At 45.0% G+C, this 71,135-nt stretch overlaps 4 protein-coding genes across 6 annotated transcripts; 2 read left to right on the forward strand and 2 right to left on the reverse strand.

Moving 5' to 3' along the window:
* Positions 1 to 3,023: 3,023 nt before the first annotated feature.
* LOC133911130 (auxin-responsive protein IAA16-like) lies at positions 3,024 to 5,101 on the forward strand. Of its 2 annotated transcripts, XM_062353429.1 has the most exons (7): positions 3,024 to 3,369; positions 3,520 to 3,761; positions 3,860 to 3,941; positions 4,049 to 4,317; positions 4,418 to 4,562; positions 4,669 to 4,732; positions 4,821 to 5,101. In XM_062353429.1, exons 2-7 carry the CDS (start codon positions 3,674 to 3,676, stop codon positions 4,860 to 4,862), a joined length of 690 nt encoding a protein of 229 aa, XP_062209413.1. In that variant the 5' UTR covers positions 3,024 to 3,369; positions 3,520 to 3,673; the 3' UTR covers positions 4,863 to 5,101. The 2 variants fall into 2 exon arrangements, with proteins under 2 accessions (XP_062209413.1, XP_062209350.1); XM_062353366.1 differs by having other exon boundaries at positions 3,024 to 3,761.
* A 14,547-nt stretch (positions 5,102 to 19,648) lies between these two features.
* Positions 19,649 to 23,416, reverse strand: LOC133911294 (hexokinase-8-like). Of its 2 annotated transcripts, XM_062353600.1 has the most exons (10): positions 23,002 to 23,416; positions 22,604 to 22,836; positions 21,950 to 22,100; positions 21,694 to 21,876; positions 21,392 to 21,466; positions 21,150 to 21,305; positions 20,923 to 21,021; positions 20,710 to 20,840; positions 20,413 to 20,494; positions 19,649 to 20,311 (listed from the first exon to the last, which is right to left on the reverse strand). In XM_062353600.1, the coding sequence occupies exons 2-10, from the start codon at positions 22,768 to 22,770 to the stop codon at positions 19,976 to 19,978; spliced, it is 1,380 nt and encodes a 459-aa protein (XP_062209584.1). In that variant the 5' UTR covers positions 22,771 to 22,836; positions 23,002 to 23,416; the 3' UTR covers positions 19,649 to 19,975. The 2 variants fall into 2 exon arrangements, with proteins under 2 accessions (XP_062209584.1, XP_062209505.1); XM_062353521.1 differs by having other exon boundaries at positions 22,604 to 23,416.
* Positions 23,417 to 36,024: 12,608 nt separating this feature from the next.
* On the forward strand, positions 36,025 to 37,983 carry LOC133886773 (protein IQ-domain 26-like). Its single transcript, XM_062326603.1, has 3 exons — positions 36,025 to 36,705; positions 36,913 to 37,119; positions 37,224 to 37,983. Exons 1-3 carry the CDS (start codon positions 36,256 to 36,258, stop codon positions 37,935 to 37,937), a joined length of 1,371 nt encoding a protein of 456 aa, XP_062182587.1. The 5' UTR covers positions 36,025 to 36,255; the 3' UTR covers positions 37,938 to 37,983.
* A 27,386-nt stretch (positions 37,984 to 65,369) lies between these two features.
* Positions 65,370 to 67,894, reverse strand: LOC133911436 (profilin). Its single transcript, XM_062353713.1, has 3 exons — positions 67,568 to 67,894; positions 66,525 to 66,662; positions 65,370 to 65,706 (listed from the first exon to the last, which is right to left on the reverse strand). The coding sequence occupies exons 1-3, from the start codon at positions 67,688 to 67,690 to the stop codon at positions 65,572 to 65,574; spliced, it is 396 nt and encodes a 131-aa protein (XP_062209697.1). The 5' UTR covers positions 67,691 to 67,894; the 3' UTR covers positions 65,370 to 65,571.
* Positions 67,895 to 71,135: the final 3,241 nt, after the last annotated feature.

Below are 71,135 nucleotides of genomic sequence, written 5' to 3' on the forward strand. Positions count from 1 at the left end.
CAAGCTCTGGAAGATATTCTCAGATAGTTGTCGTATTGTCTTCGGATATATATGATTTTATCCTCGAATATCTGATATCTGATGAATACTTGGCTCCTTACATATAAATCCAATATCCGAGACAACTATCCAATATCCGATTAGTATCTAAAATAGTTCGCGTCATCAGGTGGGCGAAAAACATCTAGCATGTTTTCACCCCTACCCTCGTGAAAGAAAATAGAGTGAATTCCCTCTATGCCATAAAAAATTAGCTCTTTCCTCTATACCATCAATAATTTTGAGCTTCCTTATCTAACATCATTTTTATCTTTCTTTCCCTCCTTCCACTCCGTCAGCCCTCAGCATAACTGCCGCCGAAAATCACTATTTATATGCAATGATAAAAACACATATAAATAGAGCATTACAAACGAACTCACTCTTTCACCATGTAAACTAGGGTTAGAAATAATTTTAAAAATTAGTCCATCATATAAGAAGAATATTAGTGAATTTTATAAGATTTTTGGGATTTTATTTGAGGCTGTAACAATTGTTATAATTTATAAAAGTAGTTTTTTTTTGGAGAATTTTAGTTTTAATTCTACACAATACTTTTGAGTTAATCTAATTAAAATGTGTTGCACATGGATTTTAGAATACGTACAAAAAGTTTTAAGATTTTTGAAGAAATAGAATACCACTGATTTTTTTTTTGGAGGAGTAGAAGATCGATGCTTTGTGAACAGTACCATTTAACAATATCCCTAAATAGTTATTTTAGACGGGAGTTTTGCCGAAGGGCTGAAGGAGTGGCAAGGAGGGAAAGAAAGATAAAAACGATGGTAGATAAGGAAGTTCAAATTTTTTGATGGCATAGAGGGAATTCGCCCAAGAAAATAAACAAATGCAACCTAGATCTCACTATCAATCATGCAAAAAGCAGCCATGGCGGTGATGTTCCTATTGGCTCCGGTGCTCCTATTTGTACCAAAACGAGTTGAGGTGATGGGTTTCCTACTGCTGGTGTGCGGGTTGCTAGTGGATTGACCTAAGGTTTGGGTGGCGACGGAGTAGGGTTCTGGTGGTGACAATGATGAAAGGAGTTGGGGCGGTGGAGTTGCACTGCTATGTGGAAGGTGTTAATGATGGCAGGTTACTGGCGGCTATGGTGTAGGCTTCTGGGTGAGGGGTGCTAATGGCAACAACATAGGGTTTTGAGCCACGAGGATGCTAATGGTGGCAGGTGGGCAGCAGCAAAGGGTCCTGGGTGGCCGGGAGGGGAGGGAAGAGGGTGCAGGCGTCGGGTTGTGAGCGAGGAGAGGAGTGGTCAAGATCTGGTAGAAGAGAGGGAGGACAAGATCTAGGAGACGAGGGGACGATGAGGACAGGGGAAGTCACGGGAGGGTAAGATGATTTTGTGTGGGCCAGGGGCGATGAGGAAAAATTCCATGTTTGCTATGTCAGATGCTCGGTATTGCTACCTCACGCGCCACGAAATTTTCCTGTGCCATGGTGTCAAGTTCAATTTCACAGCGTCAAAGTGCGCCAAGCGCCAGCATGGGGTTCCTCCAAAATGTACTCCCAACAGGAATGATCTTTCACGTCGTTTTTTCCAAAACGACAGTAGAACGAAACTTTGCTTGACGTTATCACCATAAGCGTCAGGGAAAATCGGACCAACCGTGTCGGTGTACACAACTGACAGGGAAAATAATCTTCCATGATGTGTCTGGCCGAATGCAAGAATCCGTCAGGGAAAGGCTGATTTGGGGTATTGTATCCAGGCATCGGTTTAGAGAATCAGGGTGGCAATCGTAACGTGTGGGTTAGTGGAACTACCGTTCTCCCTTGCATGTCTTTAGGGTGAGCAACTCTACGATTCAACTGTAGCATGCCTGGATCACATTTGCATCAAACTCCCTTTGCATCATCGATTTGCAATGTTTTCTAAGGTTAAAACGGGATATGATACGGTGCTTGACAAAAGAGCAACATCAATCACAAAATTGCTGAGCTTATCTTATCCAATGCTAGCTCTCACCTTCTTTATCCAACGCCACCATTTTTGTCACTTTCACGCATGCATGTACAGATCAAACGGGATCCGGTGGCCACTAGGCTGCCTCATTAACCTCAGTGTCGTTGGATTAGCCATTCATATTTGTGCTGTTTCTCGTCATACAGGTCGACCAAGGCTAAACAAGCCTTTTGTTAGAGCATCTTTAATTGAGCTCATTTCTCACCTCTATCCTATATTTAAGAGAAAAACGATGAAAATCGGTCTCCAACCGACCTCCTATCCAACCCTTTTTTTTTAAGAAGCTCTCAAATCTCCTTCCTCACCCCCTACATCTAGGGGCTCCTCATCCGACCCCTACTCAGACCCCTCACCCGCGTCACCGCACCCGTGCACGGCCCCTCCCGCGCCGCCGCACTGCCCCGCACCTGCCCGCCCGCCCACGTGCGCTGTCGCCCCCTCACCCGCCCGCTCGTGCTGTAGAGGTGTGGAGAGAGGGAGCTCGAGGAGAGGGAGGTCGGGGAGAGAAAGAGCGGGGAGAGAGGGAGCTCTGGCCGGCGTCGGGAGAGAGGCTCTGGAGAGAGGGGAGAGAGAGGAGAGAGAGTTACCAGATATTAATAAAATATAGGTGTTTCGAATATAGAGGGTCAAATATGAGAGACTGATTGGAACACGCTGAGAAGTAAGGATGAAATCTGAATAAAAAACCTCTAAATAAGAGGAATATATGTTAAATATAAATAGTCGGTTGAAAATACCCTTACTATTTACATCAACTACAAGCTAACTTTTTTTTCCTTTTTTTTTCTTGAAGGAGATTCATTTCCTGTTCATGTTAAAATAGGATTATAGAGTAGGAGTACGTTGCACATTAATTAAACCATTAGATATGAAGATCCGTTTGTGCCCTGGAAGGATTCATTATGCAAAAAGATGGTACAAGGATAAAGCGATGCCATCGAACAGATTCGTTCTGGGCTGTTAGGGGGCGCCACTTTTTCTCCCATTTATAAGGGCCAGAAGAGCACCGAAGCACACACTCACAATCTTGGCTTCTGGCGCGCAGAAAGAGGGATACAGAGAAAGATCTCAATCGCTAGGCAGCCGTTGCTTGGTTGCCGTAGCTGCCTGCTTCGTCCTGACTCGCGTGTGCAGATGCTCTCATTTCTCTTCCCGGCGTTTGCTCGTCTCTGCTCCGACCTTCGAATCTCGCCCTGCACTTATTCCCTCACCTGTCTCTGCAGCCTAGCTTTGCTTCTAGCTAGCGCGCAGACAGCCAGCAAGTGAGCGAGCTGAGAGAGAGAGGAAGGTGCTTTCTTTCCGTGCAACTGCACCCTGCTCGGATGCTGCTTTGAAGACTTGCCCAGGTCTCAAACCACTCAAACCTTGTCCCTTGCTCGCAAACCCTTGCGGCATTTTGATCACCCTGTTCCGCTTGCTTCTCGGGCACCGCGCGCGCAACTCCTGCTCTGTTCTCTTCTGTTCACTGTTCTCTCTCTCTCTCTCTCTTCTCGCAGGCAGGCCGGCAGGCAGCCTTTCCTTGCCGGTCGCCATCTGCATTTATATTTCCCCTCCCTGGTCTCCTGCCTGCCTCTGTGCCGTGCCCGTGACTCCTGAGGTTTCTTTCTTTGCTGAGCTGAGGAGAGGGGAGCTCGGAGGAAGGCGGCGATCATGGCGTGGAGCGGCCGGCTCGGAGAGGAAGGGGACAGCGGTCTTGAGCTCAGCCTTGGCCTCCCGGCCTACTTCACCAAGCCCTCAGGTTTGATATCATCGTCTTGCTCTGCACTTCTTCTTTTCTTCGTGAAAATGGCTCCAAGTTTTGATCTTGAAGCCTCTGTCCGCTTGACGGCGTCTCAGGTTTCGCCGGCGGCGAGGAGCCTAGTGACACTTCTGCTTTCGATCTGCAAGCGGCCAAAGGAAGCAATGGCTCCAAGGCAAGGTTGGCACCGAAGCTGAGTTCTCGTTTCCTGTTGCATCCTCAATCTCTCTGTTTCCACTATTAATAAGTACAAATTTTTATGCTTGCGATGTTGTGCAATCCGTCAGGCCAGCAGCTGCTCCGGTGGTAGGGTGGCCGCCAGTGCGTTCGTTCCGGCGGAACCTCGCCTTCTCCAGAACGCCGCCTCAGTCGTCCTCGGCTCATCAGAACAGCGGAGGCAAAGACGACGGCGCGAAGGCCGGCGCCGAGCGCGGCTTGTTCGTGAAGATCAACATGGACGGCGTGCCGATCGGGAGGAAGGTCGACCTCAGGGCCTACGGCGACTACGGCGAGCTCACCGCCGCCGTCGGCAAGCTCTTCCGCGGCCTGCTCGCCGGTATGTCAGTCCATCCCGCACCATCTCCAAGAACGGCGCCGTGCACCGTACCATTCGGCTATGTGCTCGTCTCATCATGCAACATATCGCGATTGCGCAGCTCAGAGGGATCCAGCCCCGGCCGCGGCAAGCCGACTCTGCGGTGACGAGGAAGAGGATCCCGTGATCGGCGGCGGCGGCGAGTACATGCTGGTGTACGAGGACGAGGAGGGCGACAGGGTGCTGGTCGGCGATGTCCCGTGGGAGTAAGTCGAAACGACCTGACAGTTTAGATCCTCAGCAAGAGCTCTCCAGCATCACGATGTCGATTTCTTCGCATTCTCACATGGCCAAGTGCAACCTCTGCTGCAGGATGTTCGTGGCAACGGCGAAGAGGCTACGCGTGCTCAAGAGCTCCGACCTGCCGGCGTCGTCGGTGAGTCTTCGCATACTTGAGCTTCAAGTGAGAGTTTTGGCCTGGCAAATCGCACCATTTTACTGACGGAATAACCCCGCCCTTGCAGTTGAGAAAAGGGGGCAGGAAGAGGGCTGCAGCTGACTGCTGAACCCTGCCCTGCTCCCACGCATCGATCATCAGCTTGTAAAAATTCCCAAGCTGAGGAGTGGCGCAAAGCTTGGGCCTGGCTTTTTCTGATGTCTTTCTGTCACGCTGCTAATACTTAGTAGTATGAGAACAAGTCATGATGGTATTAGAATCATGTAATGAACAATATTACTGCTGCTAGTATTCGCAACAGTACTAATATTAGTGGTAGGTGTTAATGAATCTATGGCCGGTGTTGCCCTTTTTGGTGTGATTTCTGGATGCATGCGTCTTGGTTGGTGTGTGTCGAGCTGATCTAAAATGTGGAGCCGGTTTTGACGATCGTAGCAGAAATCTGAACTCGACTTTGCTTCGCTCAAGTGTTGCTTCCTGATCGTTTGATCGAATCTGGCACGATTAATACAGCCGTCACAAATTTAAAAATAAAATAAAATGTAGCTTTCCAATGCTCTCAAAATTTAAAACACTATAGAAATAATCATTAAAATCTGAAAAAATTATGGTGTAGAGGATACTAAAATCTAGCGTTCTAAATATTTTAACTCAAAAATTTTAACTCAAAAGAATTACTTGTACAATTAGAACTAAAAAAAGACAAATTTTAGTATCCCTGAAATTTGTTTTATTTTCTCATCTTACTGACCATATTTTTGTTAGAATTTCTTTGAAGAGCTAAATAATAGCATATGATACCAGTAGAACGTTGATTTTTATTTTTTTTTAAATAAATCGACCCCATATGATGGGCCTTAGCCAACGTGAAGGCCCAGATCGGCCTGACCCATACAGTTGCAAGCGGCAATGACTGACCCACTGCCCAACACGACTCTCCGCGCGCGAATGCACAGTCCTGAGACGGCACGAAATTCCCTTCTTTCCCAGGATTTTTTTAAATAATATTAATTTTAAAGAAATTTTCAAAAATAATATTGGTTCAAAAAAATTATAAAAATAGCATACCGTTGCTAGGTCAATCAATGACCAGTCATATATGACCAAGTTACCAAATCACGTGGTGACATGGTGTGGGCCACGATAATAAATTTGTTAGCAAGTCTCTGGCGCCAAACCCAATAGCAACATGATTTCTTTCGCCAAACCATGTGGTGGCATGATCCTTCTAAGGCATCGATCCTCTCGCATCGCCGCTCCACGCTCGCTTCACCCCCCCTCCCCCCAGTAGCCACACGTCGGCTCTTTGCTGCCCTCCATAGCCTCATGCCGGTGCACGATGCTGGGCCGGGCCGGCAACAATAGGGTAGGAGGAGGAAGGAGGATGGAGAAAGAAGAAGAAAGGATAGGTAATTTTCTTTTTTATTTTTGTTTGTAGAAATTTTAGAATAGTTTAGAAATTATTTTAGAATAGTCTAAAAAATTTAGAGTAGATTAGAATTTTTAGAAATTATTTTAGAATAGCCTAGAAAATTTAGAGTAGTTTACAAATTTTAGAAATTAGTATAGTTGTAGTAAAATATATAGCATGATTTATGAAATAATTTAGACATTTTAGCAATGTTTTTTGAAATGGTAGTAATATTTTTGCTAATATATTAGCATGATTATGATTGAGTTGTGCATTATTTAGGAATGTGCAGGATTAATTTTAGCAATTATAGTGCCAATAAATATTTGAATTGAAACGTGATGTAGGTACAAGTATAGCGTGATTTAGGAACAATTTGTTTAAAAAATATTAGCAATAATTCTTGGAATGTAAGTGTGATGTAGGAATAATTATAGCTTGATTTATGAGTAATTTTAACAATATTAGTAGCAATAAATCTTGAAATTTAAGCATCATTTATGAACAAGTTTACCAAAAAATAGGAATAATTTCATGTGTCAACGATTAATGGACAATCATATGATTTTGGATTAGGGATGTCCGTAGGAGTGGTTTTTAGTGTGCATTATGGTGAAGGGTATGTTTAACAATGTGAAAGTGTAGTAGATTTAAGCAATTTTCAGGGTTTGACTGTTATTTTGAATAATCCAGATGAAATGCGGCAAAGTTAAGTGATATGGATGTTGCATAATATGTTTGGAATTAGCATGTCAGAGTAGCTTATGTCGTTCAAGGTTATGTTGCCTAAATTATTTGAGACCGGGTGGAAGTGGACTTTACAGGAATGTGAAAATACACCGCAGTGGAGGCAATTTGTGAGGTTGGGATTGCAATGAGATTTTGTTAATGTCATGCTTGCAAAAGCGACAACTATAGATTATGGAGAAGGCGAGTCACATGTTGTTGGTGAAAATGTTGTCAAAGAGAAGGAGCAGGAGAATATGTTTCTGGAGGTTCCTTTGCAGACTAGTGCACCGGTTGAGATAGAGACGGCAAGAGAAGAATGTAACGACGAGTCACATGCTTGCTGATCAGGGGGAGCGGGACGAGGCACTTATTGATACACCCCAAAAATCCTAATCTAGGTTAAGCGAGCATAATCACCATAGTTTTATGTTTTGCGTAAATTACGTCAGATGTATATTGGTACTTGTGAGCGGAAATGGTCTAGAGCTAATTAGAAGTATCCCTAGGCTTTGGAAAAGAAGAAGAGCAGAGAAAGGGGAAAAAGGAAAAATAGAGACAAGATTTACAGCACAAGACCGCACCTCATGATCTGATTGCCAGGGCATAGTGGGTTTTGGTTTAAAACCCATCGATCGACGTTCGCTACTCTCTCTCTCTCACTCTCTCTTCCATTTCACTCGCTCGCTCACTTGGCCGAGAGAGAGAGAGAGAGAGAGAGAGAGAGAGAGAGAGAGAGAGAGAGAGAGAGAGAGAGAGAGAGAGAGAGAGAGAGAGAGAGAAGGAGAGATCACCTCGATGTCCCAAACAACCGGAGATAGACGGAGAGGACTCCCCTAAACTTCCCAAGGACTTCCCCGAGTTCCTCTCCCCTCTTTCCATCACCGAAGGTGCTTTTCTCTAAGTTTTCTCCATCTCAAGTCTAACGACCACCTTAAGGCCCGACATGCAAATCGGAGCTTCCCTGAGGCGAACTGATCTAATACAAAGCTCCCCTACGCCAAGGTGAGCATCTCCCTACCGTTTTCGCAAGATTTTTGAGCTCTAATCAGTCTCCATCTTGTTTTGGACATGTTTAACCCTAGCTTTAGATCTCGTTCATGGGGTTTCTCGAGTTTGGTTTGATGCATGTTGTCCAAACTACCCTAGAAACACTCCACTAGTGTCGCAGAGAGTTTTCGTACCTTTTGTGTTTGAAGGCATCGTCGGTGACCTCATCGAGGTGGCGTCAACAGGGTCCATGGTATGAACGCTAATAGGGTTGGTCTAACCGCTAATGATACTAAGTCGCTTGAAATGACTCCATAGTTAGGAGTCAAACCGCCATCATGGACGGTCTAACCGCAAGTCCCGATCTGACCATCAGACCTACTCAGTACCGTTTTCCCCTCTGCTTGAGTCTGACGGTCTGACCGCCAGCTATCCAGTACCCAGTGAACTTAGTATGTCTTAGATGAGGTTCAAACCTTTCATCTTTTGTGTTGTTGGCTTTCATTTATGAATGCTTTTGAGACATAACGCCTTTCGTGTCAATTCACCATCATGCATCATAAGCATATTTCTTTTTCCTCATTCGTTGGTTTATTCAGTGCATTTTTTATTGTTTAGAGAGTGGCACGCCAACGGTTAGCGTGGTCGAAGCCGACACCGAATCGGAATTCATGGGCAAAGTTTCGAAGCAACCAGACAAGCATCTAAGTATATTCTACCTTGTACTTTGGATCATGTGTTGTCTAGGTTGATAAACTATTGATTTATGTATGTTATGCATGTTAGCGAGTCAGTGTCAGATTCTGCGGGTAGAACCTATGTTGATGCATTGTTCATACCTTAACATTGATGATCTCAATCCTTGTAACCTGGGAGTAATCATGTTAATGTTTAACTTAAAAGTATCTGATATGCTTAGCAATGGATAGGTTATCGTTAGAAGTTGAGCGGTAGTTCGACCATCGTTCGCGAGCTTAGAGCTTGTTAATGTTCACAAAGTTCATGATGATGTTGGTTTGTATGAGTTGTGAGGATGAGACGAGACGTGAGTTGTGCTAGGGGTAGGTCGGGAGAGGAACCCGAATGCCATATATCGCTTATATCAATTAAACATCGTCCGTTGTTACAGTTGGCTTTAGCACTTTCCCGTATTTACCATGTATCCGTATATGGGACGGATGAGCTGAATACCTTTGTAGTTGTGACCCTTTGGCGCGCGAGTCTATGGTATTGTGGGCATAATTTGCTTCTAGATGACATTCGCACCTATAGGCACATGTTCAAACAGGGCTTATTATAGGTTATCACGAGTACCCCCTTGTGTGAACTTTAGTGGGTCGCACAGACCGAATGGTCCTCGTGTCGTGTGGGTAAAAACGTACCCCAATGTAGGGTGTAAGATCAATTTGAATTATTGCGCTATCGGTCATGAGCACGCTTCTGTCTATTTGCATCAGTCGTAGAGTTCTGATGTAGGAAGTGGTTGTAATGGTTGAGGTTGGTTATGAGACGGTTCCTTATACATATATGTTTACGATGTTAATATCTGGATAGAAGGGTATAATTGTTTAAGTTGTATGTGCTCATATTTTTGTGTCAAAACTGCTTTGCATATGAATTCATTTAATCTTATGGCCGACTCCTTGCTAATTCACCCCAAAATTCATTATCCTTGAAGTCGGGTTATTATACCTATTATGGATTAAGTCTCGCAAGTACCTTCATACTCATGTTACTTTGTTGTGTAGGTGAGGAAGAGTTAGTGTTCAGCAACTTCACGCCTGTCAACATCGGCGACGGGCGAGAATAGTGCTTTCTACTCGTGAGATGTCATTTTGGGGTGGTGCTTGTGGGCACATGGCACTACCCGTCTTTTGTCTTTCTCGTATTTATTTTTTGTTGCATAGTAACTTTAACCAACTAGGAGTTAAATTGTAATAACTTAAAGACTTGTAATATAATTTCATTACTCGCTCTTTATTATACCTTGATGTGATGAATCATGTTGTAAAGGACTGTGTTCCGATCTTAGGTATAAAAACTTACCGGGACTACCGAGATTGGATTCTGGTTAATTATTTTGGTCATAATTGTGTAAATGATCACTCTAATAATTAATTATAATACAATTTGGATGGTTCCTTACACTTGTGGACCAAATGGAGGCAAATGACAATGAGTTCCGCATATTTGTAGGCTCAGGTGCTTGAATTCCAGAGAAATGGTTAAATTTTGCATTGAAGAAGTTAACAGTGAATAATGGACATTCCTTTGGAGGTAATCCCATAGTATAGCTAGGGTTCTGTTGTCCTGGTAGCAACATACCACAACCCCTGTGATGTGTGTGTATCGACAACGAAAGTGAGTGTCATCACCGGGTGCCCACTCCTACTGATGTTGTGGTCGTTCAAGCGGTTCAACATCGGTCGACCCCACCTGTTGTTGTTCACGCCTTATGGAGTAGAGTTCTACCGTTTAGCGACGTATGGCATGCCTGATCCAGAGGATGACCGGTGATGGTGTGAGGAACCATCCAAATTGTATTATAATTAATCATCAGGAATGATCATTAACATAATTACATCCTCAATGATTAACCAGAATCCAATTCCGGTAGTCCCGGCACGTGTTTTGTGTCCAAGATCGGAACACATGTCTTTCTGACATATAACATCACAATAAAGCTTAAGAAAGAGCGAGTAATTAAATTATATTACAAGTTCTGAAGCATTTAACCATTTACATAGTTTACAACAAATGGAAGTTAGGAGGATAAAGAACAGTTCATCTCCTAACCAAAACTATAAACTATGCAGCGGAAGATTAACATCTATAAACCAATAAAAGCAAGGTGAATCCATATGCCCTTAGGCTCCACTTAAAAACCTCGCCCCACGAATAATTTGCACTACTCATTCCCGCCACCTACATCGGCGGGTGTGAAGTAGCCAAACACGAGCTCCTCCTCACTGGTAGAACCTAAAAGAGCAGCGTGAGTACGAAGGTACTCGTAAGACTTAATCAATAACGGGTACATATAATAGTCCGACTCCAAGGATGATGCATTGAACCATTAGCAAGAAGTAGGCCACAAGGTTAAGTAAATTCGCGCGCGCAAGCAACCTTAACACCTATGTGTGAGCACCTAAACTTAACTACAGATACATTTCTACTATGTAACCATTGACTTATATATAAACGAAAATAGAACCATCTCATGAACATAATTGTAAAACGAACCATCTCAAACCCATCTCATCCAAATATACCACACATCCCGCATTCGCAACTCTATGACTGCTGCGAATGGACAAAAGCATGCTCATGATCGAGTGCACAGCAATTATAATTGTTCTTACACCCTGCAGGGGGTACAACTTTACCCACACGACTCGAGGATCATACGGTTTGAGTGACCATACAGGCCCACCCAAGGGGGAACTCATGTCCACCTTTCCCAATTAGCCCCAACCATTTGAATCAAGCATCGCTTGGTGCGGAGTCACTTAGGTTAACTCTTGGAGCAATCACAAGTGTCTCTACAAGACCGCCCACTCACATCGTCGATGTGAAAGCTCAAATGATCACAGCTACAGAGGTATTCAGCTTATCTTATTATTAGATCAACATGTGATTAGTACGAAAAGTGCTAAATCCAACTGCAATAATGGACGATGCTTAAACAATACAAGTGATCTATGGCATTCGGGTTTCTCTCCTAAACTATACTATTGAACTCCTCCGGTGCAGAACATACTCCTAACACCACCACATCTCACCTCATTCTCACACTCATACAACCCACATCATTGTCATTATATTTGTAAACAACAAGTAGGCCCTAAACTGGCGAACAATGGTGGCACTATCGCTCGAATTCTACTAGGGACCTATGCATTACTAAGCATTTCGAATAATTCTTAAGTTAGACATCAACAATGTTATCAAAGCTACAAGTATATGTATAATCAATAACTCAAGGTAGAGGTAATGCAATTCATCAACATAGGTTCTACCCACCAAAACCCGACAATGGACTCACTACTCATGCAAACATACATAAAGCATAATTTATCAAGTTATACAATACGAGATCCAAAATAGTAGGTTGAGTATGCTTAAATGCTTGCCTTGTAGCTCTGGCAGTTGCCTAATACTGCTCGCACAACACTCACATAGCTCAGGTAGCTCGATGGCGCCTTCACTTGCATGCACCGTCGGCGTAACGCTCTCTAAACGAATCAAGAATACATTGCAAAAATAATCAAATGATGGAAAAGTGTGCATATGATGCATGCTTGATAATTAATAGTGCGTCGTGTTTCAAAAATATTTGCAAAAATCCACCAAATGATTAGGGTTTCGAAGTTTGAAACACCGAACAAGGTAACCTAAGTACATGCAGCCTTGAAGGGTTGACTGTCAGACCGACGTGGAGGTGGTGGTCTAACCGTTGGCCTGCAGAAGGTTTTGGCGCGCTGCGGTCAGACCGATAGTATGTCGATGGTTAGACTGCCGTCTGGCGATCAGACCGGTCCTAGTGGTAGTCTGACCATGAGACCGTGCCGTTGTTACTTTGCGAGGCCGATGGTGAAGGCTTCGGCGAAATCTCAACCATGAAGGGTACCAAAATGCTCTATGGGACTAGTAAAGTGCTTCTAAAGTGATTTGGACAGTATTCACCGAGCTAAACTCAAAATACCCTATGGATAAACCCTAGGTTAGGGTTAATCTTGGGTCTAAACGACATGGGGATCGACTCAAGCTTGGGAATGACGAAAAATCAGTAGGGGGTGCCTCATCTTCGTGTAGGGAAGCTTTCTATTAGAGGGGTTCACTCCAGGAAGCTCTGATTTAGAGATCGAGCTCCGATGTGGTGTAGGGGCTTGAGGTGGATGAACTCATGTGGAAACTTCACCGACGACAAGGATGAAGGGGATGAGCTCGAGGAAGCCTTCGGGGAGCTCGAGGATGTTCCCTCCAGTGATCTCTGGTCATCGTGGATATCGAGGTGATCTCTCAATCCCTCTTGGTGTGGGTGAAGGAGTGAGTGAGAGTGAGTGTGTGAGAGAGTGAGTGTGAGAGAGTTAGCTGATTTCCTCAACTAGAGCCTCTGTGTTGTGACGGTCAGACCATGGGATGGGTCGGTCAGACCATAGGAAGACCACATGGTAAGCCAATGTGGCTGCCCCCTAGTGGTAAGACCACAGGGAATCCCGGTTAGACCGCTAGAAGGGTATTTTGCTGAATTTTTCTAATTTCCCCTTGTTTCTATTCTTCCTTTTCTCCAAAGTATCTAGGGTTTCCCTAAGGAACTCTAGACTATCTTCAAAGTATTTTTGCAACATGTTTAAACTCAAGTTATCAAATGAATACATATAAATATAATGTCATAATGATTATGAATGCTTAATCATGCGATTAGCATTTTGGGACGTGACAGATGGGCTCGCTTGGGTACATGCGCGATGTAACTATTTCAAATTGTGTTTTAGTTGCAAATATGTTTTGGTACTATTTATTTATGATGACATGTTGTTTGTGTGCAGTCGAGGTTGATTTCTGGTACTGCACGCGGTGTGTTCCCCTTCTTCATCGCGTGTATTTACTAGCTGACAGACGAGTGCATGCGGTGGACACCATACTCGATCACTGACGTTGCTGCTCGTGCCCCTGTCGGACTAACCTCACTTTGCAGTAGAGATAGTGCCTTCTGGATGATAAGGAGGAACCTCGTGTTCAACATCCACGTCGAGCCCTACAGCCCGAACCGGGTTCTCTGGTAGTTCAGGAGGTAGCGAGAGCTTCCTCTACTGAGGGTGGAGCGTGTATCACAGTCAATTGACAAGTAAGATCTCTTTTGTACTATACTTCGATTAATCTTTATTTACTTAACTATGCATGTACAATATTTCTATTTTTGGAGCATCTATTTGTGAATTGCAAAGCATGGTTCATAACTTTGAATTTTAAATGTGCCTCAAATGGACATCTGCAAGGAGGTGCTGGCCGACCTTGTTGCCTTCTCAGACAGGCTAGATGTGCGTCCGTCGAGAGTGGATCAGGCTGGGCTGAGCAGCGGTCTACGTCGGCTTTCATAGCATTGTCAGGATATGTTACGTCATGTTTTTTTTGCCACAGAGGACATGACGACGTGGCTGGGACATCTAGGAGGAGGTCCCCACCACCATGTACTGCATCGAGCACCTCCAACATGCCAAGGGGGTTGTCATCCCAGGTGCTGTAGCCTTGCCTCACTTTCGTCTCCACACCAGGGTGGATAGGAGGCTTACATGGTACGTTCTATCGTTTCTACAAAATTAATTTTGTTTTCACATTTTTGCCTCTTACAATTAGTGTTCGCAATAACATATGCTCAGTGGGAGGACCTGAGTGCATATGTATCATCTACTTCTCGTTCGACGGATGACTAGGGGCATCAGCAAGCTTTTGGCGAGAGTCTGAACGCCTGGTTTGCGGAGCCTCCCGTCACTCAGGGCTTGTCTCAGTTGGCTAATGCCTCACCACCTACGCAATCTAATTAGGAGGAGGCAACCACCTCGAAGGATGCGGCGCGCCCTAGACATCCACCAGACCACTTGACATATTCATCGCAGTTAATACGTCGTCGAGCGAGAGGAGGTCCCAACAAACGGGCCAAAGGATGTACTTAGACTTGTACTCCGTGCTATTATTAGACTTGTACTTGTTGTACTTGTATTCCGTGCTATTGTTAGGTTATTTGAACATTAATGTTCATTTCCACTTTTATCTACTACTACATTTTTGTTAGTACTGCTATTATAACCATAGAGTCATACCCCGAGCATTCTATAACAAGCATAATAAACATGCTCGATCTAAATTACAATGGCATGTACAAGCATTCTATAACTAACATAATATTACCGTCAAATTTGTGTTACCCGCACACATCTAACTTTGATAGGTACTCTATTTTCATACCTAACCTTTTCATACTTAACCTTTTCATCAATAGCCTTTTCAGAGCAACCTTTTTTAGATTATGGATGGTGTCGAGGGTAAATCTCTGACAGTGATTCCGGGTATATCGGACAATGGGTGCGTGAACGGCGTTTCAGGGAGTGAATGTATCTATGTGTGTAGATGAAGGATTCAGGGACACCGGGGGTTATACAGGTTTGGGTCTCCTGAAGGATAATAACTATACGTCCTGTTTTTTGTGTTATAGTAGATCTCCCTTGGTTACAACGATGTTCTAATAGATTGTCAGAATTAATCTGTCTTGGTTACAACGGGGCCCTCATTCCTTTATATAGTAGTGAGAGGGAGAACTAACATGCGGGCTCTACACAGATGGCCTCTGCTTATTCTAATATCTAACTTAGATCATCATTACGGAGTACCAGGTACGCAACTTGCTCTGACAGCATTGTATACCATGCTGCCACGCGTTGTCTTTGCCTTGCCTATAGAATCTTACCCTACTGCATTTAATGCGACGGGACGAAACGGTGCACTTCTGCACCGTCCTCGTCTACTTGCCTCTGCGTGCCGTCCCCGTCCACTTGCCTCTATGCCGTCCCTGTTCACTTGCCTCTGTGCCGTCCCTGTTCACTTGCCTCTCTACGCCATCTCCGTCCACTTCCCCTGCCAGATCGCTGACAACATCCCATCTGTCGTGCGGTGCTGCGCCGGCCTGTAGAGTCTCACACCGTAGCCTTTAATGCTACCGGATGGGACACGCCCCCTGCACGGCCTAAGACCTTATCCGTCGGGACCGGTGCCTAGTGAAGAGAATCGTTCGGGCAAGTGTCCAATCTGGTCCTGCGACCAGGGGACTGGTCGTGGGTTTGTGTGAAGGTGTAGCGAGATTGGTCGCTGGAGGCTTTGCACTGGTCGGGGTAGCTCATCGACCATTTAGACTTTTTAGGAGATGTTCCCCTAACTGTTTGCACCATACGTGGGACATGTTTAGCCAGAGTACCCCTTTACTTGATACACCGACAGATGACAACGGGGCCAATCCCTGTCGGGGAATGCTTCCCCATCTCTGTCCCTATTTATCTATCGAGGGAAAGATTTCTCCTATCCCCATCCCTGCAGAGAATTTTGCGGGGATCATGTCCCCAATAGGGATGTAAAATTGAATTATATTTGATTGTTTCTATATATTAACAATGTATACATAGTATAAATAAGTAATTTATTGATGCATACGAAGATAATTAATATAAGATTGATTAAGTATCGTTGGTTAGACAAAAAAGAATAAGAGTAATTTATTATTTACTCTACATAATGTAATGTTTGTATATTTATATACTAAGAAAAATATGTATATATGTGATATCGTGGATATAGCAAGGAGCAGAAATAGGGAGCGCATTCCCGTCCATGTTCTCATATGAGTTCGTGGAGGATGAAATCTCCCTATCCCTGTCACCTAATAGGGGAATTTCTCGCGGGGAATCAAGGATCGGGTCCCCATTGACATCCCTATTTCAAATATAGGCTTTTCAAAAGTAGCATTTTCATATATAGGCTTTTCAAAAGTATCTTTTTCAGAGGTAGTCTTTTCAGTTGATAATGACCATACCTTACTGCAGAATCAACTCCTTTCCATGGTCGATTTTTATGGACTTAGTCCATGAAAGCATGAATCTGTTGTATAAATAGATGACCTCCTGGCAACATGTAGAATCAATCCACTAGCCTCAACCTCTACAATTCCAACGAAAATGACACCCGATCCTTTTCCCAAGAAATACATGCCGGATACTACGCTTGATGGGGTTAAAGTGCCAATGTGCTAGTGTGGAGACCTTTGTAGGGTGATAAAGTAATCCGGGTTCTCTGACACCTACGAAAGGAGGTTCTTCATGTACCGTAACTATGAGTACGATCCACCCTAGGCTCCCACCACCAGCTAATCACTTCTGGCCAAACTACTCTAAATAAAACTAAGAATTACCACTGAATGTTTTGGTCTTCGTGCAGTCTCTGTCACTACTATGTGACTTCTTACAGTGGCTGGATACTAAGCAGTAGCAAGCGGATATATTCCTCCTTCATATTGAGCACCACGCCGCTTGGAGACGCTTCCATAAGATGGAAGCCGACAAGAGGATGAAGGCTATGCGAAACACATTCAGGAGGAGTAGCAGAAGATGAAGGAGGAGCGTAATCATATGATAGCGGAGGCCCGTGAGGCAAAGAGGAAGAGAAAGCGTGAGAGGGCACATTGGGCGCGTGAGGCAAGATCGGAAGTGACGAAGAAGGGAAAATACCCACATTCCACTCAGTAGACCAAATATTGTAGTCTTGTTGTTTATATTTTATAAGCTATGTTAGGTTTAGATGTGGCACTTATTTAGGTTAGAATTAACGTGTATCGTACATGCCATCATTCGTCTATGTCGCAGTTCCCGTTAAAATCATTTTGTTCAACTTAAAATTTCCGTCAAATCTAGATATTCAAAATATCATACAAACATCTAATGCCACTGGACGATTCAACAACAAAAAATTATGACCCACATACGCCTCTTGTATCATAACTACAAGTATTGTGACATTTGTAACACAAAACTATAAATATTGTAATTAGTAACACAAAACTACAAGTATTATGCACCAATTTCACACAAAACCCAATTTTAATTGGATTCACCCAAAAATGGTCTTATATTTCTCCAAAAATCCTAGAACTTTTTTTATGTGTTCCATAATCTATTTTCAACCTGTTTTAATTGGATTTACCCAAAATTAATGTCTATAATTAAAATTAAAATTCTTCAAATAAAGCTACTTTTATAAACCCTAACAATTGTTAGGGTCTCAAATAAAATCCCAAAAATCTGTTAAAATTCATTAATATTATTATTATATGATGTATAATTTCTAAAAATATTTTTATCCATATGTTATATGGTGAAAAAGTGATTTTCTTTGTAATGCTCCATTTATATGCTCCATCTATATACTTACAAAGTAACTTACTCTTTTGTCATATAACCTAGGACTAGAAATAATTTGAGAAATTAGTACATCATATAATAAGAATATTCGTAAATTTTTCCAGATTTTTGAGATTTTATTTGAGACCTTAACAATTGTTAGGAGTTATAAAAGTAGCCTTTTGGAGAATTTTAGTTTAAATTTTACATATGTTTTTGGGTGAATCCAATTAAAATGGGTTGCATATAGATTATGGAACATGTACAAATAGTTCTAGGAGTTTTGGAGAAATATAAGACCATTTTTTAATGAATTCAATTAAAATCAGATTTTATGTGAAATTAGTGCATAATACTTGTAGTTTTGTATTATTAGGCACAATACTTCTAGTTTTGTGTTACAAATGACATAATACTTGTAGTTTTGTACCATTCACTCTTAATTCAGGCAAATCAAGGTAGCCTATTTTTTGCAATTTTTTTGAAGAAGACATGTAATTTTGTAATACAAAATATAGTAAAGAAATCACCGAAATATATCTGAAAAGGCTAAGCCTGAAAAGTCTATATTTCAAAATGCTCACATTTCTTAAAATGTAAGTCCATATACATTTTCTTTTTTTCTTAGTGCTAAATTAATAATATTTTGGTTAACCGTCTGAAAATTAAGTATAATTACATCTTTATTTTTTAATGGTAAATTTTTTAAAAACAAAATCATTCAACCTGAAATAAAAACAGTAAAGGTTATATCGCCAATCTATCTGACGATAGGAAGCTACCCACCTGTCGCTATATGGACTTGTGATAGGTCCTCTCACCACACACGCATGGTGACATGATACTTCTGTCGCCGTACAATTTGGCGACTTGGTTATATCGTCAGACGATATGGTGACATATCACTAATCGCCAACTGGCCTGACGATAATATATTATTTACATAATTTTTCTAAAACCAATATTATTTTTATAGTTTTCTTTGGAATTAATATTATTTTAAAAAATCTCTTCCCCAGTACGGGGCTGCTCCTGCCTGCCACTGCTAGCGACCGGAAGCGGAGACCGGGAGGTGGAGCAAGACCGGTTCGCCTGTACAATTCGAAACTCAGTAGTGCCACGGAAAATTTTGTTATAGTTGTCTTGATCTGTGCTAACTTTATGGGACATGGTCGATGAACACATTTCCTTTACTAGAGCTGTTTCACTTGTGACAGTGAACTATGAGTGCACGTTGTCTAATCGTTTAAGCACATTATCGGATGCCAACATGTACAATGTTGTGCAATGGCAAATATCCAGTAGTAGCATCTTATGTGTAGAGACTTAACTGGGATTCTAGAGATATTGCCACAATGGTCCTCCGAAAGGGTGAGGACATTTTCATAAAAAAAGGTGAGGACATACACAGTTGTTGGGAATGTTTGAGACTCTCAGCTACCAAAGCATCTCATCCAGAACTGGTATTTGTATCCAATTTGCTTTGAACCTTATTGCCAAATCCAAGGACTTACGTCAGCTCCAAGGAATACAGCTTTGTCCAGGGACAGACTGGTCAGAACTTGCATCACTTCCTTTGGTGTTTCGTATTGTTATCATTTCACAATTACATGGGGTTGTGATCAATGGGGTAATTTTAGATATAACCCATTCTTTTCTTTGCAGAGGTATTAGCCACGAAGATCACTGCATTGAAACCGAAGGCCGAGGTTACCGTCGGGGATGCGATGGAAAATCATGTATGCTGGCAGCTGGCTCTACACTAGTGGTTCAGAGCTAGGTTGTGACTAGTATGCTTGTAGGAAACTTGAGCAAAAGAGGGAATCCCTTCTTTTCTTCTTTGTTGCAGAGCTGAATTCATGCATCATGTTACGGTACATATATGCTTTCGTTTTGAGATTTGGTATATTTACAAGCACTGATTGTTTTTCCTGAAATCGCCGGGTAAGCCGCTAAGCCCGGATGGTTCTCCTTGCTTATTAGCTATGCAAGGTGACATCAACAAGCCTTGTTTCGATTACAGACTGCTTTCAGTTCCAGGCTCCGCATATGCTGGAAAACTATAAATTGGTATTCCCAACAGAGAAGGGAAAGAACTTCAGCTACTTGCTAGCTCATTTTTCCTGCATGTATGGCAAACACTTTTGCCAATTATCACTCAACATTTCTGTACTGAGATTGAGAAGCTGCAATCAGAGCAGCACCTATTCCTGAACCGTCATCTGCGTGCTTGACGGCTATTGACTTGGACGCCTCCTCTCCTAGCAACTCACCCAGTGTGCTCTCCAAGCATTCGCGGAATTTGGTGTAGTGCCCGAACAATCCTCCATCAATGGCAATGACTGATCGTTGCTTCTGGGCAGTGCAATCTCTCCCAAGCTTCTTGAGGATCCCTGCAAGCCCTGCAGCAGCCAGCCGAGCTGCCCTTCTAGCCACAATGTCGCAAATTTCGACAATCAATTTTCGAGTCTCTAAGGACGTGTTTGTAATCTGCAAGCAAATAGACATGTAATGCCACTTCACTGTGTTATGCGAGGATACACAATACATGAATAAAGGACTGCCACGTAGTGATCATGAAGTCAGCATACCGCTAGGTTTTCTTCCAGTTTTTCAGCTACAATCTTCAGATCAGGTGTTTCATCATGGTGCATTGCAGAAATATGGGGGGTCCTGTGAACCACATAAACCTAGATTCATCAGCAAGGTCAAGCTTGAATTGAATTTGATAGTTATTCGCTGCACTTTATAAACGGTATGTTCAATTAAAACATCAAATCTGCTGAAGTACCAACGGAAACATGCATTTGAAACCAATGTTTCACATCCTTAATTCCTGATCAAAACGTCAGGGTGTCAACTAGAAAGAAGCCAAGCAGACAACATACCGCAGAAGGAAATGAGTTCTGAGCTTAGTGTGATCAATATTGCTGAAAATTGAAGATCGCAACGAAATTTCAAGGAGCACCCTCCTTACAATTTCGCCTAAATACATTCCTGACATTAACTTCTCGTAGATCTGAAAGAAGTTGAAAGCAAGACAACTACATGAGAAACCAGCAGTATGAACAGCAGACTTTATCTTTTATGCAGAAACTTGCCTGCTCTCCCGGATTTAAGCTCTCCCTATCTAATTCTTGATCATATTCAGTGATGGGAAGACGGGATGAATAGAAGTTACCCCATTCCATGTTGATGACCTGAAACACAGGAAAAACACTACATAATTTATTTAGAAATCTATTTTTTTTTAAACAGCACAGTCCAACCTATATGTGTTTTTTGGATACTCTAGATTTTAAGTGAAAAGAATGGCCTCAAACCCTACCATATCCCCTGAATTGGGCAACTCGCCTTCCCATTTCGGAATAGCGTTTGCCTTCTCAACATACGCTGCATTTGTGCCAGTGCCAAATATCACACCAGCAACGACATCTTTGTCATAGTACCTTGCTCCAGCCAGAGTCCCAACAGCATCATTAATCTGTTTCATCAAAAGATCTGTTGAAACCACAAGTTGCTTAATTTAATTGAAGACGGTCCAATATAAAAAAAATTGTTGACTCTCACCAATGCAGCTACATGCATGTCCAGACCTTGCTTCTCCATAGCCATTTGCAGTTCAGCCACTACATCTTCACCTACCTGATATCAGGGCAATGTTAATTTAACGGAAAATTGATTTATAAACACTCAAGTTACCTAACTTTCCCTGCATACAATTGATCTAACAAAGCATAGCTACTCAAGTAGCATCATAAATTTCCTTTTTTACTACAATCAGAATAAAATGACAAAATGAGATCTTGAGGAGCTGTAATTGCAGTATCTTCACATCGAACAATGTCCAGATATGCGCATGGAAGACTTACAGCATCATCAATGGCAAATGCCTTTGTCCACTTCACAAGGGTACCTGACGCAACAGAACGTTGCTTCACTGGGAATGAAAATGTGAACCCTAGTTCTCGCTTCTTCCCATTTGTTGAGTTAGTACACCTCTCTTCATCAGCAACAAACTTGGCCAATTCAGAAGCAATGAAACCAAAAAGCTCCTAAGACGTTGAAAATGCATAATGTCAGATCCAAATCAAACACTGTAACCGAAATCTGAACATATATACTTACCGAGTAGCTCCCTGACATCAAATGTGGAGGAATAGTGACTTCTCTGGACTCACGGTTAACGACATGCTTCTCATTCCCACCCAGTTGCACCCTCAAGACGCGGAAGTTTGTTCCTCCTAGGTCCAATCCGTAGAATAATCCTTCCTCTCTCCTAAATATAGTAGTACAAAAGGTAAGCAATTGTAATGGTGTGCTCAAGACAAAGATAAATCTGCCTCTTCACCAATCATCCTTACATTATATCTATCGGCTAACTTGAAGCCAAATAAGATGCTGTACAAATGAATCATGCTTTAATGCTACAGACATAGGAGCTATGACATAATGAACCATGGTCTCAGTCAATAGACCAGGGGATGGTCATTTTGTTCAAGTCCTCCCGTTAACGGGTCCCTTATTATATCGTGCTCAAATTAACTCGTAAAAAAAAAAATCACAGTCTCTCATGTAGCATCAACACCAACAAAATCAGATAAATAACATCTTGCTGCATTCTCCTCAATATTAGTGATGATGAGCATGTAAGAATCACATCAGGTGCTCCTAGAAACATTCCTCTGATTGTTACTTGAACTACCGAATATGTATCATACCACCAAACCTTCCTCTGATTGGACATATAAGAGCAAGAACAAGAACTACGTTAATACTAACCCTGTGGGGAGCTTATCAACGTAGGAGAGGAGCATCTTGACCTTGCTCCCGCCTTCCTTCTCCAATCCCGCGCCCATCTCATCGGCAATCTCTGACGCCACATCTCGCAGCAGCGACGCCGGTGTCCCGCACTTCTCTCGGAGGTCGGCCACCACATGCTTCGCCATCGCCACCGCGGCTGCCACTATGACCCCAATTCCCAACGAGCAAATCAAGAATCTTGGATCCGGGGACTCGAATAGGAGGAAAGAAAAAGGCGACAAAAGTCAGGGTTTTTAGACTCCAGAACCGAAGGAAAATGCTCAAGAAAGAAGGGAGAAATGTGAGGGGAAAGGGAAAATGGCTAGTAAGAGAAAGTGAGGACCTTTAGGAAAAAAAATTATCGGAAAATAGATAACCTTTGGATTTGGAACGACTCTGAAATCGAAAGATGGTGAGGCACGTGAATTTTGGTTTCAAGGGCTCATCTTTCCGCGACTGATTGATCAACTGCACGATAAAAGGCAGGAAAAGGACGGTGGCGCCTCGTGTGTTCCTGCGGCCTTGTTCTGTTCCTAACTCTTCAGGAACTGCACAGGAACATGCCCAGGAACGGATTATTTGTGTACTCTCCAAGAATAGGATTCTTAAACTAAATGGTTCGGCATTAGATGGATCTTTCTGCATCAGCTTGTCATGGAAATGAAAGGAGAAGCTGGCCGGAAATGGTCACCGGGCTGAGACCACCTGGTCTGGTTGAGTGGATACTCTGTGTAGCCTTGGGGGCACATTTTTTTTCTTTGAGAAACTTGGGGGCAGAGTGAGAGATTGGAGTGACTAAAATCAGACAACATGCAGTGCGACGTCACAGCCAGTTTGATGGGTTGGCTAGTTGGGTTTCTGGAAGGCGTGTTCAAGTTCTAGTCTTCCTGATTCATCCATTTCGAACGGTGATACGTATATGAAAGGTGAAAACAACAACCGGTTCATTTGAAGCGAAGGAGAACCTGTAAACCTCGTTTAAGAACCCATTTGGAACCAAAGGAAAACAAAGAAACTACTGCACTAAGGCAATCACTTGTAGGAACTAGAGAGTTCCCTGCTGCAGAACCAGAGAGGCGAAAAGGGCAACAGCGGAGGTGACACCGAATTCGGCATCGATCTTACTGGCTCCTCTACTCCAGCGGCCTCTCTGGTGCCGAAGGACGATGGGTTTAGGTGGATCGACGTCAGAGGTAGTTCATAGCATGTTAGTAGGTGTTGTGAGATAGTTAGGGTTCCCATGGTGTCTTCGGTGAGGGTGCCATGCCGGCTTTTGTTCATCTATACTGCCTTCGGTGAGGTCGCTGTTATCGGTGGCGTCTTCGGCGATGCCATAGCGAGGTATGTATATGTTTTGTCGATGCGTTTGGGTGGAATGCTTTTCATCCCCTTTGCTACACCTTTGTGGTGTGAGCTCGTCAAATTCGCATCCGGTGTGGGCAAATTAGGTTGCTAGATCTCCATTTTTTGTGCGATCAAAGGTGGTGGTGCTGGTGCTATGATTCCTCTACCCAACTCATCGTGGAAGTTGACAATGCTCTCCAGAAAGGATAGATATAGATTCACCCTGGTTACAAACACTGAGACACTGGCTCTTGTGGCTTTACAAGGTGTAAGCTTCCCTAGGGATCTTGGTAGGAGGGCTTGTATTAGGCACTGTCTCTTCACTCGACATCGAGACGATCGACGGTAGGTGCCTGATGTGAAGAAGAAAGAGCTTAAGATCAGAATATTTTTCTGTATAATTTTCTTGTTTCTTAAATCCTATCTATAAAAAGGATGTAATAATGTCGAATTAATTCAATCCTTTTTTGCAAAAAAAAGGAAAACAAAGAAACTTTGTTCCTTTTAAAAATGGTGCGCTCTCCCCTCGTGGAGTTCTCGAAGAAAACAGCCATTCGCGATGCCTCTGGTAACTGAATGACTGTGATGTGTCATGTGAGCATTGCATGTAGCGATGTATGTACACATGGTGGTTGCTGACGACGACGGTTGTTGGAGAGAAACTGGTGAGAGTGGTCGTTGCCTCGTTGGTCTTTGCTCAGGGCAGGCCATGATCGATCAACAGTGGAACAGTGCTGAAAGGGGCGGCCCATCTTGCCTCACTCCACTCGAGCCCGCAACTTTTATCGGTCTCCTCTGTCTCTCCGTGCCAGCGCCCACAAACCTAGCCCACCAAACTTCGGGCCAATACCTATCCGCCATGTAGCTTAGACTCGGCGGGCAGGTTGGGATCAGGTGTAACAAGAATGTACCGGATATGAAACCTGAATTGCAAAAGTCAATCTAAGCCTGAAACAGTCAACGAGTGAAATTTTGACGAGCTATTTGAGTTCTTGCTCAACAGCGCCTGAGTTTATGGCTCGATTTGAACTTGACTTGTTAAGGTTTTGAGTTGAGCTCGAATCGAACCTATAAAGAATTGAGTTTAATTACATCACGGGTTTGTGTTTTTTTGGCAGGCAAACTGCTGTTCCGTCCGTCTCCAGCCTGCTTGGACTTCGAGTCATGGACGCCGTGATTTCAACATGTGAACCCTTGGTTCCAACCAAGCTGCAGCGAGCGAATCACTGCAACCGTTGGATCCAACCCCGGTACGAATCTGATTGCCTGCTCTAGCTCATGGTGGCCGATCGATCCGCGCGCTGCTACTGATTTCAGCATCGATGGAGGCGCTGGCTAGGACGAACGAGACGCGCTCGTGGATTTTAGCTGCGCGTTGTCGTCGACCGAGAAGGGAGGTATCTCACGGTCAGAGTCCTCGCGGTTCGTCCTCAAAGCCTCAACACTGGGGAGACGCAAATTTGGCACACCTCGGCACCTTCTCACGTAGGCGCGTCCACTTTGTATCTTGGGCCAGACTGTGTTAATTCGACCAAGACGATGGGCTATTGGGCTGGCTCGTCAACGCAACCGTGCTCCGGTTCCGAGCCTTTTATTTATATATTTCCATTTTTTAATATTTATAAAAATACATAACTATTTTAAAATATTGCACCTCAGGGGACAAACAGGTAACAACTTGTAAGACCCATAACATAATAGATACTCTCCCATAACAACTTGCAGTTCGTTTTAGCCTTCTCTACTATTCTCTAAATATAAGTTATTCTCAAACTTCTATTCATTTTTTTTTCTTTTATTCTCTTCTTGCTATTGTTTAATAAATGCTACCACTCTCACAAATAAATGAGTTATCTTTTCTAATGTAGAATAAGTAAAGGGTAACAAGGTTATTTAATCTATTTTCTTAATTTTTATATACAAATCTAAAATGATATACATTTATAATCGGATGGAGTAAAAATTAAATATCTTAACCGACATAGCATTTGTGTCAACTTGTCACCCAAACAACAAGCGGTACATTTATTATCAACAATTAAAAGAATGATATAACTCTACTAAATCTATTAAAAAGATATCACTCATTTAACGAGCAACACCTTTTTAGATATTATAGGTTAAGCTAGCTCTTTTAGTCTAAAAGCATGCATGCATCGCCTGCTAGTTATTTCAGTCTTGAAAAGCATGCATGCAACAGCACAACAGCATCCCGTTATGTGTGGAAAAAGGTGTCGTCCATTAATTAGCCGAGCCCCATCAGTCGCACCATTTTCTTCAGGAAAAACCCCGGCCCTCTTGTTCGGCAGCGGAGGGCCGATGGATAGCTTTGTTTCGATTAAAAACCCGGGCCGAGGCCGCCTGCACGCACCCCCACGCGCGTGGTTGACCGGCCACTCCGGCCCTGCTCGGCGTATGGCATGGTACGGGCGGCGCATTCCGTCCACGGCACGGGGGTGGGTGACGCAAATTCCATGGCGATCGCCCCTTCTTCCTTGGGGTTCAAATTCGCACGTTTGGGTCGGGCTCGTCTCCCTTCCTGTCGTTCAAACCCAGGCAGGATTCGTACCAGTACGTGACAACCGAGAGACGCCGAGTGAGGCTCACTAGAATTAGAGGTGAAAAATGAATAGTAATTATCTGAATTATTCAATATTTATATCTGTCAAAATATAAGAATAGATATTTATATCTATGTTTATATTTAAAATAGATCTAAAAATAGATGTATCTGAATTCATTTTTGAGAACCCGATTTAAATGTGGTTATCTAAATTGCTTTAAATTCGGATGTAGAAATAGATAATATCCGTATCCGCCAATCAAGGAACCAAATTTCGTTAATATTTTAGTAATTTCAAATGTGCACAAAATTTATATATTCTGGCTCAATCAAATGGGAACAAATTTCAGTAAAATTTGACTAAAAATTGAATTTCCGACATGAATTTTGAATGAAATTTCTAAAATTTATGTAGTTCCAGTAATTAAAAATGTGAACGAATTTTTGCGCACCAAAATAAAAATTCTTGTCAAATATATAGGATATTTGCTTACAATCTGATCGAGTAGATATTCGAATGCGGATTCATATTAAAACTATCGATTCGTATTCCCATTCAAAAATATTCAGGTTTATATTTATATTAAAATATAGATATCAATATAAAAAATAGACTATTTCATCTGTATTCTATCCATTTACATCTCTAACCAGCGACTAGTGCTCCCTGAAACAGAAACATGCCCGAAAGTGACTAGGGGCTCGTGTTTGCGACTGAAATGTGACTCGTGTTTGCGACTGAAATGTGACTCGTGTTTGCCAGGGAAGCTTCAGCTTTCAACAGCGCACTGGAGTGCCCAGCGTGTAACTCGAGAGCATCAGCCAAGGTTAATGAAAGACTGGTGTACTTGTTTCTGAAGGAAGGAGCCTGGCGAGTCAAAGTCGATGGTCGTGCGTTCTCGTCTCGGAAAAGATGATTTGTTTCGTGCCAAGACTGCCAAAGATGATTCGTTTCTACCATATAATGAAATGGAACGTGTCAGGAACCAACAGGTATAGTATGGAGTAGTCAAGCACGACGCCAATGAAATGGATGCGTTACTGCACCTGCATCTCAGAGTCAGCAGCGCGCTGCGCGCGTACACGGTACACCGAGCTCTCCCGATTGAGTTGACTTGAGCCATAGTGGCACAGAAGGTCACGTACGGTGACGTGAGATCTCAAGCGACCATCAGCTCGTACGAAACTCCTGTGCTTTTCGCAGCTGCCTGCCGGTCCAGCCGCTGCGATAGCAACGCCACAGTAGTTCGCTGCATGTCATGTTCAAATCAAGCACAGCAACAGTGGCATTTTCGTGATCCTGCCTGCACGTGTGGCCTTCGAGGACGACGGGCGCCAACACCCACGGGACCGCGGCATCCATGTCTCTCCCTCCTGCGCGAGCGCGACCTCGCAAACTCAACTACAGGTATAGAAATGGCGATCGGCGCTCAGGCTATTCTATGTGGAAACGCGTGCAAACTCTATTAGAGGTGACAACGTGTTAGGTTGGATCGATATCGAAATAAGTAAAAACATATTTGACCTGAAACCCGATACATAAAACCTAATCTGTAGTTGCTGCGGCACAACAGTCGCTGCTGGGTCGCGACGAAGGGTGGTCGTGCGTAGAGCTACAGAGCATAGGTGACAACATCAATGGCTACGACGAGAAGGTATGTCGCCGACGGGTAGGCAACGAGGGCATTGACAACTGCTACAACGCGGCGACAGTCTGCTGGGCCATAGCAACCAGCGGGTAGGCAACATGGGTCTCAACGGTGATGGATTTGCTCCTCCTGCATCCTGCCCACCAATCCGTCGGCAGATCTGCCCCTCCCGTTGTCCCGCAAGTGGGGCCTCATCGGAGGGGTGGGGGTGGGGGCAGTGGCGGTGGGGAGCCAGGGAGGCGTGGGAAGTGGAGACAGGAGGGGCGGGGGCAAGGGGTGGAGATGGGAGGAGGGAGTTGGAGCAAGCACCAGGGATCGGTGGCGTACTGGCTCCGGTGATAACGTTGACGGTCGGAGGGTAGGGTGACGGGAGAGCGAGTTCATGTTTTCGGGAGTACGAGACAACATACAAGTGACAAGGGACGTCGGACGGAGGGAGAAATGGAGACCGAGAGGAGCAGATCCACCACGTGGCTCGGGGCACTTAATGGGCTTGGGATTTTGGGGGCTGCAGGGAACTCGTAGGTGCGAAATACAACTCGAACCTGAACCCGACTCAGGTCGGGACCCGACATGATTGCCCCGTGGGGCGATTTTTACACCTAAACCCCTCCTTACCGGGTCTGAAACCCACATGACCCTGATCCAATCCGATCCGGTCCGATCCACTGCTAGTATTAAACTCCATTGCTAATGGCTTGTTCAAAACCTAATCAAGAACTTCACTAGGATTTTACGATCCATGACACGTCCTATGAGACCTCTTGCGAGGTGTTGTCAGTGTACAATTACAATGTTCTCGGCATGCATGTGTTAGAAACTATTTGTTTTAGCTGTAGATTATGAAAAATAGCTTGTAGATTGTGAATGGTAAGAAGCTAGATTGCACAATATGTAAAATTTGGTGGAACTTGGATTAATGATTATTACAATATAATGACTTCATTGTTAGAAGCTGAATTATGATAAGAATATCACAATCTATAATATTTAACTGAAATAAACAGATTTAAACATGTGCGATACTTAGAATCTTATCAGTTATTATCATGGCGGCTGCTTGACCTGTTGCTCTGAATCCATTATTCCGTTGACCCCATGGTGTACGTCCATGTCGATCCGGCGCCTTTATCTCGGTGACGTCCACGCAAAGATCCTTTGCGCAATCGCGGGGCTTTTGCTTTGCTTTGCTTTGCAGGCCAGTGCATGGACGTGTGCGTGTGCGTGTGCGTGCGTGCGTAGTGGAGAACACGTACGGGCACGCTCGATCTCCGTCTCCGTCGTCTACCCTCTTTTCTGCAACCTTTTCTCTCTCTAGAAACGGCTGCACTATCTTGCTGGGCGATCTGTTTCGCTTGTTACGTGCCATTGCATGTTGGCAGGATGGGGGAGCGAGAGGTGGGCTCTACCGCTCCACCTGCAGGCTGACGAGTTGGAAAGAAAGACGAAGCCAGAAAAGGAACGACAAGAAACTTTGTAATTTTCACCTTTGTATGTTCATCTTTCAAGACATGGCAAGTCATCATGCATGAACTACGTACGCATATCACAAGCCTGGCTCACTCGGTGCTTTCCAGCTGATGAGCAGTTTGATCGTCACTCGCATGTTTTGCTTATTTTATAGGAGTATCTATCCGTAGTGATACATGAGGGTAAAAATCTAAAAATAGATCATAAATATAATCGTATTTGTTAAAATATATAATATATCGATGTATTTATAAATTTAACATATGTATTCGGCACCTTAAACTCCGAAAAATCTATTTCAGTACTTGAGGTATCGAAAACTCCTGTATTCGACACCTGAGATGCCGAATACGGCCCTTTTGCCGCCTTTTTGAACGCGCGTGCCGTCGTGTTTCGCTCTAAAATACGAGCGTGTTGCCGTGTTTCGCTATAAGGAGTCGCGACGCAACTAGAGAGCAGATGAGTAGCGCGAGCAAGAGAGGAGAGGAGAGGAAAAGCAGCGCGAAGTGAGGAGTAGCAGCAGCGCGAGGAGAGGAGAATCAGCTCGAGACGAGGAGGAACAATAGCGCGAGTTACAATAAGTAGTTAAAGTATGTATTTAATTAATACTTGTAGCAATAATAGTAATTAGAGTAAGTACATTGTTTAATCCGTTCAGTTACATTTGTATAATTATTTGGTTTGCTTGATTATACGATTTTGATTATTTGCTTAGTCAGTGTAATAGTAATTAGTGTGACTTTATATAATAGTAATTAACATGAATTTGTATAATAGTAATTATTTGCCTAGTAAGAGTAAGTAGATTGTATAATAGTAATTAGCATTAATTTGATTAGTGAGTGTAATTAGGTTATTTAATTAGTTTAATAACATGATGACCTAGTGGTGGTATTTTGTGCTAGTGGTGGTATAGGGTGGTGGTCTAGTGCATGTATGCTCTTCATAGATGGAAGTAGAGTGTCGGTGTAATGCGAGGAAAGAGAAAAAAGAGAAAGGAAAAAAAGGATCAAAGATAAAAAAAAAATTCAGAAGATTAAAACACTTGGGTTGGACAAAAATATTTGATAAAAATAACAATACACCAAAAAATATGAAATTAAAATTTTTAATTAATAGTGGTGTGCACCTGTTTAATTAGTATTTTAGTTCAATCTATTAAAATAGTGGTGTGTATAAGAATTCCTGTTCTTAGTTAAAGAAAAGAAGAAGCTATGAAGTCAAATAGAACAAGATTTTCAGTGTCTTCTACTCAACATAGACTAATCTATTTCTCTCTTCAGCTCACTCAGCATTAAGAAATCTATGAATAGGTTAATAGTGCATTGTTAAATATAAGCACTAAAATTTTGCTATATATTATAGATATAGTAGTATTTACCGTAAAAAGGAGATGATCATCTAGCTTGAGAGCGACATGCTGATCCTTCTAACTTCTGCAAGAGTAAATATGGTGTAAAGAAAGCTAGTAAAATTAGCTTCCAAAATAGTTTTAAAGTTAATTTATAATGATATGAATATTTGGTCAATAACTTTCATATTAGTTTAATTAATATTTTAATTTAATATCTAATATTAATTATTGTATTTGAATTCAATATTGATGATTTAGTTAGCATTGTTAATTGCTTAAATATTTAGCATTGTTAAGTATAGTACTATTTAATTTGCATTGTTATTTTATTTATTATTTATCGAGGGGCGTAATTAGTTGTGTATCGTATATCTAAGTAGTTATTTTATTAGAAGTACTTTGCTTAGCAGATACGATATGATTTTTCATATTTATTACGGAGAACGTCCTGCAGTTTTGCACGGGAGGCTCATAACAATTCAGAACTGACAGCATATAGAGAGTTTGGTTGAAGTACCTAATGATCTAGATGGCCTGAAATCACATGTTATGAGCCTTTTACATGTGAACCAGCAATTCCATACTATTATCCTAGAAGGTGTGCAGCCACGACTTATTTCAAACAGCTCGGTCATTGTCCATACGTTGTTCGAGATGAGAAGGAATAAGCGTTGGCTTTGTACTCACACAGGGCACTGGAGGAGAACTTTGATATAGGAGTGTACGTAAATATAGTGTCACGACTGGTGCAAGGTGATGTAGTAACTACCGTGGAAGGATTAGGCTAGCAGGTGATGCATGAAGAGGATGGAGGGCATATCGGGGAGGAAAGTTCTGATAGAGAGGGAGCTAGAGTGGACTCTTATGAGGTAGATGCAGGATGCATGGATGATGAAGCCGGTAGTATCGGGGATGAAGAAGCTGCTGACAACGATGACCCGGTGCTTGCGATCCAGTATTGTCATGGTGCTGAGTTGCTGAATTGTGCTATCGTTGAGTATAACATCTTATCTAACTAAGGATACCGGAATAGCAATATACAGGTCGGGCAACAATTTTGTAACAGGGGGAGGTCATCCACTTTATTAGCATCTATACTATAATAACAAGAATTGACCACAAATACGCCCGATCTAACTCTACAGAGCATGAGATTAGGTGTATCAAGCACCCGAATTATCCTTACTTTGTATGAGCACATATGCTAAAATATGAGAAATATTTTATGATCAGTAGACATACCCCACATACATGCAGCGAAGAGGCAATTAGGAATGTGAGTCACGCTGTTGATGCGAGGTTCATAGCCTAACTCCTCATCACTCTTGTTGGCACGGACATTGTTTGTCACCAAAATCTATTATGAAGGAGGTGCAGACTAAGATGGGTATACTGATCAATCCGCCTACATCATTGACTCATCATGAAGACGTCGTTGACTGCACGCAGCAGATGCCTGACTAGAGCGGCAAGTATGATTTTGACTGGTCTGCTGCAATGCAGGCCACTAGCTTCATCGAGCTCCTCAGCGCACAATACCCCAAATATCTTGTAATGTTTATCAAATAATTGTGATATTTAATACTTATTTAATATTTCTTAAATAATCATGGACTCATGATTTGGTACAAAGCCATAATGTTACAGTGAAGAATCAATACATCTATAGCGGGATCTTCGAGTACAGGCTTTCTATGGACACACACAACAATCCATATAGCACTTAATGCCTCATTCAGGTTGTCCGTGAAGGGAAGGATGATCCCTTCAAGGAGAGCAACCTAATTCAAGCCGTGGCCAAATTGCATGTAAGACTCTTCTGTTCTGCGTTAACTGCTCCGCTCCAACATATAACCACCGAGGACCTTAGGGTCCTCTTGTACGAGAAGCATCAAGCGTATCTTAGGGTGTACAAACTAGCCAACCATACTTCTATTCTAGGTTTATCTATGAGTCAAAGAACGATAGTGATATTGCCTGACTATTATGTATCCCACATTCAGGTTCGTAATTTCATATGTGCTCACCTACTTATCTTTTTTTCTATTGATTTGAATGCTCATCTTTTACATTAGGCAATCCCAGAAGACACACAGTTGATCAACAAAGATATCACAAACTTCTTGGTGATGTATATGCTCTTCGGCAAGGGTGTCATGCCTTGTTCACGTAGAAGACGATGAGGGTCAGCGAACCTAAGGGGTACAGGGCGCCCTGTACTACTCAACCAGAAAATGATGAGGACGATGTGGATGATGATTTCATGCCCCCAATGCATCGAAGTTCCAGCAGCAATACATAAAAAGGTTCAATGATCATTGTAAGAGGACACTCATGCACCACATCAAGATGGCGTAGAATCGATAAGAAAATAGGATGTGCTACTACCGTGATAGCTCAAGATGACAATGATGATGATTTCATACCACAACAACCCCTCCCTCTGAGGCCTTCATCTCCGAAGGATATTGATGACCCTTAAAATAATAGTGGATTTGTTGGTACCCATCTTTATAACTTCTCATTATCACCTCGAAGACGACAACCATCTTACCCTGATAGCATTGACTGGTATTCTTCCGCTAATTTACGTCGCCACTTTCCTCTGCTGTCTTGACATATTCTAGGTATTCAATATCTATGCACTACGAACTATGCAAATGTCATACATAACTATTTATTTTGTTTATCAACTATTTGTCTAATCAATGTGATGGTAATTTTATTATATTAACGTACTATCCAAGTACAATTCTTTCCAACATATGAAAGGTGTTTGTGAACTCAGGTTTTAGACACACCAATATATAACCAGCACCTCAGGGACTAACATTAATTGTAACTCTAAAATCAATAATGTGATTGTATGAACCGTTCAACCTCGGATTATGCTTGCTTTAGGATGAATGCTTAAAGCAAGCTTCGACTTTGAATTAAGATCAAATGGATATATGTTACTTCTATACTCACTCAAAATTAATATTTTTCATAGAGAATACTTTCATATGATTCTATACCTCCATGCATAGGCAACAATAATTTATTGCTGAACTTTCACATAATGAAATAACCACACCAAGCAACGGTTTTCACAGAGAATCTCTGTCAAGCATCAATGCCACAACTTTTCAAGCTCTCACAGGGAATCCTATACTTCAACCCCTAGCCAAGCCCATGCACTCAGTCCATGCACTAGTCCTCAACCAATATAAATAATCCCACCCTCATCTATGGATAGACCATTCCTTCCATAGCTCTCTCAACTGTAATGTCTTCCTCAGCTCCACCAAAGGGTTGAACCACCGATGTGCTTCTGTGACGACCCTTGTAGGCTTCGCAAGTCCTATGACATCTCCTACACCTATGGCCTACGCTTCTTCATGTGTGCCAACTACTAGTATGACAAGTCTCAACAAATACCGTACGAGTACCCACCGGTACATCAATGTATATCACTAATGTGGTACTTTTCATACGATTTCATGCACTTCCTTACTAATCTACCCTCTTGATTCATTTGTCCAGTCTCCTCCACCTATCTGTGACTTTATAGAATGACTAGACATGGAGCAAAATGCGCACCAGAAGCAGTGGGTCGACATGAGCATACGGTAGAGGAGAGAAGCATATGAACGTCGGGAGTATGAGCACAGTAAGAGGAACTACAGCTCAAGTGTCAGGAAGAGGAGCGTATGAGGAAAGCAGCTAAGGAGAGCGTCGCAGCTAAGGCACACGAAGCAGAGAAGGAAAGCGGGAGAGGGCTCATCGTGCTAAAGCAGAGGGCCCCAATGCCCTGCGAAAGGGCAAATATCCTAGATGACTCAGTAAAGAGCATCTATTATAACGTGATCTATTTTCATTCTCTAAGGCATGTTTGGTTTAGCAGCGGCACATTATTAAGTTAGTCTTTAGGTGTACCGTATATATCAATGTTTGTTATCGTCATCTCTTTATGGTTAGGATCCATTCACACAGCAACAAAAAAACCTCATATCGCATGTAATTTTATCAGTATATGTAACGTCTATACCAGGTTATATGATAATCGTACTTCACAACTATTATTGTTCGACAAATTAGATTTTGTATCCTCCCGACATTACTTCCCTAAAAAGCTATCTACATGAATACATTAAATGAATAATAAAATATCGATAAAATTATGACACACGCACTCATCCTGTTTCTTTCTTTATTTATTCACTCGTGCCCTGATAAAACTAAATTATGCTACAAAACCAGTCCGCTCGCTATTTTATAGCAAAATACAGCAGCACGTGGTTCAAGAAGCGACAAAAGCTTTAGACCGGCCTGTATTACGATGTCGTATTTGGCATCTCAAGTGCCGAATACAGGAGTTTTCAGTACCTTAAGTACTAGAATCGATTTTGCGGTGTTTGAGGTGCCAAATAGAGATGCTAAATTTACCAATACGCTAATATATTATCTATTTTAACAAATAATGTTATATACATTGTATATTTTTAGATTTTTACCTATATGTGAGACGTTACAAGAGCGGATCACATTTCTTTTTGAACTAACCCTGCCGGCCGCTTTTTGAACGCTGGGCATGCATGCTCTCAAGCTCATACAATTCTTTAATCGCATCTAGGTTGTGCCTTTGTGCAAGCAACGTGACATCTTCAAGGTGTCTTGAAGCACTTAGTAACTGATGTTCTTTTTTATTTGTCTCCACGGTCTTTTTATTTATCTTGACGGTCTTCAAGTGCCCCTTTTTGGCTACTATTTTTTACAACATTGTATCAATATATACTAATAAAAATATATTTTTATCAGAGCTTTTCTAAAGATAAATCTAGCCATATAATTTTTATATAGCTAATCTTGATAGTTTCAAACATATTAGTGGTTAAACTTTTAAAATTTTAACTACATAGTTTATAAAAGGACAAGTAAAAAGAACGGGAGCAGTAGCATCTTTCAAAAGCATTCTATTCAGTTATTACAAGTCTCAGGCTCCCCTCTGTATTTTTGCTGCATTCCGGGACATTGTGTTTTTGTCCTCTAATGCCCCCTCGTTTCTTTTTATTGAAACCCGCTCCTCCCCACGCGGCCTGCCTTGCCCTCCTCCGCCCGTTTCCCTCTCTTATTCAAACTTGCAAGCTCCTTTCTCTAACGCCGCCGTCCGTCTCCACCAAGCTCCTCACTCACTTCAGCCACTACTACACTGCTCTGTTTGGGTTGGAGCGCGCGTGGCGTGGGCGCGGAGCCCCTGCGAATTCCGGCGATGGGAAAGGCGGCGCGGTGGTTTCGCAGCTTGCTGGGCGGCGGGAAGGAGCAGGGGAAGGAGCAGAGGCGGGCCACGGCGCCGGGGAGCGACGCTATCCCCGCGTACAGGAAGCGCTGGAGCTTCGCCAGATCTTCGCGGGACTCCGTCCATGCCACGGCGGCGGATGCCGTGGCCAGGGGTGACGCTGCGATCGCGAGGGCGGCCGAGGCAGCGTGGCTCAAGTCGATGTACGGCGGGGCGGAGCGGGAGCAGAGCAAGCACGCCATCGCCGTCGCCGCGGCCACTGCAGCGGCTGCGGACGCGGCCGTGGCCGCGACACAGGCCGCCGTTGAGGTCGTGCGTCTCACCTGCCAGGGTCCTATTTTCGCCGGCGGAGGCGCCGTCCTGAACCCCTGCGGCTGCGCCGGCGCTGCCGTCAAGATCCAGACGGCCTTCCGAGGCTTCTTGGTGAGTGACTAAAACCACTTCTCCTTCTGTTCTTGATCTGTTCGTGTTAATTGGTCACACCAACACATAGAAAACATACCATACTTGGTTCTCATTACTGTTCATTTAAGATTCTTTTTTTGGGTTCATGTACATGCTAATCTTGTGCAATGTACAGCCCAAACTTTGTGCAAAGTTTAAGCGAGGATTTGCCTTAAATTCTGGCAGGCCAAGAAGGCGCTGCGAGCTCTCAAGGCACTGGTGAAACTGCAGGCGCTGGTGCGGGGCTACCTGGTGCGGAAGCAGGCGGCCGCCACGCTGCAGAGCATGCAGGCGCTTGTCCGCGCGCAGGCCACCGTCCGCGCCGCCCGGTGTCGCGCCGTGCCCCCTCTGCCGCCTCTCCACCACCCTCCCGTCCGACCCCGCTACTCGTTGGTACGGCCTTGATTGCTTTCGAGTAAAGCAATCGCGCCTCATTGTCCTCGTCCGAGGTTGCGTGTTCTCTCCCTAACGAATCCGTGCGTTTCTTGTGCTGGCAGCAAGAACGGTACATGGACGACACGCGGAGCGAGCACGGCGTGCCGGCGTACAGCCGCCGCCTGTCCGCGAGCATCGAGTCGGCGTCCTACGGCTGGTACGACCGGAGCCCCAAGATCGTGGAAATGGACACCGGCCGGCCCAAGTCGCGCTTGTCCTCGCTCCGGACGAGCCCCCCGGTGCTCGACGCCGGAACCGGCGACGAGTGGTACGCGCAGTCCGTGTCGTCGCCCCTCCTGCCGTGCCACCTCCCCGGCGCGCCCCCGCGCATCGCGGTGCCGAGCTCGCGCCACTTCCCGGACTACGACTGGTGCGCGCTGGAGAAGCCGAGGCCGGCGACGGCGCAGTGCACGCCCCGGTGCACGCAGTACACGCCGGCGACCCCGGCCAAGAGTGTGTGCGGCGCGGCCACCTACTCGTCGCCGAACTGCCCGAACTACATGTCGAGCACGCAGTCGTCGGGCGCGAAGTCCCGGTCTCAGAGCGCGCCGAAGCAGCGGCCGGAGGCCGGCGTGGTGGGCGCGCGGAAGCGGGTGCCGCTAAGCGAGGTGATCCTGGAGGCCCGGGCGAGCTTGAGCAGCGTAGGCATGCATAAGTCCTGCAACCGGGTGCAGGAGGCATTCGACTTCAAGGCGGCCGCCGTGAGCCGCTCCGACCGCTCGTCGGAGGCGGCGGCCGGGAGGGACCGGGACATGTTCTTGCAGAGGAGATGGTGAATCTCCTACAGCTCAGCAGCTGTTCGCTCTTGCAGAGATGATTGGTGGGGGCGGCTAGAAAATGGCATATGATTAGTACTACTAGATAGTGATTAGTTTCTCATTAATTCCCTGTAAGCTCTTCACTCTTTGTGATCATGCAACCGGTGTGAGCTCTCTCTACTGTTCTTGTGTGTGGCTTGTCCGTCACAACTCACAAGCGAAGTGTATGGGAAGTTGGGAGATTTCATTTCGTTTTTCATAGCAGTACTTGGATGTACATTCCATCTCCTCCCAAGACAAGCTCTCTCTGTTTCGTTTCCAGTGCAAGTTTAATCGCCCCTTTGGCTCCCACCAGCTCTGAGAGAATTAATCCCAGCATTTCAAACGGGCATGAATTTTGATTCTCATATTTTTATGGTTCTCCGATCAATCCTGAAAAGACCGATCCAATCTGCAACTTCACGTTGCCACGTAGTACCAAACAGAATCTAGGACGTTTTCGGACGAACCTAGACCCCGTTTGTATAATTTTTTTTCAATTTTTTTCCCAAAAAAATCAAAAACTATCTAAACGATTAGCTTCTGATCCTAACTTCTAGTAATTTTTGACTGATTGAGGAAGCGATTATGGCTAAAATGAATTAAAAGCTGAGAAGCGGGTTCTAGCTGTCTTTTCTGGCTTTTGGACGTGTTGAGAAGCTAAAAATTTATTATAAAAGCTAACAACTAAAATTCAATAGCCACACCTGTTTTCTCAGCTAATCAGAAACTCCGAAGCCATATGCTATCTAAATGGGCCCTAAAGCGCCTCGCTAACCGCCTAAAAAAACTCCAGATAGTATAGGGACGAGTGATCAGCTCCGTTGATTCGACACTTATGATTGATGTGAGATCGTATTAGCTGGGTGGGGGATAAAGGGGAAGCAAATTCTATAGGATCCTATTCAGAAAGATCCTCGTAAGATCTTATCCATGTTATTCATCTCGTGATCTAATGGTTGATCTAAGATGAGAGAGAAGGAGTGGACACGTGTTATCACATGGAAAGAGTCTTTTGTAGATAAAGTATTATAGAATTTGCTTCCGGACGGAGGTGTTGGCGTGCATGTGGGCGGGGGCTGCCCTAGGCCAATCGAGCCACTATGGAGGCATGAGGCCGATCGTGTCCGGGGCTGGCCGCTCTGCGCGGCTGCTCCCTCCCCTGTCGCAGTGGGACACGACAACGCCTCCCCCGCGTGGAAGAGTTCCTCAGCTCCACTGTGCCGCCACATTTGCTCTGTCCCTCGCTCCCCTCTCCTATGAACTACGACCTCATCTTGTTACTGTTGCGATCCAGACCCTCGTTTCGAGGCAGAGTGATAAACGAAGGGGTTTGACAATTTCAAATTAGTTACTGTGAATCTTGTCCAAACATAATTTGACACAGCCGTACCATTTTTCTCCCGATATTTTTTTTTTATAAAAAACAAGCGATCAAATGCACATGTGGAGCTGTGGTCCGTGTTGTCACACTGTAGAGACGAATACAAATCCTTTGACTTCAACTTCACGAGGTGAAGTCACAGGCGAATAATAATTTGTTAGAGATCCTACAGTAATTTAAAGTCATCCTGACTTTAGATGACTTTATAATTCTGTAAAGAGAAGCCTATACTCCCTACATGTGAATAATGCTTTCTTTATCAAAAAAACTCGGAGCCCCCATACCATTACCGGTACTAGAAACTATGGGGCGAGCTGACCACACTACAAGAACGGGATGAGAATACACTGTTGGTAACGCCCAGAAACCGATCGATCCAGTGCGGGATATTCCACTAACGGAAAAGGCGACATCCAGAAGAACCAGCCCCAATCAAACAAACCATTTGCTGCAATTGAAGTTGGAGCTGGGCCTATCGATCCAATGGCTGGAGATCGACTGCACTGCACTGGCCCAGCTGATCTTGCACGGAGCGTGCCCATGCCGTACGTGTTCACTAACACTCGCCGGAAACGGATGGACCCATGCTTGGACTCGGTAAATTTTTCGAGCATGTTTGAAATGGAAATGCGCACGATTGTATTTACAGAAAGCAGACGGTACTCCGGCTAGACTGTGAAGTCTGGAACCTACCTGTATAGGCTCATCGAATCAATCTAGCCACTTGCATGGGCCTCTCTGCCCTGACTTTGCAGAGAGCTACTGTGTAGATCTGTCGTCGAATGATCAATCAAACGGCGTGGTTACATCCCCTGACAATATAAAAGACGTTGGTGTCAGGCAGTGGTCAGGTCAATCGGGTGAGATCATGCTGCGATCTGCAAACATAAAAAAGACCATGCTAGCTGAGCTCCTCATGGCGTCCGTCCTGGAGCACAGTACAAGTACCAATCCCATGCATGTGAGCACGGAGAAATGAGCTGAGTGGTACTGCTCTTCTAGGCTCCACGGGGCAGCACCGTCTGAGCTACAAAGTGGTGATGTGAAAGTTCCTCTTTTTGTGCCCCGTTCAACGAGAGCTTTCTTTTCAGCAATGATTAGGTTCTGATTTGATGCGTGAGAAAGGTAGGCGTAGGGATGGCAATTTCGTATGCGGGTCTGTGCCAACGGTTTAAGACTCGATGGGAGAGTGGAAAATCGATCTCGCGGGTTGTCAGATTAGGGTCTCGATGTGAACCGGGTTTGGATATAGATGTGTTTTTGTATTAGTGGGTGCCACGAAAACTCGAAGATAAGCTGAGCGACGCGAGTGGGCTCGGGTGAGAGCAGACGCGGGTGGCGTGTACGGGGACGGTAGCGGGAGGGCGCGTGTCGGCGCGGGCGTAGGAGGGCGCAGGCGCGAGCGGCACGTGTCGGAGCAGGTGCGGGCGCAAGATTGCGGGGCAAGCGGGCTTGCCAGATGGGCGAGTGCGGCGCGCCGCACGCGGGGAGGGAGAGGTGGGCCGGGTGGCTCAGGTCCATGACGGGGGTGGGGGTGGGGACCGTTTTGCACCAAATATATATTTTGGGCCCGGGTCGGATTTATGAACTCTAATTTTGGGTCGAGTGTGTACAGGCCAAACCCGATAGGGTAGATCCATCGCCACCCCTAGGCATGCAGTCACTCGATCACTGCTGGCCCTGGGGTGATGTGCAGTGTACACGATCTACACTTATTAATATGGTATGTGGAGAGAAAAGAAGTGAGTGGGAGTAGAGATGAAGCTAACGTAAAGTGAATCTTGCTCCCGTTGAGAGAATCTTGAAGAGCTATCTTTTAAAAGAGAGAAAATAAAAGATAAGTCTAAACATTATGAGGTATAAGAAATTAGAAATGGATTTTTTTTTTAAAAATACAAATACTAAGAGAAATAAAAGACAATAATCGGAGATAACATAGAGATACCCTAACCGCTCCTACTCTCTCCTCGGGAGTGAACCTGTAGAGGAGTACTTTTTTTAACAATGCGGCCCCATCTGCATAGTTTTTCATTGGAGACCTAGGGTTTGAGGCGGGATGGGGGCTTGAGCCCCCACCGGACTCTAGCTCTACCTTGGAGCATCACCCCATACTCCTTACTTGTCCGTGAGGCAGCCTTGGAATTCGTCCCAGCCGGGAATCGAATCCGGGAGCTCCCGAGTGCTCTAGAGCCAGTGACCCTGTAGAGGAGTACTACGTAGTACCTTGAGCACTTCGACCTTTCTTCCTTTTGATTGGGCTTTGGCTAGGGTTGCATCGCTGCAGTGCTGTGTCTTGCAAATTTTGCGGTGCCATGCATGATGCTATGGATGAATTTGAATGCGTGAATTTTTCTTTTTTGTTGGAGCACTAAAATAGCGTAGGCTCCAAGTGGACAAAGCAGGAGTGTGAGATTCTTGGAAGATTTGAAGCCCTTCGGAAGCAATAATTAGCCCCTCCGAATCCCTTTGAAGACAACATCACGAGATTAAAAAATCGACCGGTGAGCAAAGAGTTTGAAAGTGATAAATAAATTAGCAGGGTCGGTTGACTGATCTTGTAATCTCGCTTTGAAGAAAAATAAAATGTCCAGTGAGCTTTCTTAGCCTCCGTTGACTCTTTAAAAAGTTAGGTTGACGAATTCAGGGGTTATTGGTACAAAATTCAGAATATAGAAGGTGAGGAAGGAGGAGGGCAACGGTGGTGGCGCATGGGCGTTGGCGTGGAGGAGTTAGGGTGGAGAGGGCAAGAGAAAAAGTCAGTGTGTTTTGGTAGGGAGGAAAAACTTGAATTTTGTATATACCGGTTCTCAAAACTGAAGCTATTTCTAGCCTTATGCCAGAACAGTATGTTCCAGGCATGGTCTTACAAGCTCAAATGGCTTTTGTACCTGATGAAATGCAAGTGTGTCAAAGTAGGGGGCTTGAGCCCCCTACTGTGCCAGCACAGAGGGTAGCCCTCCTTGTCCGGTTTCAGCCTCTTGCGACGGTAGCTCGGCCGATGGGCGTGGCGCCCTACGCTTGAAGATGCTTGCGTCAAAGATGAAGCGATCCTGGAACCTTGGTGATTTTGGGCCACCACTGCGGAGAAGGCACACCGACTTTTGGGCCTCATGGGCGTCCCAACCAGCCTTACGGACTCATGACCAACAGTCAAGTCTTGATCTAGTCCGCTCCACTCCTCGACGCTCCATCTCAATCCCTAATTGTGACTCACGAGCACGGGCGCATAGAGGCCGGTGGGTGGCTGAGCAGGTTTGGCGCTCGGCTGGGCGGCTAGCGGCGGTGGCGCCTGGCTTGCTGTGGCATGCGGCAATTGCAGTGCTCGGCTAGCTATGGTGCGGCAGGCGGCGCTGGGCGGGCTATGATGGGTTGCGATGCGACTCAGTGGCTGGGAGTTCAGCTCGATGGGCAGCGTGACCGGGAGCTCATGGCAGAACTTGCGATGGTCGGCGGGTCAGTGCTCTTGGCTAATTGGCTTTGGCTCAACGGGCAGCGTGGTCGGGAGTTCAGTGGCTGGCGGTGCGATGGACATGACTTACGGTGGCCGGCGGGTCGGGGTCTTGGCCTCTTGGCTGATTGGATACAACTTTAATTTATTTTATGTACTACTTTAATTTTTGTATCCATTTGAAATTAGAGATCATAATATCCGATAATAGCCGATTGTTTATTGATAAGACAATAATTTTAAACCTTCATTCTAAACATTAGAAGAATTGAAGAGTTTCGTGGATATTGTGATCTTGGAAATGTTGCTAAAAAGATGGTTAAGACTAGAAAAATAAAACTTTTTCACTGATTTGTCGCCTCATTGAGCTAACTTTGATCCTTCTCGTGGCAACAACATCAGTTGAGAGGATCTTTTCAGTGATGTCAATTACGAAGATAGATTTACACAACAAAATGGGTAATGGATGCCTCAATAACTTTGATATGCTACAATGAGAAGGTATATTTAGAAGCATTAACAATGACATAATCATAAAATGGTTTGAAGACATGAAAAAATATCAGATGTTAGTGCCTCAAACTAAATTAGTGGTATGCTATATTAATTTTTCTCTTGTAATATTCTAATTATTTGAAATTAGAAAGAAATTCTTATATCACTATTTTACCGTGTTTGTGTACAGATCTCTCCCCATGAAGATTAAAGAATATTGGACTATTATCGTGATAAAGAATATTGAGTTCAATTTGTGGTATGATTTTTTCTTGATGTGTTTTGTATTTTTTTTTACCATTGTGAGAACTATCTAAATAGTATTCTAATTAATCATTGAGTCAACCATTTCTATAATCACGACTGCAATGATTAACCATAATACCATTCTGATAGTCCTGACACGTGTTTTGTGCTCAAGATTAGAAAACACGTCTTTCCAATATATATCATTATAAGAAAACTTAATAAAGAGAGAGTAATTGAAAATATATTAAAAGTCTTTGAGTATTAACAATTTATGATAATTTACAATAAAAAAGAGCTAGGAGGACAATAAACAGATCATCACCTAGCCAAAAGAGAAACTACGCAGCGAAAGAAAACATCTATCAACAACAAAAGATAGGTGGAGCCATATACTCTTAGGCTCCACCCTAAAATAATATCATCCAAGTAGTTTGTACTATTCATCCCTGCCACCTACATCAGCGGACGTGAAGTAGCCGAACAATACCTCCTCCATGTCAATAGCACTTAAAAGAGCAGCGTGAGTACGAAGGTACTCACAATACTTAATCCATATTGGTTACATATAAATAACCCGACTCTAAAGATTGTGCATTTGGATAAATTAGTAAGGAACAACCACAAAGTTAAGTAGATTCACATGCAAAAGCAATTTTTGACACAAATGTGTAATCTCAACTACATCCGAACACATCATACCACATCATTTCACATTTGTGACTCTATGACCGATGCGGATGGACAGAAGCATGTTCATAACCGAGAGTGCGGCAATTCGAATTATTTTTACACCCTGCAGGGGTACTATTTTACCCACAATACACGAGAACCATTCAGCTTGTGCGATCCGCTAAAGTCCACACAATGGGGTACTCGTAACAACCTTTTCCAAATAAGCTCCAACCGTTTGAATAGGCACCTTAAAGTGCGGAGGTCATCTAAAACTACTCCCAAAGTAAACTAGATACCCCTATAAATCTATTATGCCCATGACACCAGAGATGTGCAAGCCAAAGGGTCACAACTACATAAGTTACTCGGCGCATCCTTCCCATAAATTGATATGTAGTTAATATGGAAAGTGCTAAAGCCAACGACGCCGACGGATGGTGCTAAATCGATGCAAGTGGTCTACGGTATCCGAGCTCCTCTCCTGACCTACCCCTAACACCACCTGCATCTCGCCTCATTCTCACCACTCATTCATCCCAACGTCATTATCATTGTGAACCATACGCAAGCCCTAGGCTCGCGAGCAATGATTAAACCTTCACTTGACTTCTGCCAAAGACCTAGGCATTGCTAAGCATTTCGGTTAACCTTTGAAGTTAGACATCAATGTAATCATACCTAGGTTACAAGGATAAGGATCAACAACAATATCCAGGTTAAGGTAATGCATCAATATAGGTTTTACCCATATCACCCTACTCTGGAATGCTACTCATGCAAACATACCTAAAGGATAATTTATCATATTAAACACAATCGATCCAAAGTAGGAGGTGCAATATGCTTAGATGTTTGCCTTGCTGCTCCAGCGCCTGCCTGATGCTACCTACGCAACACTCACAAAATTTCGAAGGCTCGATGTCGCCTTCAACCACTTGGACCGTCGATGCGACACTCTCTAAACGAATCAAGAATGCATTGCATAAACAAGTGAACAATGAAAAAAATGTGCATATGATGCATGCTCGAACAATAATAAAGTGTCGTGTTACGAAAACATTTGCAAAAGAACGCTAGACAATCCGGGTTAGAAAAGGTTTGAACCTTGGATAAGATGTCCTAAGGTCATACAACTTTGCATGGCTGGTAGTCAGACCGTCGGCATGCAGAGAGTTTTGGCGTATGGCAGTCAGACTGGCCCTAGTGGTGATCTGACTCCTGACTATGGGTTTGACTGAGGTTTTGATCTTCAAACTGGCGGTCAGACTGGCATGAGCGGGCGGTCAGGCCACGAGTCCATAGTGGCAGCAGCTCTACAAGGTCGCTGGCGAAGGTTCCGATGAGATTTTCTACCGCGAAGGGTATCAAAACGCTCTAGGAGACTAATGGAGTGCTTCTAGGCTGGTTTAGACAATCTTCACCGAGCCAAACATGAAAAACTCTATGAATGGGGTCTAAGCTAGGGTTGAGTTTGGGCCTAAATGACATGAGGATTGATTAGAGCTTGAGAATGACGGGGAATCGGTAGAGGACGTCTCACTGTAGTGTAGGGAAACTTCATAGTGGGTTGGAAAGCTTTGGGGAAGCTCCAATTTACGGATTGAGCTCTGGAGTGGTTGATGAGCTCGAGGTGAAAGGAACGTATCTCCGACGAGGGAGAAGAGGGGAGGAGCTCGGGGGAAGCCCTCCGGAAGCTTGGGGAAGCTCCCACCGTCGATCTCCAGTCACCATGAACGTCAGGGTGGGCTTCTCCTTCTCTCTCTAGGGTTTGATGGAGGGGGAGAGTGAGAGAGGAAATGAAAAAGAGAGAGCGAGCGAGAGTGGTCGATGCCTTAAGTGGAGAGCCCCTGAGCTCTGGCGATCAGATCACGAGAGGTCCCGGTCGGACCACAGGAAGCTCACGTGGTCTCCCATGTGGCTACCTCTAGTGGTCAGACCATGACTATTCTCGATCAGATCGTTGAAAGCAAATCCCAGCGTTTTCTTTCTTTTCTTTTCCTCCTCCTTTCTAAATGGCTTTAATTCTATATCCAAGGTATTTTTTTAAGTACATTTAAACTTAAATTAACAAATAATCATGCACAAACATAATACTACGATGATTATGCATACTTAACTATGTAATTAGTGTTTTAAGACGTGACAACCATTATGCTAATGTAAAACATTACTTTAAAGATTGAACTCGATAATGGTTTGTTGAGCCCAACCCCTAAAAAGTTGGTCTGGATCGGTTCCTGTGTCAAAGTTTATCTGGGAACAAACCGGACATTTACATATCTTAATTACGGTCCAGTAGAAAGCCCTCTGATTGGATAGTTGCGCTACATGCATGCATCAGCTGATCATGCTTGCGCATGCATGCATGTAAAGATGTAAACGTACGTAGACCAGGCCACCAGGGACCAGAGCGGCGTTGAGGAGGGCATCTTCCTCAGATCCGGTCTCTTCGGACTCGGAGGAGGCAGATGCGGCAAAGGCGAGACGATGAATGTCTGAGTTAGATTGAGGAGGCGGTGGCGACTGTGCGCCCCCGGAAGAAAATCATGTTCTCCGGCGAGGATCCTCCTTTGTCGGATGCACTTCGGTGAGTCCTTGAGATAGGACGTCACCTGCGGCGCACGCTAGCTCCTCTTGCCGCGAAACAAACAGCACGTACGCAGCAGAGGAACATTCCGTTTTGGGATTACAGGTCACTAATTGGCCACACATGAATTTGCCTAGTTTTTTTTTGTGGGTTAATCTTCGCATGAACACCAAATTACACCGCTCGCATATGTACTATCTGACGCCCACGCGGCAGTAAACATGCCTGGATTAGCTAGACTTGTTGGAATACTTCTATTAAATATATTTTTTGAAAAAATGCTATTAAATAATTTATGATCGATCAGACTTCGCCATGTCCTTCTCTGGCTCCATTTCGTCGTATTGACCCTTACTCTTTCGTGTCCGGTTCATCTTTTGGTGCTTGCCAAGGGGCAAATCTTACCTAACCTAACACCTGCGGCGGAGAGTTATAGTAAATTTTAAGCTGACATAGTTTTCAAACAACGGAACATGGACAAATGTTCTCTGCGATGGCAGTGCAGTGAGCCATTGCATCGAGCCCAGCAGTGCCGGCAGTTTGGTTTCCTGTGTCGGTTCAGTTGCAACCATTTTGTTGCATTTGATCGAATATAATCAATGTGCAATGCCTTTCTAATTATCAGGTCAGGTAAACTGTTGCTACTCTAGTGCTAGTAATATACTATTACTATGACATTATCCAATCAGCAGCAGTAAGATTTCATACTAGTACAGGAGTATTACCCCTCCTGTTTTCGAACATGGGGATGAGCTAGAAACTGCTTCGATGACTGTCGGAGAGAGAAAAATGCCTTAAATTCTAGCCGTTTATCATCAAAAAGCTTCTGTTCAAAAAGTTTGAATGCTTTTTGGGCCAAGTGCACGCCCTCATTAGTTTAAGCCCAATGTATTAACCTGATGGAGTAGAATATATAAACAGAAGCAGTCTAGCAGCACTAATTTAATCTTGCTTAAATTACATTGGCCAGTTGGGAATTATTGTTACCGGTTTACGAAAGCCAACGGTTCCAGCTCGGGAATCTCTTTGGTCACTGAGCCTAGGCTGTGTTTGGATTGTGGCCTTTGATTGATGCACAAACTGCAGCCTGCCTATTTCTAATTTCTCGTTGCCGTTGGAAAGATTCGTCTGGAGTTATTACGACTAGTACTTCTAACTTATATTTGTACTTCATTATATCATCTTCAATACAATTTTTAAAAATCTATTTCCTATAATATTATTATAGTATCTCCTATCACAATTACAGTATTTTCTATTTTTTTCATCTCCAACAGACACCATATTTTCTACCTTCTATTACTCTACTTCTACTCCAGACCCACACGCATACACTGTGAATAGTGTTGCGGGAGCCGTCTTCTAGCTGTAAATACCGTATCCCTCATCATCCCACTTTACTGTAGCAAAAGAAAATACAGTTTGTAACCTCTGTTGAAGATGACCGGTTGAGATCGAACCCTATTCTACTGTACCACTCGAAAAATCAAAAATACCATCTCCGTTGGGATAGCCTTACTCGCCATTGCAGTATTATTCTTTTTTAAAGGAGCATCTTAGTTAGGACTGTTGACTTTCAGAGTTTGTTGAGGGACTAAATTAAGTTTGGTGGAGAGTAAATTATCAAAGAATACAATGTCCTTTGTTACACCTGCTGTTACAAAGGATTATGTTCCCAAGAAAGAAATCATGTTCCTAGGATTCAGAGAGCACATCAGCACAGGCCTGGCTGCTGACTGTAGCTAGCTGATCCATGCATCATGGGCAGGGCAGAGCACGGCCTGAACCCAACCAACGCTGAGACCGCCGTGCGTACGAACGAGTGAGCCCCGTGCCCTGCCGGGAATTCATGTGCATCGCCCCGGGCTGAACCGTGGTACCATCGCCTTCTGCAATCTCCATCCACCGCTGCTGGTTTTCACGGCTGGCAGCTGGCTCCCATTTTGTTGTTGACATGGGGACACCTGAATCATCAATTCCCTGCGCTCTCTATTCAGTCAGCCAGTCACATTAATTGAGAATTGAAATATCAAGAGCCACGGCTTAGGGAGTTTTTTAAATACAGATTTACTAAGTCTCACTCGATTGAAATAAAGCTTTATTTAATTCGACACGTTGTTCATCCGATCCTCGTGTGTCTGTCTTTTGATCTATAATCAGTCAAGAATTTTTATCTTACATGTACTAGAAAATTATATATGTCTCTATTATAAAAAATATTATTCACTTGTGAATTAATTTTTTCGTCAGCTATTAGATCTTTATCCAACTATTACTGTTGTCAAGTGAAACATAGCCCCTTGCCGGTGGATCCTGCAAGGACTCCACGATGAAGTGTCGATCGGTGGGAGGCCCGATGTTGCATTTAAGGGGGAACGTGGCCGGTCACATCTAACCACTCTCCCCTACGCCTGTCGTACTGAATACGTCAGCCCCTGCCACCGCTTGACAGGAAGGCGTAGGCACAATTAATACGGCGGGTCCCATCGTATGTCCCTTCGCAAGGCCAAGGAGACAGATGGCTTGAAAATATCTTCGATGGGCTTGAGGCTTATCGCCCATCGCCCTGATGCATCAGACCGTGTCAGACCTACTCTGACCAGACGGGCATGAGAGGGTACTCAAAGGCTGGCCGGTGGGCCCCCCTGTACCTGCTAAAGTTGGGGGCGTAAAGACCGACGGGACCGTCCGAGGGGCGTATTTTCAACCCTTTATAACACCAGCTGTAGACCCATGATGGTCGTTTTCCATTTATTGCTTACGAGAACTTGTGCCCCCGTTCTAGGCTCTCTCTGGAGGGCCTCCCCCGGTAGATAAAAGGGGGGGAGCTCCTCGTAGAAAGGGAAGCGAACAAGAGACAAAAAACCTGACTTGAGATAGTCAAGAGCTTGTAACACAGAGAAAAACGAGAGTGCTAGAGATCCAGAGAAAAGGCATTCCAAGAGCATTAATAGCATACTAGACACACAAGAGTAGGGTATTATGCCTCCGTGCGGTTTGAACCTGTCTAAATCCTTGGTGCATTTACTCCTACTAGCCGACGATCATTCGTCCCGCCTAAGTCCCATACACACGCATTAACCCCGCGTACGAGGTAGATCCAGGACTAGCCCCCCGGCCGAATCTCAAAGAGGGTCCCTCAGGATCCCCGCTTGCGGTGTTCATCCACCGATAGCTGGCACGCCAGGTAGGGGGGTTGCATCCCTGAATGCGCCTCATTTTTTGCAGGAAAAATGGCGGGCGGACATCGTCTTCAGCGCACTGACTCGAACTTGAGCGAAGAAGTGGAAAACGAGGCCTAGGGGGCCCCGGCTCCTGCTGGTCCTCAACATTGTCAGCAGTTGGTCCGTACGGTGCCTCCCTACATCAGGGACAATGGCGCTGGGCCTAGCAGGGCCGCGGCCACCGCGGGAGGGCCGCCAAACTCGTAGCAAGCAGCAATCATCCCTGCCGCAAGGTCGGCATCCGGACAACGCCGGGCGCCGCTACGGTGTAAACTCAACTTCGGTGACACCATTCCTGGGAGTGGTTTGCTTGCGGCACAAGCACTCCTTAGGCACCCGCCTGTCCAGGCAGCGGGTGAAACACCAGAGGGGCGTTGGCTACAGGAGGTGGTCGACTTGGTGGGAATGGCTCATTGGCAAGTGCTTGCTCAAAGTTCCCGTGCCACCTCCCTCCATGGTGCAACAAGAGTCGGAGCATCTTCGGGTGGCGGCAGAACCGGCCTGATGGGCTCCATACGGAGTGCCGCCCCCTGGTCACGACAGGAGCTCAGGACCTCCGCTTGCACCTCAATGAGCGGAGGGACGTCGAGGATGCGTGCGTCACCCTCGAGCGCCGCCAGGAGTCCCGTCGTGAGACCAAGGCGGAGGACCATGCTTCCTCTATGCAGGCTCGTGACCGCCGGGGTTCCCCGGCGGGCCGGCGTTCACCCCCCAAGGGCATAGCCGGCGTCGAGGGATACGGCACGGGCTGCCGAGAGTTCACCAGCGAGCTCCGCCGGGTCAACTGGCCCACGAAATTCCGGCCCGAACTACCGGAGAAGTACGATGGTTCCATCGACCCCATCGAGTTTTTCTAGATCTACACCACCGCCATCCAAGCAGCGGGTGTGAATGAAAAGGTGATGGCCAACTACTTTCTGGAACGACAAAGACAAACGGTAGTCGGTGTACCGCACTAGCGGCGATTGCCGACCTAAGTCCTTATGGTGGGCTGTGGTGCCCGACTAGCATGGAAACACCCCGAGCACTACCGAGCCTCTGGGGTTCTCGGGTGGTTCTACCGCTCAAACATGAGTGGTCGGGACCACCTAGACCCCGGGGGCGGGCTGTCAGTGTTCGACCTGGTTAGTCCTACTCCGAGAACCACCGAACCGTGGGGACTCTTGGTTGCATTTCCGCATGCGCGCGTCTTCGGTCTATTTGTTTGAGAGGTCGCGAGATGAAAAGCGTTCGTGAGTCACGGTGGGTACCGTGCTAGGTGGACTCACTTCCCGAGCAAAAGAATTTTGTGTCAATCTGTGTCTATTTGACTCAGCAGCCATGTACTCGCAAGCGCCCGAGGGTGAGCCCCCCGAGCACGGGATCCTATGCACGGGCTCGGGGGCTGGATTTTCGGGTGGTCCTACTGCTCGAGCGCGAGTGGCTGGGGCAGCCTTGTTCTCGGGGGTAAACTGCCGGTGCTCGGCCTGGTCAGTGCATCCTGGGACATCAGTGCAAACAAAATCAAGGAAGAAGTACAAAGCGGAATACGATTCCAAGGATGGCTTCTATTATACTAAAAGGAGCCAATCACCAGGGAATCACTCCCATAATTACAACTTTCAAAAAAAGAAAACTCCTAACTTATTATAGGCTAAGGAGGAGGGCACGCATCGTCACTGCTATCACTTCCAGGGCCCGGCTCCCACACAAAAAATTCTGCCACCTCGGTGGCGACGTCGCAGACGGCTGCCCTGGCGGCGGTTTCCTCTGCCTCAACCACGCCCTGCCGGGTTGGATCCAGTGGGAAGGCAGGGTCTCGGCTGCGATAGCAGGCGATAACAGGCGAGAACGTGCTCGGCCACACCCTGGGCCAGCGCACACCCCTCCCGGGTCGCCAACTCCTAGACAGCGGCAAGGAGAGCCTCGAGGCGCCGGGCGATATCCGAGAACCCAAGGGTGAGATGGCCTAGCGTTTCCAACCCCTGGGAACCCACAGACACGGACCCGAGCCCGGCCGCCTCCACGGAGTCCCGTGCCCTTCAAAGGACATCTTGCATCATTGCCTTAACATTCGTCCGCTCTTCGTGGACGGCATCAAGATCCTCCACGGCTTTCTTCAGCTGAGCTTCAAGACTTTTGCTGTTGGCGGTGCTGGCAGGGACATCCTTCACGGCCCGTGCCTCCTGGAGTTGGGCAGCCACCTCGATCCAAGCCTACTCCAGTCGCTCGGCCCGGGACTCGATGGCCTGCTCTCGGGTAGTTAAGCCTGCCTCCTGGTTGGCGACATTCTCCTCCCGGGCGGCAAGCGCTGACGACGCCAAATTAGCATCCGTCTAACGCAGTGCGACCAGCTCCTCCCGGTGGAGAACGTCGGCGCAGCCGCGCTCAAGATCATCAGCTTGGCGGTAGAGGTCCGCCTGAGTAGACCGCACGGTTTCCTCCCTCTTGCCGACCTCCTCCAGTGCCTCCCGCTCCACGGCCAGCTCCTGCATGGACCTTTCATAGACCGTGCGGGCCGTGGCCACACGGGTCTCCAGCAGTTTGCGGGCCTCCTCCAACCTGCCCCTTTCGTTGACTAGGGTGGCACGCTCCTCTTCGAGCTCGGCCTGCTCCGTTGTAATGGCCGCTTCGAGCTGCCCGATGACCTCCCAGGCGCTCCCCAGCACCTCGGGGAGGGATTCCGGGGCCTGGCCAGGGGATAGCCGAGAGCTGGGTCCCCTCTGAGCCCTCTCAGCAGAGGCGCTCGGGGACCCTGACGGCGGTCGCGCCAGTGCCACCCTTGTCACGACGGCCTCCCCCGACGTTGGTTGCTCCTCCCTAGTCGGAGGGCTTGGGGCAGAGCCAGCCGGGGCTCTCGACTCAGGTACCGAGGAAGGCCTCGGCTGCTCCGAGGACGTCCGACCTCCTGGAGAGTCCTTGGATGGCCTAGAACAAAAACAGGTTAACCCCCAGCCAAGACACGAGCAAAACGAGCTCGAGGAAGGAAAGGGGGCTTATGTGCTTTTTGGCTCGCGGTACCAACATTGGGACTGCGGGATCTGGAATTCTGGGGCGTTCGGCTTGGGCTCCGGCCTTCTCCTCTTTGGGTATGGGCTCTGGCCCTCGGGCCGTTGTGTGCTGGTCCTAGCATCCGCCTCAGAACCTGCTCCCGAGGCCTGGCCAGTTCGGCCGCCGGCCGTCACGCTGCCAGCCGTCGGCTGGGGTTCTCGGCGCGAGGATGACGGAGGTGACAATGACAAAGAGGACGAGGATGGTTGGGGGATAAACACCCGGGGATGCTTCCCTTTGTCGCCCCGGCTCGGCGGCCTACTGTCGCCAGTGGCAGCGCCCCGCCCTCTGTTGTCGTCCGCCCCGGGGATGTGCAGTGTCCCGGGGTCTCGGCGCCCCGTGCGGTCAATCGGCCCCTGGGCGTCAAAGGCCGGCATCGACTGTTGAAGTGCCGCCCGGCCCGAGTCTGAACAAAGCTCCAAGTCCTCGCGTGGCAGGACCGCCCGGGCAAGGTCTTCAATGCCAGTCACCACCTTGAGCAGCGCCGCCAAGGCCCCCTCGTCGAGGTCCCCGTCCTCGCCTACGCACGTCCTCGTCACATGACGAGGCCCGGTGTACATCCAGGCGAGGCGGGCGCGTTCCCTCAGGGGGGCCAGCCGGCTGCGCAGGAAATCGGCGACCACCATGAGCGAGGTAAGCCCTGCCAATGCAGGTCTTCGATGCGGTTCAGCACCGGGCGCAGGCGGGCATCCTCCACGGGGACGGACTCCCAGACCCGTTTGTTGGGCTCCACTGGCGATCGGGGTAGCGAAAGGCGGTCGTGGGGGCTGATGTCGACGTAGACCCAGTCCCGGCGCCAGTCATCCCACATGCCGCGCAACACCTGCGGGATGTAGGCGTCGCTGAATCCCACCCGCAGGCAAAAATTGCCGCAGCCCACGACCTCCACGCCATCCGACCCCTTCTTCTTCCCGGCCGCTCGGAGGATGAAGAAATGCCGGAAGAGCGCCACCGATGGTGGCACCCCTACAAACATCTCGCAGAGGTGGGCAAAGACCGCCAGGATCACCACCGAATTCGGGCTCAGGTGGGCCAGTTGGACGCTGAAGGTGTCCAGCACTTGCATGAAGAACGTCGAAAACGGCGGCACCAGACCGACGGCGACGAAGGAGGCAAAGATGACGATCTGCCCGTGCCTACGCGGGGCGGGCGGATGGGTGGCCGGTGTCACCACCGATGCCCTCTGCTAGCCAGAGGGGACCATAAGCTTCCGAACCTTCTCCGCGCCCTCCTCGTTCAGGAGGCGGGATTTTTGCAAAATGCCTCTGACACTTGACGCTTCCCGATGGCTGCCTCCTGCGCTTGGCATTTTCATGGGTGGGAAGTGCGTTGGAGGAGACTGGAGTCAAAGTGCACTGAAGGCTGAAGAGAAGGCTCCCAGTGCGCAAGAATGACAAAGGCAAGATGGCAACAGCAAGAATGGTGATTGAGGAAGGTAACGATCCGTTGCCCCTCCCCTTTTCTATCACAGGGAGTTCAAACGCTTTATACCTTGGCGCAATAAGCGAGGCACGTCTTCCTCGATCCGCGCAGTTGCCTGGGGCGACTCCAGCCTCATCAGCACCTTCCTCGAAAGTCGAAGGGGCACGCGCCCTTTCGGCTCCTCCTTGGGCTATACCAAGAGCGTGGGCCTAAAAACTGCAAGGCCCGTAAAGATTTCAGCACCGGGCGACAGAAAGCCACGTGGCACCAATGCTATGATTGGACTCGAAGAAATAGGGCCCCATCCGCAGTCTCTGGGCCATCGCCTGCCGATGGGCCCGGGGGCTGCTGTCGGTGATATGGGAACCGGGGGTTCCCAAGTTTCGAGGCCAGGACAGCGCAGTGCCACATGACGCTCTCCCTTAGGGACCATCTCCCCAAGGGCCCGAGAAGAGCCAGGTCCAGGAGGAGGTGCTCGAGGCCAAGAACAGTTGGTCCCCGGGTACCCAGAATGCCTCGAGGACCCGAGAAGAGCCAGGTCCGGGAGGGGGTGCTCGGGGTCAAGAACAGTTGGTCCCCGAGTTCCCAGAGTGCCCCGAGGACCTGAGAAGAGCCAAGTCCGGGAGGGGGTGCTCGGGGTCAAGAACAGTTGGTCCCCGAGTACCCAGAGTTCCCCGAGGACCCAAGAAGGGTCAGGCCCAGGAGGGGGTGCTCAGGGCCAAGAACAGTTGGTCCCCGAGTACCCAGAGTTCTCCTAGGACCCGAAAAGCCCCTTGCCGGTGGACCCCGTAAGGACTCCACGATGAGGTGTCGATCGGTGGGAGGCCCGATGCTGCATTTAAGGGGGAGCGTGGCCGGTCATATCCAACCACTCTCTCCCACGCCTGTCGTACTTAATACGTTAGCCCCTGCCACCGCCTGATAGGAAGGCATGGGCACAATTAATGTGGCAGGTCCCATCGCATGTCCCTTCGCGGGGCCCAAGGAGACAAACAGCTTGAAGATATATCTTCGATGGGCTTGAGGCTTATCGCCCATCGCCCTATTGCATCAGACCTACTCTGACCAGACGGGCATGAGAGGGTACTCAGAGGCTGGCCGGTGGGCCCCCGTGCACCTGCTAAAGTTGGGGCGTAAAGACCGACGGGACCGTCTGAGGGGCGCATTTTCAACCCTCTGTAACACCAACTGTAGACCCATAATGGTTGTTTTCCATTTATTACTTACGAGAATTTGTGCCCCCGTTCTAGGCACTCCCTGGAGAGCCTCCCCCCTAGTAGATAAAAGGGGGGGAGCCCCTCGTAGAAAGGGAAGCGAACAAGAGACCAAAAACCTAACTTGAGATAGTCAGGAGCTTGTAACACAGAGAAAAATGAGAGTGCTAGAGATCCAGAGAAAGGCATTCCAAGAGCATTAATAACACACTAGACACACATGAATAGGGTATTACGTCTCTGTGCGGCCTGAACCTGTCTAAATCCTTGGTGCATTTGCTCCTACTAGCCGACGATCATTCGTCCTGCCTAAGTCCCATACACACGCATTAACCCCACATACGAGGTAGATCCAGGACCAGCCCCTCGGTCGAATCTCAAAGGGGGTTCCTCAGGATCCCCGCTTGCGGTGTTCATCCACCGACAGTTAGTCTTTATACGTACCGTACATGCCAATGTTGGTTATGGTCCCAACTAATTTATGGTTATCAACATATGTAACCTTCGTGTCGGGTTCTATGATAATTGTGATTCACAACTACTATTATTCATAAAATTAGATTTTGTATCCTCCTAACGTTACTAAATAACTTACACAAATTTAGATCAACTAAATAAATAAATATCAACAATATCACATCGAACCAAACTTAGGAAAAAAAATAAACCACTCTGAGATGCCGTTAGCTCAGCCTTGTTACAAAACATCCGCGCGCCTTATTGCCTCAGCCTCCGTGTAGCCATAGTTGCAATTTTCGAATGAGGGTGACTTCTTCGTAACCTGTCAGCACGTGAAATATCAACAAATCTGTAAGTATTCCAATTACCAACAAGCGTGTCGGTATTCCACATATCGACAAGCTTGTCGACTGTCAACTGGTCCGACACATATATCGGTGTCTACCTAGGGCTTGTCAGCACGCAGAATGCCGATAGACCTTTTCTACGCAATCCGCGTGCCGATTGGCCTTCGGGCCTAGTGACACGTAGCTTGTCGACATGCAGAGTACTGATAGGTTCCTTTTCGGTACTTTGCATGCCAACATGTAACTATTCTTGCAATTTTGTCTTTCCGGCTATTATTTTTGCAATTTTCTAATAAAATAATATTATTAAAAAAAGGGTCCATCTTAGCGTCAGCTTAGCCGAGGACCACGCTTCATGCTCAGAGCGGCAGCGGAAAATGTTTCACCGAAATGTTTCAAAGATTGTCCTCCAGGCAACGCAAGCATTTGATCACCAGCGTGTAGTGCGTACTCCTTCCTGCTTTAGTGCTCACTGCTTAGCTCGACACTGGCTTCCCACTATTAAGTAATTTGGATTGCAAAGTAGATAGTGGACAAACATAGTTTTGAACTGTATCTTTCATTGATGATTGTTGGATGAGGAGTTTGTTGGATGAGACATCCCTCCCAAACGGATACCTATTCAATCAATCAATCGTCGGAAGCAACTACCTGATAGTTAGGCGAAGATCACTTGATTTCTAACACTCCCCCTTGATCGATGTCAGTCCATGTACTGATATATTTCATCTTGAAAACTCCTCCAGAAACCATGTGGGAAAAATATAAGGAGAGCAATAGTGATATGCTGTTAAAACTCTTTTAAACTTGAGTGAAAAATAAGGAGAAAATGATACAACATATATTGATTATTGTCTCTTTGTTAACTCATATAAGAAAATATTGTAAAAGAAAAATACCCCTAAGCGAGTTAAGAAAACAATAGATATATTTTATATACCTCCTTTAAAAACCCCGATAGCGAAAATAAGAGGTATGACATATGATCTTGTGTAGATATTGCTTCATTAAAAACCTTTTATGAGAAACTTTGTAAGTAAAACTCATAAAGGGAAAAGAGTACAATATGATGTATGAACAAGTTAAATTAAGAGGGTACTCCCCCTGGTTCTTGCAAATCTCGAAGTCTTCGCGTACCAATACCATTAACATATTTTTGAAATTTCAAAGTTAGTAAGGACTTTGTGAATAAATATGCAAGATTATCACAAGATTTAATTTGCAAGATGTTTATCTCCCCACTCTATTGTAACTCATGAGGATAAAATAATTTAGGGGCAATATGCTTAGTGATATTACTCTTTATGTAACATGTTTGCATTTGAGCAACACAAGCAGCATTATCTTCGTACATAATGATAGGTGATTCAATGGAAGCAATACCACATGACTGTTGTATGTGTTTTATTATTCTGCAAAGCCACATGCATTCACGTGATACCTCATATAATGCAATCATTTCATGAAATGGTTGTCCCATAATGTAGGAACACGAAGCCTATCTGTGACCTAGCATTGTGGGGATCTGCTAAGTAACCAATAATAATGTATCCAATCATATTTGAAGCTTGGTTTCTTTGAAATTGAAAGAATAGACCAAGATCTTTGGTGCCTTGGAGAAATCGAAAGATATTCTTGACTCACGCCCAATGACGTTTAGTTGGAGCAGCGCTATGCCTAGCTAGTAAGTTTACTGCAAATGCTATATCAGGCCTGGTGCAATTTGCAAGATACATAAGCGCTCTAATGGTACTAAGATATGGAACCTTGAGTCCCAGTATCTCTTCTCCATCTTCCCATGGTCTAAATAGATCTTTCTCCATGTCTAGAGATCGAACAAACATAGGGTTTTAAATGGATATGATTTGTCCATATTAATTTTTTCTAATATTTTCTAGCTGTAGGTAGCTTGATGTAACATAATTTCTGAGAGAAGGTGCTCGAGTTGTAGACCGAAGTAAAATTTGGTTTTACCCAAATCCTTCATCTCGAATTCTGTCTTTAGATGATCACGTGCTTTATCGATATCTTGTGCATTGCCAATGATGTTTAGGTCATCAACATACACAGAGATAATACAAAATCATGTTAAGGATTTCTTGATGAACACGCGTGGACAATCATCATTGTTGGAGTAATCCTTCTGTAGAAGGAACTCACTAAGTCGGTTGTACCACATTCGTCCTGACTGCTTTAAGCCATATAGTGACTTATTACACTCTACACAATATATATTGCGATTTACGTTTTTATTCGGAATTTGGTTTCCATCGGGAACCTTTATGTATATGTCCAAATCAAGTGACCCATATAGATATGTGGTCACTACATCTATCAACTACATAGATAGATGATTTTGAACTGCCAATGAGATAAGATATTAGACTGTTATTCCACTCATGACTGAAGAATAGGTTTTAATGAAATCAATGCCTGGTCTCTGCGTGAACCATTGTGCTACAAGTCTTGCTTTGTATCTCACCACCACGTTGTCCTCGTTCCGTTTTCGGACGAAAATCCATTTGAATCCCATGGGGAAGACATTTGGAGGTGTATGTATTACTTTTGTGAATACCTCTCTTTTTGTGAGTGAGACTATCTCTGCTTGGATTGCATCCTTCCATTGAGTCCAGTCTGAGGGTTGTTTACACTCTACCATGGTCTTGGCATCTGAATCATTTTGCAGGTTGTTTGCAATCATAGTGGAGAAGTATGTGTCAATAATTGTAATCTTTCAGTCATATGATTCTCTAGAATCTAGATAGTTGGTAGAAATCTCTTATACCACTGGTGATTGTTCGTGATTTCTCAATACGATTGAGTCGGGGTATTCCGATATCCCAACATCATTAATTGAGTGCACTATTGAGCTGGGTTGTGGATGTTGTCCATCCACTGGGTGTATACTATCCATTGGGTGCCTATCAACTTGAGGTTGACTTGCACTTACTATTTCAGAGAGTTTCTTCCTCTGTTTCTTTTGGTGCTTGCAAGAAGTTGTATCCTCCTTTGTGGCTGTATCCCCCCCCCCTCTTATTTTGAACAGGGAGTTGGGTGATTTTTACTGGTACCTCCACTCTTTCAGGCATATTTTTGGTAGGATTATAGGATTTTGTGATACTTTTGTAGTTAGTAAATGCATATGGCAGTTTTTTTGCAATATGTTATAAATTTATGATTTTTCGAATTTGGAGTTCATATTCTTGAGTACATGGATCTGAGGTGGAAATAACTTGGACATTCCAATTGATTTCCTGGCATTCTTTCTGGTACTTAAAATCTCCCCCTAATGCCGCAAAATGGTCCTCATTGAATATACAATTAGCATATCGGGCCGTGAATAGGTCCCTTGTGAGGGGCTCGAGATATTTAATGATCGGTGGAGATTGATACCCCACGTAGATCCTCAATTTCTTGTGTGAGCCCCATGGATGTATGCTGCGGTGGTGAGATCAGTACGAATGTAGCGCAACCGAGCTTACACAGATGGGAAATACTTGGTGAATTTCTACATACTAATTGCAGAGGGGAAGTACTATGATATTCAATAGGACGCAATTGAATTAAGTCAGCAACGTGTAAAACTGCATGACCCCAACAAGAAGTTGGTAAGTTACAATTTTGTAATAAGGGTCGTGCAATGAGCCTAATTCTCTTGATAAGGGATTCTGTTAAACCATTTTGAGTATGCACATATAGGATAGAATGCTGAACTTGAATTCCTAGGGCCATACAATAGTCACTGAAGGCATGTGAGGAGAATTCTGCAGCATCGTTCATTCAGATTGATTGAATTCGATTTTTAGGATAATGTGCTCGTAATTTAATAATTTGAGCCATTATTTTGGCAAATGCATGGTTTTGTGTGGACAAGACACACATGTGAGATCATCTTGTAGATGCATATATTAGAACCATGAAATACCTTAATGGTCTAATTAATGATTGGATAGGACCACATATATCGTATTGAATGCGTTCAAGGAATTTGAATGGTTCTGCTTGAATTTTAAGGTAAGATGGCATTAAAATTAGCTTCCATGTGGCACATGTAGTGCACATAAAATCCGAAGATTGAGAAAATTTAGCATCACATAAATCATGGATAAGAGAACTGATGATAATTTTTTGCATCATCCCTATACCGAGATGACCAATATTTTCATACCAAGTTTGGAATGCATTGACATTCTGAAAAATTACCTTATACGCTACACTTGCTACGGGTTTGATGTATGTGTAGTACAATACTGATGATAAAGAGGGAATTTTCTCAAGTACTTGTTTGCCATATCCGTTGTTTTTCATTAAGAGACATTCCTCTTTGTTGTCATCATGTGTTTCAATATGGAAATCATTCTGACGGATATCTCTATAACTTAGTAAGTTACGAGTTGAATCAAGATACAATAAAGCAACCTCGATTATAACTTGAGTACCTATAGAGAGAGTAATTATAGCACGGCCTGAGTCAACAATTACTGCATCGCGTCTAGTGATTGTCAAAATATTCCCTTATCTCTTAGTAAGAGTTTAGAAATATTTTGTTTTCCTAAGTATAGAATTTGTGGTGCAACTTTCCGCAAGACACATTTTCTTCTCCATCAGATTGACTCCTGTAGAAATCTATATATAGAATTAAAGAATTTAATATGAAATTATTTATTAGATATATAGAATATATACAAACTTTATTTAGTATCATAAGTGATGATACAATATTGTGACATATAATAAATATTGATGACAACTTATTATTACAACAACTAATAGGTGTTGGGGAACATAATATATTTGGAATTGGGAGACTAAATAAGGTCTCCAAACATTTCATGTGAAGCAAATTCGACGATCATGTTTTCCGTGCTCATGGGATCTTCTGGCAGTTGAAGAGTCTGGTTGTTACTTGGTTCTTGTGGAACTTATTGTGAACAACTAGCCTCCTTGGCGGTGTCAGTTCGAAGATTGAAGTGTGCTTCATATCTCTGTTCTTAAGCAGGTCGGTTACGTCCCACGAACTGTAAGTAGAGATCAATTAAATATCTCGGGGTTCGATATTTCTTAGTAGTGTGCTTGTAGCAACCACACTTGTGACAAACATTAGATTTGTCAAATTTAGGTTTAGGTATGTCTTAGCCCTTTTCCGGTGCACATGGCTTCTTATTCTTGTTGCGTCAGTGTTTACCTTTAAAGTTCGTTGGTTGGCTTCTAGAAGAGCCATCGAACTTATCGTTATTCTGGACATTAGAATGTACTCCAGATAAAGGAGCAACGCCTAATGGACACTGATGATGATTCTTTAGAAGGAGTTCATCATATTTTTTGTCTGAAGTAATACATGCATTAAGTCAGAATAAACTTGGTATTCTCTTGCACGATATTATTGCTGTAAGATCCTACCAGCGGGAAGAATAGTAGATAAAATTTTCTCAGTCTTTTCTGTTTCTGTAGATTCTTTTTTTTAAATGCAAGTTGGAATATATTTTATGAACAACATGATTGTAATCTCCGATGGATTTGAAATCCTTGAGTCGGAGATGAGTCCATTCATGACTTGCATTAGGCAGAATGACGGCCTTCTACTGTTCATATCTTATTTTGAGAGCTAGCCATAATATGTTCTGATTTTCTTCCATCAGATACCCAGATTTGAGATCCGGATGGATATGGTGCCTTATTATGTATAATTCACCATATTTAACTTGATCTTTGAGCGGTGGATCTCCCTCTTGGAGAGGTTGGAGTGGCGCAACCATTCCGCGGGACGCAAGGCTGACCTTGACGTGCATTGCCCATGTCGGGTAGTTGTGACCATCGAGTGCGAGTATATCAAACTCTTTGTTGGTCATTTGACCTACATAGATTTAAATTATAGATTTGATTAATTTATTGTTGGTAAATTAAAAATTATCATGGTATTGTTGTAATAATGATGCAAAATAAGTAAAATCAAGTTAAGACTTGAATTCCTTAGTGTAGACCTGAAATTATATAGCTAACACGTTGAAGATAATCATCAAATATGGTGTAGATCTCACAGTAGTAGGATGCATAATCTGACATTTATCAGTAGATGTCTATGTTCCTATTACCATTGTGTTATGCTAAGTATAATATTTGGAAGAGCACATTGAAGGTAGTCATGTTGTCAAGATGACAAAATGTAGACCTCACAGTAATGGTGGATAATCTGCAAATATGCGGTAGGTCCATATCTCCATTACCTTGTGTTTCATAAATATTAAATCGAGGTAATCACTTAATTTTATTTTGCATTGTAATTCTGCTTAAATTAAGCACTTTTAGGCCTAAAAACTCTTTGGGTTTAGTTAAGGTGAATTACTATATAATCTTGCAAGAAAATAAATGTCAATTGCAAAATTAAAGTGGTCATAAATATAATTTCATGTAATAGGGAACGCACGAAGCAAACACATTGTACATTACACAATATTCTAGAACAACAGGGTCTGGAATATTAAATTACAATAATAAACAGTACTGAATGTAATTCTAGTAAACATCAAGGGCCTAAACATGACAAATATTGAATAACAATACTAGTAGTTGGACTGATTTGCAAATTCTGAGAAATTTAGGGTCTAAAATACAAATTAGTCTTAGGTCACAATTTAGTGGCCTGTGGGCCAAGTAAACTTGGGCTGAGGCCCAATTGGACTTTAGGCCCACCAGCCCATGTGGGTGAACACGCGCAGAAAGGAGGCGGCCGCAACTTGGGCCTAGGCAATGGTGGCCTTTCGGCTGGCCCAAAGAGGGAGACGCGCGCGACAGTTAGGGTTACGCACCCACCCGCCCACCACTCCACGCATGCCAACACTGTCATTGTGCTTCATCAGCTCCGCCGCAACCCCGCCTTTTAGTGTGGCATGTACTCCTCCTCGTCGGAGGAGGAGGAGGTCAGGTCGCCTATGCCGCCGTTGATGTGGGCCCTAAAGCGGAAGCTCGAGGATGACGAGATCCAAGATCCCAGGCGAAGGCCGGGACGACGGTTCACCAGCGTAGTCGCGAAGCGACGAAGTACGCGGCCAGCCAGAGTAGAGGGCGTCGATGAGGTCCCTTCGCCTGCGGGGTTGGTGGAACCAGAACCTCGTGGAGGAGAGGTGCCCCCTGAGGAGCATCTGGCCACCATGGAGGGGTTGGAGTAGGGGGGAAGTCCTCGGCAAGCTGCCATCGTGCCTCCAAGGTTAACCGAGGGCGTCGACATGAAGTTCGGGTTGCCAGTGAGAATCGCGCCGGAGCGGGTGCGCCGCTACTGATGTAGCGCACTGCGGTGGAGGTGATACAACCAGGACAACTCAGTCCTGGTGCTGTCAAAGCGGTCGGCATAGGTGTCGGTGAAGGGAGCGTCAATTCGGCGTCAACATGGACGTCAACCTCCATTGGCGGCGGGGAAGCCGAGCGGGTCGTCAGTGTGTACGTGAACGACGAGAAGTCGTGCACAAGACAGTAGGCATGGAGGGGCATCGTCAACGGGCGTGGTCAGGGTTGGAGGTGGGTGGCTTAGGCCAGCGTGGTGCCTTACTGCCAGAGAACGACAAGGCATGAGCGGGTCACGACCACCACATCCGTGGGAACGGCGGCCACGGTGGCTGCAATCCTTAGGAGCGCGGTGGCGACGCTAACCACCATTCCGACGAGGACCACGGTGACGATGGCCTGCCTGGCGTAGGATACGAAGAAGTATGGCAGCAATCAAAGATAAGTTCATCCTTGCCATTTCTCACATTTCGATCTTCTTCTTCTCCTTTTGTTCTTGATCACTCAGTAGAAAGCGTGCATGATAACATATTAAGAGTAATTTGGATTGCAAAGTAGATAGGGAACAAACACAATTTCAAACTCTTTCATTGATGATTATTACAAATATATACATGTTGATGAGGTTTCCGTTCGAGGAGACATCCCTCCCGAATAGATACCTATTTGATCAATCAACCTCCCGACGGTTAGACAAAGATCACTTGATTTCTAACACCGACAATTCAGATTTGAAACGATCGAGGAGTTCCAGGTACATAAGGCTCCCAGCTGTTGCAGTCAAACAACGAGGCAAGCATTTCTTCTGGAAGGCTCAAGAAATTCTCCCAGATATGTACCAACTATAGACAACCTCGCAAGGTGAATGGATGATCTGCAGTTCTGACAATTGTAGTTGATTGCCCCATTTCAGAATTAAAAGCTAGACAATCATCTCATATTGAAGGATAATTAGTAATGGTTCTCTTCGAATGAGCTGCTGCTGCTATTGAGCGCGTCAGAAGAACAAGGCAAAGAACACAAGGAGCAGCTATTTGCCCGCTGTTGGTGAAAGGTGAATCCGCGGCAGGCGGCTGTGGGAATGGCAGTCAGACTCTGGCTGCCTCAGCTCTCTCTTTCTATCCAAGGAGGGAATTCATTCCAAAGCACAAGGTTCAGTCTCTCTCAGGGCACGTAATTTCACGCCCCAGTTCCACTGGCTGCCACATAAAGGAATGGTCAGTGGATACGTACCAGAACTGATCAGAGAGTGAGGTGATTCATGTGACTCCACCCAGAAAGGATGCAATTCGTTTAGGTTGCTGGATTCAAGAGGTGTGGCACACTGAGGCTGCAGGGGCAACTGAAAGCAACATACCGTCACTGAAACGTGTAATAAATGAGAGCCAGTGAAACATTCTTTTAAATGTTATGATATGGATGAGAAAGATTTGGCAGCCATGAAAAGGATATGACATGTTTACAGGTACTGGTATCTTATAATCTTATTCGCAATCTGACATCAAAATGTAAGGTTTATTCTGTGAAATTTCTGCAAACAGTTCCAAAAAGACCACAGCAAAATTTGCACCCTATTTGTGGGAACTGAAGATGGAAGCAGTATCAGTAAGAGGATAGATTGGGTGCTCAGCAAAACTTTCATAACCACTGTTTTTAAAGATTACATATGAGCCCCATGAAATGTAGGAAGCGATTCGGACACTGTGTCCTCAGTATTCATCCAAATTTGTGCTAATTATTAATGGGATAGATGACAGATTTCAGCAAACACAAACCCAGTTGCTACATATTACATATTCTGGGTTCAGAAGCCCTGATCAACAAGGTAATCACCAAGCCTCTCCACAACTATGTTGCACTGGCCAGGAGTCATTGGTTCCTCATAGATTCCAATGATGACGGATAGATTGGTTTTCTTGATGGTAACCCCTCCTGGTCCCTGCAAACAAGCAACAGCAGGGGACAGAGCACAAATCAGGCAGGTTGCATGTGTTTCATTTGCTTAGGCGTTAGGCTGATAAATGTAATTTTGGGGGAGAAAAATAGGCAGGATGACTGGTGTACCAGTGAAGGGATTCACCGTATCTGGTATACTGGTCAGTACAGGTGCCATGTAACAAGTATAATTCCAGGTGATGAGTTGAAATTGAAAGCGTGGTTGCAAGTCATAAGGTCATCACATCAATAGGCGTAAGAAATAGAATGACGACAACTTACCACTTTCCAAATGATCCTCCAGTACCCATGTGGATAAATAGCGTCTGGAGTTAGATTTTACCTCCAAACAAATCAAATTCTTACTTTGATTGACCACCTCTCGGTTGGGTCACTCATCAGGTTTGAGTTAGGACAGAAACAAGAGGAAGCCAGCTGATGCCCAACAGCTGCAGAATCTAGGATCTTTGATGGGAGTTGCTACCTTCTATGTGCTCTTTAAAACGACTTGGCCAACAACTGCAGACGCTAGCTAATGCAACTAATTTCTTCGGCCTGGGGAACACGAGGATGTCTTTCTAATTCTCTAATCCATAATTCCATGTACATGCAAAACGGCTATGGTTTATGTTCCATTGTTGTTTGTTATTTCTCTATAAACTGGAGTGAATTGTAACCCAACAAGGATTTGTCCTCGTAAGTGTTCTGCATCTATCAATGCAAATGGAACAATGCATCATTTTTAAAGGAAAGATGAAATAGTGCATCTTACTAGAATATTCTAATGCAACAAGCAAAGAAAATGTAACACGAACTCCCAACCTTCTTCCCTCGAATGACAGCTCCAGGTTCGCCTTGGATAACCATGTACTTTGTACCACCAAGGTATAATCCGGTTGGTGCTAAAGAACCTGGTTCACTGAAGTCATTCATTACTGCAGTGATTTCTTCGGGTTTGACCTGCAAAGCGTAGAAATAAATATTCATCAGAGTGTTGCAATAAAATTAGACCAAACCTTTTGAAAAATGTATATCTAAACTCAAGAATGTTCATAAGCTTTCCGGGAGTCACTAGACAAGTTTTGCAGCACAGTTGAGAATTAGCGTGAAGCATCTTAGAACTTAATATATACTACTATATCACAAATATTCCTCCTAATGCTTCCAGAAATTTCGGGGCATATAAGTCGCCCCAGACCTGGCTAGAATACGAAAGTGATCATCAGCATACGAAAAGCCTATTGAGCAGTGAAACGATCAGTATCACAAAAGAAAGACTTTGCTTTCAACAGCAGGATCTCCCTTCACCATTCGCTTAAATTATTGGGCAGCCATTTTATTTATTTTTTAGATAATGGAATAAAAAAATGGGCACCATTTTATAGCCAGTTACCTGTTATAATGTGGTGATTCAACTCATACCTGTAAAAGGAACGCTTGTGCCTTGGCCAGAAAAAGAAAAGCAGAAACATCTGTACTGTACCGCACGATTCATACTTTTATTGGCAGTTATGTTTTGAGGGTTAATCGGTGTCGTTTGTAAAATAGAGGTGGCAAGTACTAAAAGGAAGGAGTGCTTTCCTCTATTTTTGAATTCCTCCCAAGGTCAGAAACTTATATCTATTTATTTTTATTTTCCTTTTGTATCGTTACACTACATAATAATGCTTGAATGGGAACTGGTAATACAAAGATGTGCTTGTGGATACCAAGATTGATCGATCTTGGCTTTGACCCGAAACATGGCGGATCTCAATCAGCAAGGGCAAGCATGGGGGCTGGGTAGCACCACTCTGCCTAATGATCTGCTTGCGACGAAATCAAAATGAACGGGGAACGGCGAGGGGATGGATAGACGGGGGGACCTGCGGGAAGGCGTCGGACTGCGCCCAGACGGCGCCGTCGTGGCCGATGATGGCGGCGGCGGTGAGGCGCTGGCCGTCGATGTCGCAGAGCAGGTGCTCGTCAACGTACGTCTGCCACGACATGCCTCCCTCCCCGCGGCCGGCCCTGCTTTCTTCTTGGCCTTCTGGTCTGCTACGCTTCGCTTGTGGAGTCGCAGTCGCCGGTGCTGGCTTCCTCTCCTGTCTCCTCTGCTCTCCCCTGCTCTACTAATGTGAGCGAGACCGACCCCGCCAGCGTTACGTGGCGCCTGCAGCTCGACGATACTGCGCCACACCTCTCATCTCCGCTCGATGTGGGCATCATTCTCTGACGAATGGCAGTGGAAAAGCATGCATTTTTTTCCCCGGAATTGCTTTCCAAGTGCCATTTCCATGATTCGATGCTTCCCTCCCACCCTGACGGCCCAAATCGTATCTAGCGTCGTCTTCTTGGTAAGACGGGCTAACAGGTGTTGGATAGACTGCAGGTTACCACTGTGATGATGAGGTCCGTCAGGGCGGTTGATCCTAGTGATATCCTATGTACTGCTTCCAAAGATTGATCCGCATCGGATCGAATCCCGTTCACATGGGGCTGAGCTCAGCGATGACTCCAGGTTCCTTTCCAGGCACGCCTGGTCTGGTGTGAAAAGAGGTTTACACCAACCTGAACCATGGAAAATAGTGATGAAAAAATGAGGGTTTTTCATGGCAAAATGGACGGACAGACCAGTACTATGCAGCCATGCAGGCCACGGGATGAAAAAAGAGTCCAGGGGCGAAATGACGGCCCACCAGTTGGACAGTTCGCTCGCTACCAGGCCGCGAGGCTGCGGAATTTCTCGGAGCGCACGGCAGCCGCTTCGCACGGATCCGCGGGGATCCAGCGGTGGCACTGGAACGAGCACGAACCCGCCGCGCGCGCTGCGACCACCCACCTAGGCGCCTTTTTTGATATGTTTTTTTCAAAAAAAATCAGATGCTATTCAAATGACCAGCTTTTGGTTTTAGTTTTTGATAGCTTTTAGTTGGCAGAGGAAACGGATGTGACTGAAATAAATTGAGTCTAAATAGTAGATTGAGATGAGTTTTTATGACTTTTAGTGTAATGAGAAGCTAAAAATTTATTATAAAAATTAATAACTAAAACTCAACAGTCATAACTATTTTCTCTGACAGAGCTTTTTTCCTAAAGGTATCAAAGGCCCTAGCCGGCCGAGATTACGTGGGGATGGGCAGGCCCGCGCGACGTGCTGAGGGGAGCCGGGCTGTTGGGGCTCGGGGCATCGCTAGGAAAAAAGATGAGAGGCCCAGTCGCCCAGGCGACGACTGATGACTTGCACAAGAGGGCGCAGCCCAGCATAGGCCTTGTAGTCGTAGTAGAGGTCATGGAATTCGGATTTCCTACAAGGTGGCCGCTCTACTTGGATTCATGTGCCCGCTGGTGCAATCCATGGAATTCTGGTTCGTGGTGGGCATTCGGGCGTGGGTCGAGGGAAGCCTATGGTCGGAGGTGCGATAAGTGGGCAATTGATTAATTTGAATCTCAAATTTCAAATATATTTCGCTCTCAAATCATTCGTCTGTTCATCAAATTTATCTAAGCCATGGTGTTAGTTAGAATTAATGTAATAAAATAAGATCCAAAATGACTATATTTTTTTATTTTTTTAAATCAACATTTTCAATATGCTAGTTTAACATTTTGAATATACTATTTCAATATATTCTAAAAAATAGTAAACTAGATTTTATAAAATGTTGAATGTATATAAAAGACAATCATAAATAAATAAAAGCAACAAATTAGTAATAAGATGAGAAAAAACAAAAAAGAAAATTTGAAAAGAAAATATTCTATGGCATTCTTGGGCCTAGACCCTTTTATTTGGTGGGCTGTCTACTGGACTAATGGGCCACGCTACGTGTAAGCTAACATAAACTTAACGCAACCTACGTATAAAAGGCCATGTAGTTATTAGTGGTGCAAATTAGTTAATTTATAGGTACTATTCACTTATTTAGTTTAATTACTTAAAATATTTTAAAAAATTCTCAATCTCAAAAAATATTATTATTAATCGAACTAAAGAGCCTCTATGTTACCGTTCACTAATTTGCACCCTAGTACTTACTCCTTATGTTGCATAAAGTAAGATGCTGTATGTAAAGACCATTTTACCCTTGCTCTCAGGACACTGGCATATATGGCCCATATGTCATCTTCTCTTTCTCATCCGTTCCTCTTTACTTCTCTTTCTTCATCTTCTCAAACCTGCAGACTGCAGTCCATCAAACCCGACCGGTCCGCCCTTGGCCGCCGGCAGCTCCTCGCCACGGCCCGGCTGCCAGGCCGCTCCTTGGCCTATCGCAGGGGATCCCTCCGGCGGGCGACAACAGCAGCAGCAACGCGGGGAGTGGGAGAGGAGAATGAGGAACAAGAGGCTGCGGCGAGAGGAGGAAGGAACGATTGGCTTCACGACGAAGACTTCTCGAGTTCGCCACGACGGCCAAGAATGGCAACGGCGTTGGCGACGCGGAGCTGTGGGCGTGCTCAAGCGACGGCTCGGCGTCCTTCGCGGACGAGCTGTTCCACGGCGGTGTTCTGCTCTCGCTGTGGCTGCCCCCCCCCCCACCCCCTCCCGCGCCTGCAGTGGCCCACAGCCACGGCTACGACGTCCCCGACGTCCGCACTGGCCAATAGGAGGAAGCCCACGAGCAACCCATGCGCCAAGCTCGTCGTCCGCACTGGCCATGCAATAGGATCACACAGAATACATCGGATCATATTCTACCACGTCAAATTATATATAGCATCATCTTTTAAGCTGTCTGTAGATCTCCAAACAACAGACGGGTAGATCGAATCGAGATATATCAGCATCCGCATATGCCCTAGTGCCGATCGAGCAAACTTAGCAAAGTAATTTGTTCCAATCCCAACAGGACTTGATTATGTGGTACTCCCTCTGTTTAAGAATATATAAGATGTATTTTATTTTAGCTCGATGTTGATCATTGTTTCTTTATAAAATATATAGTTTATGGCTACAAAATCAATAAAGTGTAAAAGAGTTTTAAAATAGGAATCTAGCGGTATAATTTTTATATACTAAATATATTTATAATTTGATTAATGGTTTCCATTACTAGCTTCACTTACCTTTACCTAACACTAAACTATAAATAAGCATGCAGAATCGCATCGGTGCTGTGTATCTACTCCTTTGAGCTCAAGATCCATGATCATTAGAGAACAATTGCTTAAAGGAAAAGAGCATGCATCATGCATGCAAGTTAAAGCGCTCAACATGCCATTGCGAGAGAATCCAAAAAGGGAGAGGCCGTCCATGTTCTATTATTCTCAATCCCACTCACACAAATTCTCCTCGATCGCAACTTCTTTTTATTGCACCGTATCAACCACACATGGGAGCCTAACAAAGGTTTTTTTAGCTAGAATACATGCATGTGCACTTTATTTGGTTTTTTCTTTTCTTTTCTTTTATTTCACAAATGATGTTTGTTTGTGTCTTTTTTTTTTTGCATG

Source organism: Phragmites australis, chromosome 1 (genome assembly GCF_958298935.1).
Source record: "Phragmites australis chromosome 1, lpPhrAust1.1, whole genome shotgun sequence".
Taxonomy (NCBI): Eukaryota; Viridiplantae; Streptophyta; class Magnoliopsida; order Poales; family Poaceae; genus Phragmites; species Phragmites australis.

Bases quoted from the DNA above. Each gene is read 5' to 3' on its own strand.
- LOC133886773 (XM_062326603.1), top strand. From the start codon at position 36,256: ATGGGAAAGGCGGCGCGGTGGTTTCGCAGCTTGCTGGGCGGCGGGAAG. The intron at 36,706-36,912 runs GTGAGTGACTAA...AAATTCTGGCAG, and splicing joins CGGCCTTCCGAGGCTTCTTG to GCCAAGAAGGCGCTGCGAGC. The intron at 37,120-37,223 runs GTACGGCCTTGA...TTGTGCTGGCAG, and splicing joins TCCGACCCCGCTACTCGTTG to CAAGAACGGTACATGGACGA.
- LOC133911130 (XM_062353366.1), top strand. From the start codon at position 3,674: ATGGCGTGGAGCGGCCGGCTCGGAGAGGAAGGGGACAGCGGTCTTGAG. The intron at 3,762-3,859 runs GTTTGATATCAT...ACGGCGTCTCAG, and splicing joins CTACTTCACCAAGCCCTCAG to GTTTCGCCGGCGGCGAGGAG. The intron at 4,563-4,668 runs GTAAGTCGAAAC...CCTCTGCTGCAG, and splicing joins GTCGGCGATGTCCCGTGGGA to GATGTTCGTGGCAACGGCGA.
- LOC133911436 (XM_062353713.1), bottom strand. From the start codon at position 67,690: ATGTCGTGGCAGACGTACGTTGACGAGCACCTGCTCTGCGACATCGAC. The intron at 66,663-67,567 runs GTCCCCCCGTCT...TACGCTTTGCAG, and splicing joins AGTCCGACGCCTTCCCGCAG to GTCAAACCCGAAGAAATCAC. The intron at 65,707-66,524 runs GTTGGGAGTTCG...GCTTGTTTGCAG, and splicing joins CTGTCATTCGAGGGAAGAAG to GGACCAGGAGGGGTTACCAT.
- LOC133911294 (XM_062353600.1), bottom strand. From the start codon at position 22,770: ATGGCGAAGCATGTGGTGGCCGACCTCCGAGAGAAGTGCGGGACACCG. The intron at 21,306-21,391 runs GTGAGAGTCAAC...TTGATGAAACAG, and splicing joins ACATGCATGTAGCTGCATTG to ATTAATGATGCTGTTGGGAC. The intron at 20,841-20,922 runs GCAAGTTTCTGC...AACTTCTTTCAG, and splicing joins GCTTAAATCCGGGAGAGCAG to ATCTACGAGAAGTTAATGTC.